The 70,049-nt window shown below is 55.2% G+C and overlaps 2 protein-coding genes across 2 annotated transcripts; both read left to right on the top strand.

The window, feature by feature from the left end:
- Positions 1-20,441: 20,441 nt before the first annotated feature.
- On the top strand, positions 20,442-59,841 carry IGSF21 (immunoglobin superfamily member 21; the record flags this gene model as incomplete). Its single annotated transcript, XM_082009453.1, has 10 exons — positions 20,442-20,535; positions 41,797-41,909; positions 50,288-50,409; positions 54,451-54,569; positions 54,747-54,862; positions 55,142-55,589; positions 58,832-58,917; positions 59,125-59,317; positions 59,418-59,456; positions 59,768-59,841. The coding sequence occupies exons 1-10, from the start codon at positions 20,472-20,474 to the stop codon at positions 59,839-59,841; spliced, it is 1,374 nt and encodes a 457-aa protein (XP_081865579.1). The 5' UTR covers positions 20,442-20,471.
- Positions 59,842-65,010: 5,169 nt separating this feature from the next.
- On the top strand, positions 65,011-67,441 carry KLHDC7A (kelch domain containing 7A; the record flags this gene model as incomplete). Its single annotated transcript, XM_082009218.1, has 1 exon — positions 65,011-67,441. Exon 1 carries the CDS (start codon positions 65,048-65,050, stop codon positions 67,439-67,441), a length of 2,394 nt encoding a protein of 797 aa, XP_081865344.1. The 5' UTR covers positions 65,011-65,047.
- Positions 67,442-70,049: the final 2,608 nt, after the last annotated feature.

Here is a 70,049-nt window from a genome sequence, read left to right on the forward strand (position 1 = left end):
TGGAGCATTAATGCGTTAGCAGCAGAGTGGTGGTGGCCCTAATGCCATTTCCCAAGGCTGTGGCCAGCTGCCTGTCCTGCCCACACCCCATCCCTGCCTGCTTTCAGATACCCGAGACCAAATTCCCCCTCTCACGCCATTTAAGACGCATTTCTTAGCTTTCGGAGGTCTCCCACACCCGGTCAGGTTTTTTCTTCCCCTTTGTGTTGGGCTACATGTGAAAAGGCATTTACCTAAAATATTTTCCCTTCTCATAAATCAGATCGGTGTGTCGTCATCCAAGCAAGGCCAAGTTAATTAGAGAATTGCTGTGTGATGGATTTTTAAAAAAAACTATTCAAAATCTGAAACAGTATAGAGTAGAATCATAGAATCATTTAGGTTGGAAAAGACTTTTAAGGCCATCAAGTCCAACTGTTAACACAGCTCTGCCAAGTCCACCACTAAACCGTCCACCACTAAACCATGTCCCTAAGCACCACATCTACGTGGCTTTTGAACACCTCCAGGGACGGTGACTCCACCGCTTCCCTGGGCAGCCTGTTCCAATGCTTGTCCAATGCTTCACCAACCCTTTTGGTGAAGACATTTTTCCCAATATCCAGTCTAAACCTCCCCTGGTGCAACCTGAGGCCATTTCCTCTCGTCCTGTCACCAGTTACTTGGGAGAAGAGACCAACCCCCACCTCACCACAACCCCCTTTCAGGTAGCTGTAGAGAGCGATGAGGTCTCCCCTCAGCCTCCTCTTCTCCAGACTGAACACCCCCAGTTCCCTCAGCTGCTCCTCGTCAGACTTGTGCTCCAGCCCCCTCCCCAGCTCCGTTGCCCTTCTCTGGACACGCTCCAGCACCTCAACGTCCTTCTTGTTGTGAGGGGCCGAAAACTGAACACAGGATTCGAGGTGCGGCCTCACCAGTGCCGAGTACAGGGGCACGGTCACATCCCTACTCCTGCTGGCCACACTATTCCTGATACAGGCCAGGACGCTGTTGGCCTTCTTGGCCACCTGGGCACACTGCCGGCTCACGTTCAGCCGGCTGGCGACCAGCACCCCCAGGTCCCTTTCCGCCAGGCAGCTCTCCAGCGACTCCTCCCCAAGCCTGTAGCGTTGCATGGGGTTGTTGCGACCCAAGTGCAGGACCCTGCACTTGGCCTTATTAAACCTCATACAGTTGACCTCAGCCCATCGATCCAGCCTGTCCAGATCCCTCTGTAGAGCCCTCCTACCCTCCAGCAGATCAACACTCCCACCCAGCTTGGTGTCATCTGCAAACTTAACAAGGGAGCACTCGATCCTCTCACCGCTCGTGACAGGCTGCCAACTGGATTTAACTCCCTTCACCACAACTCTTTGGGCCTGGCCATCCAGCCAGTTTTCACCTGACGAAAAGGACACCCGTCCAAGCCATGAGCAGCCAGTTTCTCCAGGAGAATGCTGTGGGAAACGATGTCAAAGGCTTTAGTAGAGTCCGGTAGCCAACATCCACAGCCTTTCCCTCAAGCACTAGGCAAGTCATCTGGTCATAGAGGAGATCACGTTGGTCAAGCAGGACCTGCCTTTCATGAACCTGTGCTGACTGAGCCTGATCCATTGGTTGTCCTGTATGTGCCACGTGATGGCACTCAAGATGTTCTGCTCCATAACGTTCCCTGGCACTGAGGTCAGGCTGACAGGCCTGTAGTTCCCCAAATCCTCTTTCTGGCCCTTCTTGTAGACGGGCGTCACATTTGCTAACCTCCGGTCGACAGGGACCTCCCCGGTTAGCCAGGGCTGCGGGTACATGATTGAAAGTGGCTTGGTGAGCACTTCCACCAGCTCCCTTGGTACCCTGGGGTAGACCCCATCTGGCACCACAGGCTTGTGTGTGTCTAACAGCCTCTAATATCTAGCACAGGGATTAATTTGACAAATGTTTGACTTGGGCACTGTCATCCTACCCTTTCCTTCTTGGTGTCAAAACCAGCGCTGGCTAAAAGGACTTTGAGTAATTTCCTATTAATCAACCTCTTTTTAAGAGGCGCTCAAAGGGCGTTCAAGGCCAAGGATGGCAATGGAGGCACGGGGCCAAATTAATCCCCGGCGCAACGTTACGGACTCCAGCAAAGGAAGGCAGCAAGTCACCGAAGTCACAGGAGGCAGGGAGGAGCTGGGTTTCCCAAATTCCCCCGAGCGCAGTTTGCATGGAAATATTTCCAGGGCAAGGGGAGGAGTGGTGGAAACGCCGAGTGACGCTCGGCCACGGTGCTTTGCTGCTGCATCCAATCTAAAGACGGTTTTAATCGCAGCGATGGCGTCTCTCTCGCAGGGAGGCACAGCCCAAGCTGGGAATGGGGCTGTGAAGGATGGAGATGGTGAAATGAAGTTGAAATAGTAGAAACGATGATAAATGGGGGAAATAAAAGGTCAAAGCCAGCGGTGCTTGTGCCGCACGGGAGGCGATGTGAAAACCCTGCTGCAAGGGTTGCTGTTGCAGCCTCGCCGTGATTTTGGGGGGACGGGGAGCACCCTGGCAAACCCCGCTTTTCCAGGGAACAGCAACGTGACCCTGGCTTTCCCACCGCTGCCCGTAGCCACCTCGAATGGCTTTTGCTGCAGGCGCGGGGCTGCGGAGAGTCGAGGAGGCGTCGAAATGTGGAGCAACCCTGAGTCATAGGGAAACGGGGCGAGCTCTCGGCGTGCTGGGGTACACGGTGTGTGGGGGGGAGAGAAGCTAAATTGGGCTGCTGGATGAGTCACAGCACGAGAGATTTGCTCAGCCGCCTTGGAGAAGTTTGCTTTCTCCGGGTTACCGAAGCTCACGCGGAGAAGAAAGGCGCCGGCGATCTCCAAATGGAGATCTCCAAAAGGATGGCTTGGCCCTGGCCGTGCTTCCAGCCTGTGCAGCAGTGGGTTGGTTATTTATTTCTGCTTGGGTTTTTTTTTTATTATTTTACTTTACAGTGTAGTTTCTCAGAGCTGGAAACAAGACCTGAAATGAGCAGCGATGGGCTGTTTGCAGATGTGGCCAGGGATGCAGCCACAGCCTTCAGCATCAGCCCAAATTACACCCAAGAGCCAAAAACCTGCTTTTAGGTGGGGTCTGTGCTGGCGGCTCGATGCCCTATTGCGATACGAAGCATCTCGGCTGGGTGAGATGGAGAAATGCAAAGTTGATGCGACTTTTATGGAGAGAACAGGATTAAAGGGAGAAGAGGGGAGTTTCTGCTGCATATTTGATTTTTCTTGGCAATGCCGTTGCCCAGCCTTGCCCTCTCCCCGGGGAGGAAGGGAGCAGTTCTCCAAGAACAAGGAAAACAGTCCGCTTTTGTGCCCGGCCCTTTCTTATCCTTGGCTGCCGGAGGATTTACCAATTAAGTGGTTGTTTAGGGCTCTAAAACCACTAATCAGATCTGCCAAAAGCTTTAATGAGAGCTTTTCACTTTCCTTCCTCTTTGTTTGATTTTTTTTTTTTTTTGGGGCATGTTTAAAGGTTCATTAAAGATCCACAAAGGGTGGGAACGAGTTTCTTAAGCCATGCTCCTCTCCCCAAAATAATTGCATCGGTGGCTCTTGCCCAGCCTTTGCCCCCGCCGCTCGCTAACCTGCCCACTGCCATGCTGGTGGGAACTGGGGATGGGATGCTTTTCCCTGGGAAGCGTTTTGCTCTTCTCTTCCCTTCCTCATTTTCCCTCCCCTTTTTTTTTTTTTTTTCCCCTTCCTTCTTTTCTTTTTGGGCCTTTTTCCTCCTTTTCTCTTTGTCTTTGCTACTGTGCATGCAAAGGCTGCGGCGGGCCCTTGGGATGAGGGTGCTTGGAGCACGTTGGGTTGGTTCCATCCTTGACCTCCAAATTCCTCCTGGACTTTTTGCTGCTTTCATTCCAGCTCCTCTTGCTGTTTCCAGCCTTGGAAACTAAACCTCTCCCCAAAGAGCACGAGCCCTTCAAGGGTAGCAGATGGCTGATGAGGAGGAAAGTCGTGGGCAGAAGGATGCAAAAATGATCTTGAATGTCTTTGCAATATTTATCTCATCAAGGCCGTGCTGCTGGGGAAATGCATCATCCAGCTTGGCTTCTTGCAGGTTCTTCCCCCCGATCACCCAGATTTGGGGTATTGAATTAATGTTTTATGCTTTTGCAACACTTCTAATGTCTCAGCCGCTATCGCATTACGTGCTAACAAAATATTAAAGCTCTGCAAAAAGCATTTTGTCATCACCCGGACTTTTCTGGAGATGCTGCTCCGAAACAGACCCCGCCCTGTGTCTGTGGGCAGTTTTGCAATGATATCTTCTCTGTCAGCTTGAACAAACTTGCAAGTTTCAGAATGTCAGAATTTCTCCTGGGATTGAAATTCCGTGTTTTGACCAGCTGTAATTATTGGGTGTCACTGTGCACGGCTTGTGCCATCCGAGAGCGTAGGTGTCTCAAAGATCTCAAGAAAATAACAATTTCCAGTGGGGGTTTAGCTTTCGAAAGTTGGGTTTATTTGCAGCAAAACGGGATCTGCCTGTGTCTTGCTAAAAGAAACTCTTGCTTCTAGACCCACTGCCAACTCTAAGTGCAGTGCTGAGCAGATATATTTTAATAACGAAGGAAAAAGGCATAATAACACAGGCAAAAAATGCCGTGGAGTTTCTCAAAGCTACTTATCAGCTACGAAACTTCACCAGCCCTCTTCAAAACTGCAAAACTCTGCTCTCAGATGAGCATATTGCACATTTAATTCTCTCTGCACAGATCTCCTCTGCATTGCTAGGCGGCTTAAGATACTTTAATGTGTGCAGCAAAGGCTGGTGGTGACACATGTAATTAAGTCTTGCAGAACACCCTTCAACAGTAGAGATCAAAGCAATTTGCAAAATAAATGTGCGTCATTATCTCAACTTTACAGGGAAACTGAGGCTTAAAGACGGGAAATCTCCCAGCAGACAAAGGCTTGGAGGCAGGGAGGGGTAAACAGGGTTCCCAAATCCCTCTTCTGCTGATGAGGCAAAACTGTGGAGCGTTAAAATTGCCGGTGAACGTGTTTGGTAGCCTACGAACGATGAAGGCTCCAATGGGGGAATAATTCGGCTTGAAAGAAGAAACGGATTGAGATGCAAACAGATTCTCCCCCCCCAAAATGACAGCTTGAAAGAGGGACTTGATTTGCTGCGTGGGAAGCTATTTTAAGGAGGAAAGTCAGTACTTTACTGTGTTGATCCAAGGAGGATGTGCATGGACAAACTCAGTCTATCTCTGTTTCTCATGCTATGAGTTGGGGTGACCCAACTCATAGCATCCCGTAGGCTCTACTTCATTCCAAAACTCCTGCTTGCTGCCATGGTATGGCACCTCCATAGACCATGTCTCAGAGACGACGTGGACATTTAGGATGCATCTACATCTGTCTCGTTCATCTCTCTCCATGACTATGTTGGCCAAGTAAGAGTGGACCAAGCCAGAGGTGTCCCTCAGGTCCTCATTTCTTGTTCCTGTGTGGTAGTGGTTTGTTCCAGACAATATTTCTTGTTCATAGTCCTCGTTGAGCAGAGCTGGATGCGCCACTTGCCTACCCAAGGCTCTTTGTTTCCAAAAGCCCTCAAGATAGTACCCCTGCGCTTTCTTTGCCGTAATTAAATTTTGCTTTGCAACCACAAAAAAATAAAAAAAGCCTCCTGACAACCAGTGAAAAATAATTAGCAGCACATTGTGTCATTAAACACTAGACTTTAATTAAATTGCATAGAGATAACTGCCTCTAACGACTGGAAGTCTGGAGCCTCAAGACAGCCAAGCACTCAGCAGAATGGAGTAAAAGACTTCATAAAATAGACACCAGTCAAGTCCTTTCCTCTGGCTGATGAAGCACCTGCCTAAGCAGGGCATCACATTGCATCCCCCACCTGAAAATAGCTTATTACCCTTTTTCCTCCCCTGCTTTTCATCTCTTTGGAGCTAATGGGCGTTTGTCGTGGTTGGGTTTCATCCTGGGAGGAGATGCTACTCTTCTCATGTTGGCCTCCCCGTGTTTGGCAACTCATTTTTCATCTTCGCGGCTTGGGAAAAGACGTTTCCCCCGGAGATGTGGGGTGGCTGGACCTTGACCAACCATGGCAGCAGCTCGGTGGAAGTCGCCCAGAAAATTGTAAGCTCACGCAAGTAGCGGCTTTGGTGGATTGGCTACAGGGAGAGCTTCTTGGACCATCTAGGTCACCACGTCCCTTTGCTTGCCTGTGTCCTTAATGGACTTGAGCTTCTCTGGAGGAGTTGGAAATCTTAAACAGACCCATTTTCAAGGTCGTTTTGGGTCTACCCGCATGTCCAAGGCGATTTCCAGGCATGCGGTGGCTTTACTACCTAGCTACAAGTCTCTCTGCTTGGCTTATGTTGGGAGGAGTTTGCACCACTCGTGAACTTCTTGGGGTTTCTGTGCATGTTTAGTGGGTAAAAAGCTGGCAGTTGGATTAGTATTGGGAGTAGAAGGTGCCCCCAGGTTTGCACTTGCTTTTTGGGATGAAGAGTGTTATATTTTTCTAGTATTTTTGCCTTGCCCTAAATACAACTGAAATCCCCTCGCCATTGGCCCACCCCTGTGTTTTATGCTGACTTCTCCCAAAGCGGGTGCGAAGCAGAAACCTTCTTCCGCGTAAAAATTTAATTACTGCTTTCTCGCATCTCGCTGCCAGACATATAAAAAGAGGCTTATCGAGAACGATAAGCCCAGCGTCCTCGGGAATCGCGCCGTAACTCATGCACGGAGCCGAAACGCAAAGGGGCAGCTCCTTTCGTGGCCTTTTTCCAACCGCTTTCTCCTGGCGGTGTTACCGCCAGGCACTTTGATGCAAATGCCCAAGGTTTTGGGTTTGGTGGTATTGGTTTTGGGTTTTTTTTTTCCTTTTAAATAAAGTAAACATCATTAAAATTCAATTGCTTCTCTCTTGCTTTTTCTCTTCTTTCATCCTCACCTCTTCCAGCGGTAGTAACATTTTTTCCCCCCTACTATTTTAGTTGTGAGTCCTCTTGGGAGAAGGTTTATTTTGAAGGGATCCCGTTGCTGGGATAAAGGAGGAGAAAGGATCTGGGTCAGACGTTGCCAGCGACTCTTTGCTCTCCATCATGTTGCAACATCCCTGAAAGCTGCCCTTTTGCGAGCAGATGTCTAGCCAAATCTCCAAAGAGCTCATAAATAGAGAAAGGAAAAGGAAAGCGAGATGCCTGCTTGCTAAAAGTCAGTTTTCTGCAAATTCCTCAAGGTGCTTTTCCTCCTCGTAAAACTGCCCGTTACGGACCAAGGTCGGGTCTCCAAAGAAAATAGTTGTGTGCCAGGCAGGGTTGTGGATGTGCTCAGAATGGAGACAGGCGCCGAGCGCCGTGCTCGCTGTAAAACTGCTCGAGGAGGGCACGGTCTCCTCTGAAAGGCTTGAAAAAAACCCCTGAAAAAGCAGAATTCTCTCCCTGAGCTCGAGGTGAGGGGTTGCACTCATGCAAAGCAACTGGCTCCCATCCCCTCTGGGCTTGTTCCCCGTGGGAGCTGGGTCGTGCTCTTTCCCTTTTGCATCCTCGTTGCCTCACGGCAGGTTGCGGCGGTTGGCTTTGATTTATTATCGCTGGCTTTGCTCAGAAGCACCGGGGAACGCGGTGCTCTGCCTCTCGTTTCACCGGGGCCAGCAGAGGAGCGAAAGCTCCGAGCAGCGCCAGAATTACTATTCATTATATTTTTTTAACCGTTTTTTACGAAAAATAACTTTTTTTTTTTCTTTTGCTCTGCCAAAAAAAAAAAAAAAAAAATACTGCTTTTTTCCTCTGGCTGGTGGGCGAGATGCACGGGACCTGGCTGCTCTTCTGCATCGTTTAAGGTCAGCCCTATACATTTTCACTCGCAATATTTGGCTGCCAGCACCACAGCTTGAGCTGATGCCGAGTTGTGCATCCAATCGACCAAACCCCTCCTGTGCTGACAGCCCCGTTCCTTCTCTCTGGAAAGCTCTGGCTCTTTTTCGAGGTCGTTTTTAGGCTCCTTGCCCCGTGTGATGTAAAATACGGCTTCTCCCAAATGGCCGCTGGCTCCGACGCAGGGTCGTGTTTCCGTCCCCAGGCAAAACGCCGCGCCTCTCTTATTTTCTAGAGGATTTGGGTAGGTTTTTGTAGGGTTTGCTCCCATAGGAGCGATCCGGGAGGAGCGGGACCGCGCGGATCCGCTCTCCAGCGCCGGCAGGGACGGGCAGGAGCTTGCTGCAGGCAGCGATGGGCCATCTGGCAGGGCTTGTGTGCAGGCAGGTAGCTGGCGAGGGGAACGCTCGGTGCCTCACAGCGAGGAGGAATTAAAAAAACCCCCACATTTGGATCACACTTGGAAACTTTGCAGGCTGGAAAGTCCAACCTTTACGCTGGGTTGGGGGGAGCATTTTCCTACAACCCTCGCACAAATCTGGTGGCTTAGAGGGCAAAAATATCCAGTGTGGTAACTGGCTTAGACATTGCACGGGATAATCCGGTAAATTGATGGTCTGGCTTCAAATCTGAGCTGTGCTCCTATTCCTGCCCTCGGTGGGGGTGACAATTTTCCTTGGGTTTGGGAGTTCTTGGGTGAAAACCAGGGAAAAACCAGCGCGCGCTCAAGAACATGGAGCGATGACACCCACATGCGCCTGCCCGCTTGTTCCCGTACCAAGGTCGGCTCAGTGTTGTATTTATTTTGGCTAGCCTGGGGGGGAAAATAGTGATTTACTCCTTGGGGGAAGCATTTATACAGTATGCTTGACTCAGAAAAAATTGTCTCTGAAGAGCGATCGCGAAGACGGGACTTATTTATCCAAGAGGAGAGCCTGGTAGGGAGGTTGTTACGATGCTGGGAGATGCAGAACGGGGTGAAGATGAGGAATCGGGTGCTGCCAGTCCTGGAAGAAGAGTCGGGGGCTGAGAAACGCTGCAAAAACCCAATGGGGAAAACTTGACTTGATAAAAGGAAAATTTCACGCGTCTGGTCCTTAATGAGACTATATGCTGGGGTTTTAGCGGTTTTCCCTTCCAGCTCGGTTAAATCTGGACTGGTGGGTGCTGCGGTAGATTTTGGGTTGGTTTTTCAACGAGGGAAGCTTCCCCGCCACCGTCAGACGCGTTTCTTTACCCTGTTTCCAGGCGAACTTCAGCTCCGGTTTATTCCGCTCTTCTCCGGGTACTTGGCAGTGGATGGATTTAATACTTAACTACAGCCTATTGGCGCACCTCACCTGCCCGAGGAGATGCGGGGAGTGATTTGCATATTTATTAAATATCTTTTAGCAGGATACACAAGCCGCATCGCTACGTCTCGCGCGCGATGCTGGGAGGTGAAGCAGCGATCGGAGGAGGGGGAAACCCGCCGCAGGAGAGCACGTTAAAAAAAAATACCGGAGGTAAAACAGGCAGCGGTGCTCGAGGAGTCAGGATCTGGTCTTTTTCTCTGTTTTTTCCCCTTTTTGCTCAACCTCGAGCGGCGAAACCATGCCGGTGCTCCCAAAGGAGCCATCCGGGGTCGGAGCAGGCGTAGACGGGCAGTGCGGAAAGCACTCGGGGTCACGTTTTTCAGCTAGGCAGACCCGCGCTGCGCTCGAAAAGCGTTGCTTAACGCGGTCTTAATGAAGGAGGAGAGCGCCTGCAGTGATGGGACGCTCTCGGAGAGCGGAGCGTGTCTCACCTCGCTGAATTTTCGACGCCTGCCGCGAGGATGCTTTGCCTCGGAGCTCTGAGCAAAGAACCGAAACGGGGCCGCCGAATCCTGCCTGGCTTGTCTTCCTCGGCGGCGGTTGATAAAAAACGGGCAGTTAATGCAAATATCACGTATTGGCCCCGCGCCGTCCCTCTCGTCCCGCTGCGCTCCGAGCATCTGGTGCGGGCGAAGGCGATGGGCAGCCCCCGGGGTGGGAGGATGGGTTTTTCCCCCCGAATTTAACAGTCACTTCTATATTCTGGTGCAGCAGCAACGAACCACTGAGTCTTCTTGGGCTTGCCCCAAAATGCTTACTTTTATTTTAATTTTTGCTTCAAGGTGCCGTCCTGTACGGTATTTAGCGGGGCCAGCGCAGGGCTGTTGGACAGCTTGTTTTAACCCATTTTGCTTCAGGAAACCCATCTTGTGCGACCGCTTCTTGTCCCTCCTTCTGCCCCAAACCTGAAATTTGGTCAGTCATCTCAAATCCCCCGTTTTGAGGTTTTTGAGCCAAAAAGCATCCTTTCCCTTTCCCTCGCCACCGGGAAGGCCCTGCGCTAAAGCGACGCTACAAGCCCAATCACGGGCGCGTGTTGCTTACCGGGATGTCAAGGAATTGACCTACATGTCTTCAATTTGGGTCAAAATGGAGGTAGTTTTGCTCTCCTGCTTGCAGTAGTGCTTGCTAACCTGGCTGCTGGGAGCACTTGCATAATTCACCTCTCTTCCACGGCAGAAAGCAAATCCATTGCTGCTGGGGAGCAAAAAAAAAAACCCTGCAAACAAGTAAATCCCATTTACACCTTTGGGAAGGAGACTCAAACGTGTGGAAATAAATGGAAAACTTGGTTGAAAACTTCCCGGGTGCTTGAATTTTATCTGTTTGCATCAGCACGTGTTACCTGTTATGTGCATTTCTTGCTGGGTGATGGACAGTGCTTAGAGTCAGCATCTGGAGCGGAAAACGCACGCTCTCCTCCGAGATGGATGGATGTTCTCCGCTCCGTGAAACAACTTATGTGCCCAAGGTGATACAGGCATTGTAAAAGCTCCCTTGACAATACGTAAAAAAATTTATAGTCGCTTCAAAACCTGCGGATTTACGGGCTGGGGAGGTAAAGCCGAGCGCAAGCCACGCGGGTAGAGGGACGCGGGAAGCGAGCGAGGAGGAGGAAGGTCTGGATGATGCAGCTGGCGTAGGTCCGTCCTGGCGGTGTTGATAGGGAGCGGGGCTTGCAGCACAGGCGCGTAGGAATTGCAGTGAGTTTGCCGGGAAAAAGGCGGTTTTCCACCCGGCGCGGGTCGGGCCGGGGGAGCCGCGAAGCCCCCGGCGCGGGTCGCAGGGAGAGAGCGGGCGCCGGTGAGATGGGGGACGCGGGGACGGCCGGGCGAGGGCTGGGGGACGTCGCTGCTGCGGGAGCGGAAAGGCGCAGGCGATGCGCCCGACGGCGTCCCTCAGGAGGGGCGAGGGCTGGACGGGACCTGTCTCGCGTTCGGCCGGGTGCCGGTGAGCGCTGCCCGCTCCGCCGCGGCTTTTCCCAGGGTGCCGGGCAGCCGTGGAGGAGGTGGGTGGAAAGGGGGTGAAGGCAGGGCTGGAAAGGCTCCCGCTGCCGCCAGCATCCCCGTCTGGGGAGGAGACGCCGCTCGGGGTACGAACCCGTCTTATTCCCCGAGACACAGCCCTTTTATTACGTGACTTTTTGATGGAAAAATATATATATCGTCCTATTAACGCACCATAAAGCCCCGACCCGTGTTGGCTAAGCCCTGGATCGGCCCCCTGAAATACAAGCGAGCGCGGGCACAGCGGAGAACGGCACCAGGCGTAAAAAAAAACCCGAAGCCTTTTGCGAGTGAACGGTAGCGGCAGGCGCCGGTAAATAAATACAGAGATCTCCACGCCCAGGACGGCGGCGGGGCCGGGTCGTGCCGATTCACTGCTACCCGGAGGGAAAAAGGCTCTATAAAATATGGGAAAAAATAAGTAATGGGAAGGTGGACGGCGCGCCGGGGAAGAGGTCCGCGTGCTCCCCGAGTCGCCGCTCGCTCCCTTCGCAAAGCGAGCGGCCCCGAAGCGCGGCCCTGCGAGCAAAGCCGCGGCGGGGGAGATGATCCCAAAACACATTTTAGCAAAATAGATTAAAATCCCAACGGCTCGCGGCCGTCTGCGGCAGCCCTGAGCCGGTGGGGAGCTGCCCTCCGCTTTTAAAAGGCGGTTGTCCCGCTGTCCGTGTGTCTGTCCGTCTTCTGCCGCCGCCCGAGGTGGGAAACGCGTTGCGTGGGTCGGATTTGGGGCTGGCGGGATGTTTTGAGGGTTTTTCCCCACCGCGTGGAGCAGCAGCTGGGTTTTTCTGCCTCTGCGCTGAAAATTTCCCCCACGAACGTGGCCCTGGCTGTTAAGACAAGGAGATTTATCTTTTTTTTTTTCTTTTTTTTTTTCTTTTTTTTTTCGGTGACAGCTGCCAAGCGCCAGCTCTGCGGAACCGGGCTGGGGCTTTCCAAACGCTTGGGACCCACCGTCTCTCCTCCCTGTGATGCCTCCATCCCCCAGGACGCTGCATCCATCCACTGGTCCCATTTTATCCCCACGCCAGCGCTTCAAGCCCTTCTCCCCAAGCAGAAATCAATCCCCCGACGCCCATCCGAGGGCGGACTCTCCTGGAGCCCTTAATGCCTATCGAGGATAAATTTGCAATAATTACTCACCCCCCAAACTCCAGATATCCATGTTTAAATCCCAAATCCGCCTTCCCATCAGTACGGGAGCTTTGAGGCTCTGCAGAGCTGGCTCTGCCTTCGTGCTAATCGCTCGCCGTGCCTTGTCGCAACCGGCAAATATTATTTACCCTTTTTGCTGCTCTTTTCTGGGCTCCCCCGTGCCCTGCCAAAGCCACCATCAGACTTGAGCAGGATCCGTCCCCAGGGGCTCGTAGCTCGGCCAAAAAACCCCAGGGGAGGCTGTAGGTAGCGCCGACCCGGCACCGGCTCCATCCTTTACCCGCTCAATTACATGGTAATGCATGTTAAAATTACAAATTTATTTATAGCCTCTATTTTTTCCTCTCCCACCCCCCCGCGACTCCACAATTTTTTACAGCTCATCCGCCATAACAAATTCGACTTCATAAAGCGAAGGCGCGGGTTATTATTGCCTTATGGAAATAAATGGGAGCAGCCGATCTTTATTCCCGGGCCTGGCATTTGTCTCCCTGAATGCTTAACGCGGTCTCGGTCGACACTTCAGATTTGTTCCAGTCGCTAAAGACGGTGACAAGCTCAGCTCAGGGGGGTTTTCCCTCCCTCTCCTCACTCCTCGCGTCAGATATTGCTTGCGAACTCCCCGTTGTTTGTCCTCCAGGGGGATGGTCCGTTGCAACCCCCCTATTATTTGTTCAAGGAGGGACGTTTCGTTGTAAAATCCCCATTATTTGTTCACCAAGGTGATGCTTCACTGCAAACTCCCCGTTATTTGTTCAACGGAGGGGTGCCCTGATGCAACCCCCTCGTTATTTACTCAACGGAGGGATGCTCCACTGCAAACCCGCCGTTATTTACTCAACGGAGGGACGCTCCACTGCAAACCCCCCGTTATTTACTCAACGGAGGGACACTCCATTGCAAACCCCCGTTACTTACTCAACGGAGGGACGCTCCACTGCAAACCCCCTGTTATTTACTCAACGGAGGGATGCTCCACTGCAAACCCGCCGTTATTTACTCAACGGAGGGATGCTCCACTGCAAACCCCCCGTTATTTACTCAACGGAGGGATACTCCATTGCAAACCCCCATTACTTACTCAACGGAGGGATGCTCCATTGCAAACCCCCGTTATTTACTCAACGGAGGGATACTCCATTGCAAACCCCCATTACTTACTCAACGGAGGGATACTCCATTGCAAACCCCCATTACTTACTCAACGGAGGGATACTCCATTGCAAACCCCCATTACTTACTCAACGGAGGGACGCTCCATTGCAAACCCCCGTTATTTACTCAACGGAGGGACGCTCCACTGCAAACCCCCGTTACTTACTCAACGGAGGGATGCCGGGTTGCAAACCCTCCCGTTATTGTTCAACAGAAGGGTGCTCCGGAAGAAGGCGGCAGGGGTGCGTGCCAGCTCTTTTTGCAAAATTCTGAGCTTTCAGGGTGCTTTTCTTGCAACCCGCTGGTGGAGCAGAGGGTGCTGCTCTGGTTTTGGTCGCTGCAGAGGAAACCCAGCTCGTGCCAAAAGAGGGCTTGCCCCAAATTTGCAAGGGCTGAAAGAGGGATGGAGCCAACGGGATGGATGCAGTGACATCCGGGCAGTGTCCAATCCCTTGGTCACCGTGGGGTTGATAAAGACCAACAGCGTTTTGGGCATCGCTCCACGGCGTGGTCCCCTCTCCCCTCGTCCCACACAGGGAGGGACGATGGGGCGGGTGGGCGACGGCCACGCTCTGCTCTTATTTCTCCACTTGCTCATTTTTATAGCGATTTTCTTTTTCTTCTACTTACCCCATGGCGGGGAAAAAGCTGAAGCAAGCGTTCGGCACAGCTGCCAGCATCAGGAAAAGATCCTAAAATTGTTGTTTAATATTGTTTTTAACCCATTTTCAAGACCGAGGGGTGCTGATTGGGCATTAGTGGGGTTTTTTGGAACTGGGATTATTGGGAAAAAAAGGGGAGAAAAGGAGCATTATTTGTCTTTGTCTAGCATCGTTCAGTGGCAATTAGTTTGGTGAAGATGAGGATGGATGTAACTCCCAGCAGCCTAAGTGGAAAAAAAAAGCCTTGAGGCTGGTCCCAAGCAGGTTTTGAGGCCATTTAACCCACCTGTGTGCAAACAGCATCATTTTAGTACAAAAATAGGGTTTGGGGGAGGCTGGAGGATGGTATTTTCCATGCCCTCTGCAAGACGTGTGGGGATGGAGGTGGGAAAAACACCACGGAAAGGGTGCCTGCAACTTTTAATCTTATTTATATCCACCCCGTGGCTGTCATCAGCCTATTTATACAGCTGTGAAGACGTCCTCTCGCGCGTCTTACATGCATATATATCTGCGCATGTGCACTTTTGTATTTATATAGCTCCTAGGAGGATTCATTTAGCGATGGGACATGTTTCTTGGAGGTGTTTGGAGGGAATTTAGGTTTGAGGGCTGATCAAGGTGGTTTGGGGATGAGCATCCTCTGAAAAGAGCAAAAATATTGCCGATGACGGTTGGTGTTAAAGCAATTTTTTTTCCCCTTCCGACTTGGAGATGCTGCAGGAGCATCGGGTGCACCGGGTGAAGCGCAGCCTCCAAATACTGCAAATGATTTTGGGGCCAAATCTGGGGGAGAAGTGGTATTCTAGGATGGAAAGAAAATATGAAGGTTTCTGGCAAATCATGGGTTTTGGGGGAGAAATGCGAGCAGCTCAGATGCTTGGTCTCAAAGGCAGCTGAAATGTTTCAGTTTTGGTTTTTTTAAGGCAGAAGTGAAGGGATTTCTGTAACAAAATGTTCTTTCCAGCTGAAAAACTGAAAGCCTCCATTTGCAGGGAGGGAAAGGCCATGTTAATCCTTTCAAAATACTCCCAATTTTTCTAAAAACATGACATTCAAGCCCAAAAAAACCCTCCCTGAGCGACTTACAGGCATGAAATACTGCAGTGTTTTTTAAAGATGAGGTTTTTTTCACTCCCCCAGATCTTCGTTTTGGTGGAAAACAGCAAATCCAGCCTTAATATTGACTCACGGGCTCGGGGGAAGGACAGAGCTGAACATATGGGCACTTATAATCTGAATTTTGCCCGTATAGAAGGGCTGTTTCTCCCCCTCGTGTGACCGTATAGGTAGCATTTTGGCGTATAGATGAATGAAATTAGGACTTTTAACATTTATTAGCCACCGGCATGGGTTTATAACTATTATTATAAATAATAATGGAATAATTATGGCCCCAAACACCAGCTCTGGGAATCAGTCAACGCACGGTGGAGCTGAAGCAAGAGGCTGGGTTGAGTAACACCTTAATTCTGCGAGATTTGGGGATAAAAGCACATTTATGCACATTTAGGCTGTGGGTTCCGGAGCTCTGGGGTTTGCTCCTGCCCTTCTCTGTCGATGTCGGCGCGTATTAATTATAGTTTATTAATTACGCCGTGCCTGCTATGAAAAGCCCCTTGCTAACACGATGATGCTCTTCTGCTCCTCGTGGTTTTCCACCGCTCGGCTTGCCGAAGGAGGAGAAAGCATTGAAAAAAATCACTTTAATTCCCTCCCGCATCGCAGGGCTCAGATGTTTCGCGTTACCTGGCCGGAGCGGGTTCGGTCGAGGGCATTCAGCACTCAACGATACGCTAAAAATAAATGCCATGAGAATTTTTTTTTTTTAACCAGGGAAAAACGGCGTTTTGGCTCCAGCTGCTTTGCTAAGAAAAACTTCTGGCAGGAATGCCAGCAAAGCTGCATTTTGGAAACGCTTTTTTTTTTTTTTTTTCATTTTACAATGGGTTTTTATTGTCGAAAAACGGATGTTGCGGGTGGGAAAAGCCAGACGACTGCGGCGTAGGAAAATGTTTCGGGTTAAACGCGGCGCGTTGGGTCATCCCATGATGAGGGTTTTGTGCTTTTTGCCTGCTGGCGTTTCTATTTTTGATGGAAAACCGCTTGCGAGGCGAAAAACGGATTATTTAAAGTCGGGCACCTGTGACTTGATTTAATTTTGCCCCAGGTTTCAAGCCATCGAGGGATGCAAAGAGGGAGGAACCGGGGTTTGGGAACGCTGCGGTGGGGTACGTTATTCCATGGGGTCATTAGCCGAGGACGACGCTAATGGGAATGATCTGCGGCTAATTAGCCCTTCGCGCTGCGGCTTCGATAACGGGAAGGCGGGTGGGAAAAGGAAAGGATGCTCTCCGGGCAACGCAGAAAATATCTCCTCTCCCTCCTGATGGCTTTGCAATAGGGACCGCGGGATGCGGCCGAGGCCGGGCGTGGGGATGCCGAGGGATGCTGACGCTTTTGGGGTGAATGGGTGGCTCTTCAGCTCCCGACCGACGGAGTTTTGCGGCTGGAGGACCAGAGGCAAGCGCTCTCCGTGTCACCCTTGACCACAGAAGTTAACTCCTTATTTTAGCCCCGAGCGAGCGTTTCCCAGCGCTGGGGACGGTGTGGGAGCCGGGCGCTGGGGACCGGCTGGGATGCCGGAGGCGTTACGGAGAGATTTTCCCCACCTACGGGGAAAATTCGGGTTATTCCAGGCTTGAAGGGGACTTTCTCCACCAACTCGCTTTGCCGAGGAGCTTCCCCCCGATTTGGGATTCGCCCCGTTTTGGGAAGCGCTCAGCTCCCCGCAAAGGGCAGGGGGGAGCCGCGTGCTGCTCTTTGCCTCTTCCCTCGTTAATCTTGATTACGGAGCCCTCGCGCCCGAGTTAATTTTCTTGTAGATGCGTATCAGTCATGTAGCTGGGAATCTCTCAAAAGCTAATGAGGAATCGCATCCTCGCCACTTTATTACTCGGCTAATTAGTACAAGGGCTCCTGCTGGAAAGGTCAGGAGAGAGGAGCCGAGAAATTTTGCCTTTTGGAGCCTTTTTTGTGTCGCACCGGGTCACCGAGGACATGTGGAGGACACTCGTCCGCAACTCTGCCCCGGATTTAAGCTGCTCCCAAAGGATGTCGGGGACGAGGCTTTGGACCTAGTTTTCCAGGCTGGATCCAACCGTCGCAAGGATGGGAAGGACGGGAGGACGCCAGCTCCATCCCAAAACAGCGATTTTTCTTCAGGGTGTGATGCCTGGAAGAAGCGAATCCAGCCTTTTGCAATGGGATAGGGCTGGGGGAAAACCCTTATTTATTAAAAAAATAGGGAATAACCCCCCTCACGGTCCGGATGGCTGCGTTTAGCCGGGAAAGGAGCATCACTGCCCATCGGCTCAGCTCATTTCAGGCTCATTTCGGCTCATTTCAGGCCTTTCCAGGGGACCGAAGCCCCCGGGGTTGTCAACCCAGTGGCTTTTACCAGCCGCTGTATTCACACGGAATTAAAACCCAGGCGAAGCCCAACCAAGCCAGACACCCAATACAACCGGCAATATTTTTATCCAACAATTTACATCACTTACTGTCTCCTTCAATGTCCTGGGATCCGGCTGATGGCCCGCGTGCTTCTCTCTGGGTTTCCCTGCGCTCTAATAGGAAATCTGGAGGCTGCCAAAGATGCTTTGCCGGGGGAAAACAGGTCCTGCTCTAAATGTTTTGGGATATTTAGTTTCTTCTTCTCCCCACCGGGTCATCGCTTTTTCGCCGGGTGAAGGTTGTGCAGCCGAAAGGCAGATCCAGAGCTGCAAGGGGCTAAAACTCAGGTTTAAAAGGCATGGGATTTATTATTATTATTATTATTATTATTATTATTATTATTATTATTATTATTATTATTATTATTTTGTTTTATTATTTTATTAATTTTTTTTTTTTTTTTTTTTGGGTGGAGATATCTCGGAGTGCAGCGTTCTTTGGATAACCCTGCTTTACCTCCCAGCCTAAAATCTTCACCTCTTTATGCGCCTCACCTAGGGGTTACTGCACCCGAGGGTGGGAAAAAATCGCTCCATGCACCTCTCAAGGAAAATAGCAATATTTTTGGGATGGGAGCGACGGAGCCAGGGGTTTGAAGCTCGGCACGGGAAAGCAAGAAGGGGGAAAAACCTGCGTCTGGGAGGAGCAGCTCTTACCGAGGCTGACAGCACCATTCGGGTCGAGCGTGGGCTGTTAACCCGGCGGAGCGGCTTTAAAACCACAGCAGCGCGCTTGGCTTGGCTGGACTCAGTTTTACCTCGGGGCCAGCTAGTTCGGCTGAAGGGTTTTTTAGGATTTGTGGGGATAGAGCCCTGCGAGCGCCGGTTCTTCCTACCCTAGCTGTTATATTCCCGGGAGAGTCAGGAAAAAGCGATGTCTCTCGGGGGTCTATCAAATGTGCGATCAAATAAAGCAAGATTTGGTTTCCAGACGTCTCCGTGCAAGAACGAACCGTGGCTTTTCCCGGCCGATCCAAGGCAGAGGGAGAAGGGAGCGAAAATCCATCTCTCAAAGGAATTTCAGCAATTAATTGATTTTTTTTTTTTTTTTTTTTTTACACTGGTCTATACAGAACCTGATTTCTTTCAGGGTGGTTATTCAAGAAACAAGCCATAACCCACCCGTTTTCCTCAGCCTGACGTTGCCGGTCGTGCTGAAGTCTTGGTGCAGGGTCTGTTCCCCATCCCAGGGAAACCTTTTGCGCTGATGCTTATTTTTTGCAAATATAAGCCCTGAAAGTGGATGCTGGGGTTGGTTGGTGGGTTTTTTTTTGCTTTGTGCAGCTGGAAATGAGGGATTTTCTGTGATTTTGGGGAAGCGGTAGGGTTAAACCGGGCTCGAGGGCTGTAAGAAAAGGCGTCGGGGGAGACTGGGAAAAAAATCCAAAGCGATGGCCAAAAAGTTGATTTTGCAAAGAGAAGAGGTGGGGGTTTGGGAAGCGCTGCTTCTGGGGTGGAATAGCGACAGAAGGAGATGGAGCCTCGAGGAAAAAGCTTCCTCCAGCCCCCCAACCTCTTCTGCCGCGGCCGGCTGCGAGCCCCCCACCAGCCCCCCACCCCGCACCCTTCATAATTAATACTCGCCTCTTCCCCGTGTCCAGAAGCTAATTAAATCGGGGGGGGGGGAAGCAAGGTCATCTGTGAAGCAGGGCCCTATGAGGGGGGCAGCCCCGGCCGGCGTGTGATTTTGGGGGGACTGAACGGCTCCGGGGCCGAATGCTGCTGCTGGGGGGTGCAGGGGGAGGGGAATTGCTGAGGAAGGGGGGGCAGAGGGAAACTGCTGCCCCAGGGCTCCCCCGGCCCCCTGCGCCTGCACCCCCCATCCCTGCCTGCCCCCCGCCCCCCTGCCTGCACCCCACATCCCTGCCTGCCCCCCACCCCCCTGCCTGCACCCCACATCCCTGCCTGCACTCCCACATCCCTGCCTGCCCCCCACATCCCTGCCTGTCTCCCGCCCCCCTGCCTGCCCCCACATCCCTGCCTGCCCCCCGCCCCCCTGCCTGCCCCCCACATCCCCGCCTGCATCCAGCATCCTTCCTGTGCCCCCCGCCCCGGACCGTGCCTCCCTGCCTGGATCGCACATGCTCTCCGGCACCCCCCCGTGCCCCCCCCCAAACGGCGCTCCCCCTCCTGCACCCTCCAACGCGCTTCCCATCCTTTCCTGCCCCCTCAAAACCGCGTCCCTCCTCCTGCACCCCGCGCCCCCCACACAGTGCCCCGTCACTCCCCCCCACCCCCCCCAAATACACGACGCACCCCCTCCATATACCGCTTTACCCGCCCCATACACCGCACCACCCCTCCTGGACTGCGCATCCCCTCCTCCATCTCCATCCACCGCGCACCCCCCCATATACCGCGTCCCCCCCCCCACTACGGCTCAACCCCTCCTCTGTGTCGTCGCCTCCCCCCCTGCCAGTGCATCCCCTCCTCCACGCCGCACCCCCTCCTGCATCTTCCCCCTCCCTATACCGCGCACTCCCTCCTACATCCCCGCACAGCGCTCCCGCCCCCTCCAGCACCTCCCAGGGGCCGGGCCGGGGGGCGGGCCCAGCCGGAGGGGGGGGACCGGGGGGCGGGCGGCCGCCAGCCCGCTCCGCTCCCGCTGCAATAAATCGGCTTAAGGCGGCAGCGCGGCGGGAGCAGCGACGGGGGCGGGGGGATCTAGGGAACCGGGCTGAGCCCCCCCCCCACCGCCATGCCCGCCTGCCCCCCGGGCAGGGGGCTGGGGCCCCGGTGAGCCCCATGGGGCTGCCTCCCCCCCGGGCATCATGCGGACGATGAGCCCCCTGCCCCTCTGCCTGCTGCTCTGGGACCTCCTCGACCTGGTGCTGGGTGAGTGTCACCCCCCCCAACCCGCGGACAAAGGGGGGACACCCCTCCCGACCCCTGAAATAACGGGGTGCCCACCCGCGCCCCTGGCGAGGATGCGGTGGCTCTGGGCTCCGCATCCCCGGGGCTCGGGGGGGGAGCAGGCACCCTATTTGGGGCCGGTACTAGGGCACTCGCTATAGTGCCCCCCGTTTGGACCCGTTAATGGGGTACCCCCTAAGCGGGTACTGGTCTTAAAGCCATTAATATGGTGCCGGTGCTGCACCCGTTAATGAGGCGTCGTTAATAGGGGATCAATTAACAGGGCAGCCGTAATAGGGTACTTGCGTTGGACCCGGTGCTGGGGGAGAAGATGGGGGGTCTGCTCGCATCCCCCTTCCCTGCCGCTCCGTGCCGGGGCTCCGGCTGCGAGTCGCAGCTCCGCTCGCTCTGTCCGGGGCGGGGGGGTCTGTGCACTGGGAACCCCCATGAGCTGCAGCTTTTTGGGGGGGGGAGGTCACAGCACTCAGGGGCACCCCCGCCCACCCTCTCCCTAGTGCGTGCAGGGGGGTGCCCCAAACGCCACAGATGGGAGGGAGGGGGTAGCCAGCGGGGAGAAGCAGCCCCCCAAATCCGCGCTATCCCGGGGGTTTGCAGCTGGTCGAGCTCCTGAACGAACATCTTGACTCCCCGCTTCGCTCCGCAGAGGTTTCAATAAGAGCCCCCCCCCCCCCCCCCAAAGCAGGGCTCCCAGGAGGTGAAAATTAATGGAGCAGGAAACTTTCCCCTCTCCGCGTCCCGGAGGCCGAGGGGTAGCCCCGCAATTTAATTTCTTGTGCGTCTGAATGCAATCTTCCTCCTCTTCCTCCCTTTTCCCCACGCTCCCCCCACATCACTCGCTGGGGGGGCTCAGGTGGCCGCTCTTCAACGGGCACAGCGAGACCCGTCTGCTCTCCGGGGGCTGAGAGGTTTTGCCGAGCTTGCAGATATCTCTTATCGAGCAGAGCTTGCTCGATATCTCTCTTTTTTTTTTTTTTTTTTTAATTTATAATGTACTTTTTCCTCTCCGGAAAACCACCGTCAGCTGCTGCAGGGTGCAGGGAGGGGGAGCGGCGGCCGCGCTCTGCGGGGTTGAGCGGGGAGAGGTTGACACAAAGGAGCCGATTCTTCCCCGGCATCGCGAGCGGCTCCGAACGCGTCCCTCGGGGAGCCCGGGCCACCGAGGTCAGCCAGAGCCCCGCTCGGCTGCGGGGCTGGGACGGCACCCCGCGTTTCCTCCATCCCTCTTTGCCACCCCCCGATGGGGTTTGTGTCCTGCCGGGCTGCGGCTGCTGCTCTTTTCCCCCTTCCCCGGTTTGCTCCGAGCATCCCGCCGGCATCGTGCTGCCCAAGACGCCGCCGATAATAAAACCCGCGTGGCTGAGGGCACGGGGGGGGATCTTGTGCCAAATCCAGTCCTGCCTCCCCCCCGGATCTGCTCGCCACCTCCACTGCCGGCTTTAAGGTCACGGGTAGATAATTTTCGAGGAACGCCGCACCCCCCTGGTTTTTCCCCAGCGGTGTGCTATCCGTCACCGGCGCATGGATCATTTTTCTTCCCTTTCTCTTCTTTTTTTTTTTATCGCTACAAATTGGGCAATCGCTCTTCTGCCGCTGATCTGTGAGAGCGGGCGAGTGGGTGTGGGTAAATCTGTGCTTGCGATGAGTATTTTTGTCGGGGGAGGGGGAGAAAAAGAGGTAAAAGTTGTTTGGTGGTGGGTCTAGAGGAAGCTGGTGGCCCCGGGGGGGTTATAAAGCGACGCGGGAGGAGGACCCCGGCATTTGATGGGGTCTGGTGGGCAGGTTCAAGGGGCAGCGCTTGGGTCTGGACATCCACGAGCCGGGTTTTGGGTCTTAGAACCACACTGGGACTTTGCTGCTTTCCCGTATCCTGAGGATCGGCTGCTTGAAGCATCTCCTAGCCCTCGGCGGTGAAAATGCTGCCCTAAAAAGCCAGTTTGCACTCTGCTTTTTCAGCAAACGGCTAAAAATCATCGCAAAAAGCCTGGGTTTGGAGTGGACGCCCTCGTCCCGACGCTTCCCTTTGCTCCAGGCAGCAGGAGGCTGCGGAGCCCGAGCGCCGCTCCCGAAATTTGGCGGGCAGATGGCTTTTCGGTGGCTGACGGCATCCTCGGCTGGAGCTGCCAGCGTCGTGACGGCGAGGGAGGACGTGCCCACAGAGGTCGGTCCCCTCCCCATCCCAGCGCTTCGCTCCCAAGGGATCGAGCGGGATCTGGCCGCGTTGCCTGGGAAGACGCGGGGGGGGGCACGTGCCCAACACGCAGACTCCCACCGCTCTTCCCTACAAGTGCATTTGCCCTCGGCATAGCCTCCGAAGCCATTTGAGGGGGGAATCTCGCCTGTTTTTATTGTCACCCTTCTATATTGCACGGTGCCGGATCCGAGATCCCGCTGCCAGCACGGAGCAGAGCTCCGGGGATCCATCGGAAGCTCTTCCCATCCTGCAAAGCATCTGTGCCTTCGTGGGAGCATATTGGGGGTTTCCAGCCCCCGCCTCGTAATGAAAAGCCCTTTTATTTACCCCAGCGAAGCGGCTTGCTTCCTCACCGCACGGTAGGCGGGCTGGATCCTTCCCGATGCGTTATACATCCCTCCGGGGATCATCACCCCTTGTAATACGGCTTTTTCCTTTATAATAAGCTCAATCTCTCCCCTTGGCCAGAAAAAGCTGCCTCGGGCAGGGCTCAATGGGTTAAGGAGCCATCAAGATGCAAAAATGAGGGTGTGCGGAGGCGGCGAGCGGCTGGACCGCGGCTAACGACGGAGCCGTAGCCCCAGGGCCCCCCCGCCCCGGTTTTGGAAAGCCGGGGAGCCCCAGCTGTGAAGCAGGGTGATGGCTTCTTGGCCTCGCCAAAATCGGGGCCGGCTGGTGAGCCGGGGCTCCGCTTGTGGCCTGAAATACGTTCCCGCGAACCGTTCCTGGGGGTTTGTTTTAGGGCGGTGGAAAACCAGAGCCGCGTTTTGCGAAGAGGCAAGGGAGGGCTAAACCTGTCGGCTTGTGATCTCGGCGAGGTATTTCTGTAGCCCGTATCCGAGTGGTTTGCTTTAGTTTCTGGATTTCCTCTCCCCCCCTCCCCGGCACCTCCGGTGGTGGGTGGAAAAAAGGGGAAAATTGGAGTGTAACTCCTTTTTTGAAGCTGCTTGTGGATTTTTCTGGGTTTTGCCCCAAAAGGGCAGGTTTGCTGGGGCTGGGCTCTGCGGGGACCTGCCCTTAGGGATATCCCCGTGCCGCTTCTCCGAGCCAAAAAACAGCTTGGAAAAATCATTTTACTGTTATCATTTTTATCAACGAGCTGAATTTCTTCCCTCCCCATTCCCGGGGACCCCCCGAGGCTTTGCCTCGCAGGGATTTTCCCAGCTTGCACCCAACCCCTGGGGCGGCTCCTCCTTGCAAGCCTGGAAAAGCTCATTTTTCTCCTTTCCGTAGGAAAATAACGGCGTGGGGCTTTTGCTGGGATGGTGGGAGCCACCTGCTCGTGTCTCTGCTGAGCTTGGTTAAAGAAACGAGGCGTTGGGTGGGAGTTTGCGCGCTGGGGAAAGGAGGAGCATCCTCTGCGCCACGTGGGAGCGAAACCTGCTCCAATTCACCTGCAGACGCCCGGCGCTGACCCGGAAAGCCATCCCGTGCTCCCTCCATCCTTTTCTACTCTCGCTTTTCCCTGGAAAAACCTTCTTTTTTTAATCCTTTCCTACTATTTGTATGAATTCTGCGTGTCCGTGAAGCCTGTGCTTTGCTCTCCGGGTAAATCCGGGCCACGCAGGCAGACGAAGCCCCTTCCAAAAATCCTCTGCATTGCCTTTCCCCGATTAGCCCGGTTTTTCCCTTCCCACCGGCTGCGTTTTGTAGTGGTTTAGAGCTGCCAGTTTGAATCCGGAGCTCTTTAAAAAACCTTTAATACAGACAAGGATCTCCCTTCGCCTGACGCCTTTCCCGGCTGATAAGCATCTTCGGGGCGCGGAGATATTCCGGGCTTCACTTCTCCGAGGAAACCCTCATGCGTGAAATCGCGGCTGGTTCCTGGCCATCCCTCAGCATTTCTGAAGTCCCCCCCATGTGTCGGAGCTTAGTTTCGGGGTATTTACCTCCCAAATTCCCATCCTTCAGCAAGTAATCCCTTGGTAGCGTTAGCAACCCCCAAAAAAGGGCTAGTGATGCTGTAGGGTTTGAGTTGGGGATGTCGTTCCCCTCGCTGCTGCAGTAGGGATTTGTGTTGCAGGTTCTGGTGTTGCTTCTAAGAGCCTTGAGCTAAGAAGCCCCTGCTTTGTGCTGCGTGCAAGGTGCCGATATGCAACGTGCAAAATGCAAGGTGCTGCATGCTAAATGCAAGGTGCTGCATGCTAAATGCAAGGTGCTGCATGCTAAATGCAAGGTGCTGCATGCTAAATGCAAGGTGCTGCGTGCTAAATGCCGAGTGCTGCGTGCTAAATGCCGAGTGCTGCGTGCTATAGGCTCTGCGTGAAGCATGCGGTGCCACACGCTAAATGCAGTGTGCCACGGGCAATGTGCTAAATGCTCTATGCCGTATACTAAATGCTACATACATCGCAGCCCTTCCTATATGCCCCGCGGCTTCTCCGATGCCTTCAAGCACGTCCGGGCAAAGTCCACCCGTGCTTTGCACCGGGGCTTGAGGAAGGTGGGAACGCGGCAGCGCTCCTGCATCCGCGGGTTTTTACGGAGCATCCGAAAGCTTCTCGCGAGCCTCCCCTTCCCGTGGGGACAGTTCAGGGCTTCACGCGTCCCACCCGCTTTTTTTTTTATTTTCTTTTTCCCCCCGGTTGTCATTGCAGAAATGGTCTTTTCTGTCAGAAAATCCTTGAGGGAGTACGCTCGGCCGGCTCTCGCCTCGGTCCTTTCGCTAAGTGCTTTAAGATCTGCCCATCAAAAGCTCTCCGCGGCGTCAGGGCGAGAGCGGCTTTTCTGTAACCCAGACGTGCGCAGGAATTAGGCTGAGGCGGGGGCAAGGATCGCGCCAAGGCTCCCGCGGCGTTTGCCGAGGGAAAAGCCTGGCGGGGAGGTGGGGATGGAGCCAGAACCTTGCCCCGGCAGGGATGGAGGTGGCCGGGACCGGCCTGGGACTGTGCGCGGGACGGACAAAGCGTCGCCCCTCCGGGGACCTGCCGGCGATGGGATTTCCTCGGTGCTTTGGGGTTTTTTCCCCTCTTTTCAAAGAGGAAAACCTCGATTTCAGCCATGCCGAGTCGGTCTCCGTGCTCAGACGTTGACAGAGAGGAGAATCAAGGGAAGGAGCCCCCATATCCCTATTTTTTTTGGAGGCAGGAGGTGCAGCTCTCGCCTCGCAAACTTCCCGGCTCATGAATCCCGGCGGGAAGAGGCGAAGAGCCGAGCGGGAGGATGCAGCGGATGTGGCTGGTTTTGTCCCCTCGCCAAGACGCTCTCTGTGCCCTTTTGTTTGCTTTGTGCTGAGGCACTGGGAGTACTGATGGGCTCGTTTTTAACGAACGACTGGCGCTCGCGTTATCTCTCCCCGGCGTTATTATCTCCTTCCCACTTTTCCCCAGTCTCCTTCCTAAAATAAACCATCAATCACGGGCTTGTTTTCGGGACTGGATTCGCCGGGAGCGCCAAGGGCTGGCGGGCTCGTAGCAAAGTGCAGTGACAATAACCCACCGCTGCGGTTCCCTCTCTGGAGTTACTCTATAAAATTAGGTTTTTAGGGTCTTCAGAGCCATTTGGACCGGGGAAGGGGCGTGCCCCGCTTGTTGTCACTCTCCGCTGGCCGAGAAATGGGGTTCATCCCCCCCAAACGCTGCGTCGGAGCCCTCCCCGACGCGCTTATCTAGCGGGGTGACCTCAAGCCCTTTTGGGGTGACCCTCCTTGCCGCGTCCCCGCGATCTCGCGGGGTTAACGCCTGGGGTACGAGTGCGTTTGCAGCGGAAGCCGGTGCTGGAGGTGGTCCTCTGAAATGCAGTTCGCGCTCGTATTAGCTGGAAGCAAAACTTATCATTAATAGCGTCTTGACGGCCCCGGGGAGGGAGGTTTGGAGCAGGGAAGGTTTTTCCAAGGCTGGGCTGAATCCGCAGCAAAGCCCAGCTTGCCGGAGACCGCCCGGAGGGGAATTTGGCTGCGGGGTTTAGCCCTCGACTTCAAGGAGGTTTGGGGAACATCAGGAGAAAGCATGTTTCCCAGTGGAGGAACGTTGGAACCCAACAGGAAGGAAACGTGGCATCACCAAGCCCTTCCCGGCCTCCGGACCGCGCATTTCGTCTCTTCTTGGTGCCGGTAGCGCGTCTCCATCCGCAAAACCCTTCCTGGCTGAAAGGCTGGGTGTCTCGGAGGCACTGCAGAAAGGAACAGGGGAGGCAAGGATTTAGTTCTTCTCCTGCCCAAACCTCTGTATAATTTCCCGTTTATATAATGCCTTCAACGATGTACTTCCGAGGGGAGGGCGAAGGGGATTAGCTGCGGTCATTCCAGCCCCGCTCCGCCTCCCTGTGCTCATAGATAAATCCTGATGCTGCATCCTGTTACCCAGGACAGGGAAAATGGGAGCTGGAGACTCCTCTGCCGGGATGCGCCAGTTTAGCACGTGTATTTGTACCGATTTGTTTCTTTGCAAAGGGATCTGCGGCGACGGGGATGGGCTGGAGCGATGCAGAGATGCTCCGGGATGGGGGTTTGGTCCCCCCTAAGGGAGCAAAGTGACGATGGCGAGATGTAGGGTGGCAGGGGGGACGTAGTGGGTGGCACTGGGGTTCAATCCTAGATGGAAATGCTTTTTTTCGGGGATGGGTTTCATGGATAACCCTGGTTTTGCTGGTGGCAACGCTGCTTTTGATGGCACTCGTGTTCGGGATGACACCCGGCTGGTCCCCAAGGTGTGTTTTGCTCCTGGTGCTGATAATACTTGAAACAAGGAAGATGATGAAAGGGGTGACTTTGGCTGGAGGTTGTCATTGCCGTGGGTGCCAAGCCATGACTTTGGGAGCCGCTGGCTCCTTGCAGCGGGGCTGAGATGGACCATAACAGCAGGAGGGGGAGAAAAAGGCTCCAGCTCCCAGCAGGTATCACCAAAAGCCCCAGGACCACCCCAATTTTGACAAGGGGGAGATGTGGGCGAGCTGAGCTCCCTGTGAGCTACCCTGGTGAGCCTTCTTGTAGAGATGAGCACCTTCATTGCAAGTCGTCTGTTGGCTGCGTCTTTCCTCCCATAAAAAAAAAATCAAATCCTTGGTTTGGTTGGAAATGGTCTGGAAGGGGATTTTAATGGCCAAGTGATTTAGGTTTCCAACCCAGCTTTGCACCTCTGGAGAGCAGGCTTCAAAGCTTGGCTTGAATTCGCGCTTAGGAAGATTTCCAGCCTGAATTTGGGCAATCCCTTGATGTACCGTGATCCGAGATACTTTTTCTGCTCCGTCAAGCATCTTTCTCATCTTGTAATCCCAGAAAATCCTCGTTCCCTGCAGATTTAGCTTCTGTCCAAGGTATTAGAAGAAGGGGACCACACGCACGGGCTTTGCCATCCTACCCCCATGCCCCATTTGCAGCACCGAGAGCATCTCAAGAGCCGATGGTTGAATTTGGCTGGTTTTCTTGCTTTTCTCCTAAAGATAGACCTGCCAAGTTGCACTGCGGAAGGTCGTGGTGACTCAGAGCGCGGTGGGAGGGTCTGAGAAACTTGGCCTTGCCTGGCACCCCAAAATACGTATAGCAAGGTGCTGGGGAGCAGAGCTTTCTCCACGTAGGATGAATAACGGACTAGATCTGCTGACGGAGAAGCACCATAAAATGGGTAGATATTGCTCCAGAAAGGACGTAAAAGATGTATCACCACCAGGAACAAGGCTGGGTGATAATGCTGCTGGTTCGGCTTCCAGACAGACCATCTTTCACGGAGAAAAACCTCCAGCGCTTCATCTTCGCTCGGGCCATCTTCCCCTTGCAACTTGATAATGAGATATTTTCCATAAGTGCTGGCCGAGATGGCTCTTTTTAAGCTATATTTGCATCTTGTTGCCTTATTATGGCTTTTTTTTCTTTTTTTGGCTCCTCTGAGGAAGTTCTTTGCAAGCGGTTGATGTATGCAAACTGGCTGGTGATAGTTGGGTTTCCTCCTGACGGAGAGCGAATTTACACCGCTGTAATTATAGCAGCGGCGTGGGAGCACGGGCGAGCCCGGCTTCCAAATTAAACCCTTCTGCTCCTAGAAATGTCTCTCTAATATTTTTTTCTTTAAAGAGAGAAGCCACATCTGGGTGACTTCGTGGCGGGAAGCGATTTGGAGGGGGCAGGATTTGGGCGCTTGGATGTTAGGGATGCTCGTGCCTCTGGGTTTGTTTGCATGGACCACCCTCCTCTGCCTCCTGAGCTGCTAAAAACTCCCTGCTGCGAGAAAACAACCCGACTAAAATTGAAAGGGGCTTATTTAAACAGCCTTATCTCTCTGGTGAAGGGAGAGAGCATATTGAATGGTTATATTTAGTGCCGGGTGTAGGACAAAGCAGATGCAGAGAGATTTTTAACGCGAGAATGTTAATCGCTTATGCCACGCCGCCTCAGAGATGTGTATATATTTATTTTTTTTAATATATATATGCAACGTGCGCGTCCTCAGACACCCGTGTACTCGCTGAGGATGAGGATGGGACTTGAACATCCCTCCTTGATTTGTTTTTTGACCTTTTTCCACCCCGCCAAACCCGTCCCGGCAAAACGATGCGGCTCTGGGGTCCGGGGACCCCCCAAAACGCCCAGCGGGAGGGATGCGCTTTGGCTCGATGGGGGTGTGCGCAGCCCCCCACCTTTCTGCCCCCCAAAGCGGGATGGGGATGGGAAGGAGAGCCCTTCCAGCCTTGCAAACGGGCTGTTTACCAACCCCAGCAGTGCTCTCCCCGCCGGCGAGCCGCGAGGAAAGCCTACCGCATTACCCAGCCGCTATTACCCACCCTCGCGGGAGCACTGAATTAAAGGAAATATTTTATGATCCTACGCTTCGTTATGTTTTATTAAAAGCAGAGCATCGGCCTCCCCTGCCACATTCATCAGATCAGAGGCTCTGCTGGGTGGTTTTTTTTCCCTCCCTCCCTCCCAAGCTCTTGCTGCCGTCGCTGCTGTTCCCAAAGGATCCGACCGCTTGGCCTGGCTGTAGGGGTCCGGTCCGGGGTCTCCTGGCGGAGACTCCTGGTTTGGTTTAGCTAAGGATGCTCCGCATCCAGATGGGCTTGGGGATGTGAAGTCAGGCTGCAGAAGGAGGATGCAGGAGCAGGGGTGGACGAGGGAGAGCGGAGGCACGGGGAGATGTCACCCCGTGGAGGTGGAGTTGTGGATGGGGATGAGCACATCCCCGTGAAAAGATGCTTGGAAAAGCCTCCCCCTAATTTTTGGCTTTGCCCCGTCTCAGGGCGATCAAGCCCAGGCTGGGAGGACCTCTGGGATATCGCCGTTTTGGGGTAAAAGACCCCAAAAACGCCAGCATCCCCTCTGCGGAGGTCAAGCGGCGAGCGGGGCTGGGAGTTTTCTATACCAGCCTTTGAGATCAACGGCAAAAAGCCAGACAAATACTGATAGCCGGGCATATCTGGAAGCAGTTGGGAGACAGAAAAGTATTAATTAGCAGTTATTTCTCAACGGCGCGGGGACGGACGGGGACTGAGGTGACAGCCGTGTGCATCCTCTCCGTGAGAGCGGGGAAGCAAATCAGCGTTATGCATCGGTGCTGGAGGAGGGAGATATGTTTTAATCTTATTAGCAGCGCGGCGCTACTGGGAGCGCAAGGGGATTATTAATCACGGAGCATAGATCGGGGAGAAGAGGGTAGCTCCAAATTAGCAGCCCTGCTTTTTTTGGGGGGGGCCAGTGCCAAGGCCTGTAGCGGGAAATCCCTGTAGGTTGTGTCTGGTATAATGTAGGTATCTGTCCCATCAACCCAACTGTCTGTCTGTCCGTCCCTCCCTTCCTGCATCCCTCCATGCCACCCTTCCTCCATCCTTCTGTTCTTCCATCTACTCCTTCCTCCATCCCTCCACCCTTCTGTTCTTCCGTCCATCCCTTCTGTCCCTCCCTTCCTGCATCCCTCCATGCCACCCTTCCTCCATCCTTCTGTTCTTCCGTCCATCCCTTCCTCCATCCCTCCATCCTTTTGTTCTTCTGTCTACCCCTTCTGTCCTTCCCTTCCTCCATGCCTCCATGCCACCCTTCCTCCATCCTTCTGTTCTTCCGTCTATCCATCCCTCCATCCTTCTGTTCTTCTGTCTATCCATCCCCTTCCCCCATGTACCACCCGTGGAAGACCCCGGCTGCCTCCGGAGCGCTCCCCGTGCGAGCGCAGAGGGTTTTGGAGCGGTGGAGGAAAGGAGCCGGGTGGCTTTGGGTGCCCTTTAGCACCCAGCTCGGCTAACGACGGCACCGATCTGGCTGCCCCGGCTCCCCTGAGGCCATTTTTGGGGTAAAGAGCTGCGTGTCAGTCCCTAAATTACAAAAAAAAAAAAAGTGGATTTTGTAGCGCTTGGCAGCTCTGCCCGGCACCGGGCTTTATTTTCACTCTTCCTCTGCCCGAGGTTGTGCCTTTGGAGAAGTTGTTCAGAAGGAAAATGGGGCGGGGGGGGGAAATACTGATAATCCCTTTCCAGTTACGCGGCGCAGGAATTGATGGTGCGGGCAGAGATCGCTCACAGCAGACACCCAGGGAGGGGGAGAATCGATGGTTGCCTCGTTTGTCACCAATCAAAAATAGGGGATAATTGGATTTCCTGCAAATAGAGAAATAAATAAGCAAATTCATCATCTGGGTCATGGTCACCTACTTCTCCCGGGCCACCTCGGCCGCCTTGGCACGGCAAAACCCCGCCGGCACCTTGCCGGGACTCTTAAATGGGTGGGAAACTTGATGGCAGCATCTAAACCCAAATCCTCATGCTCGTTCTTTGGTGAAATTAATTATTTTCCCCCCTTTTCTGCCCGCCCCAAGCCTGCGTATCTCCTGCTAAAGCTGGAAAAAGAGAAGGTTTAGGGAGGATTGTGGGGTTTCAGACGGGAAAATTCAAAACTGGGTTTCTTTTTCAGAGGAGTAGCCCCTCTAATAACCCCCCGCTGTTACTCCGGGATGGGGTTTTGCTGGATCTCCGATGGGTTTGGAAAGACTTTTGCTTTCCCCCTTGCAAGTGGGGAAACTGAGGCACGGAGCGGGACCCGTGGCATCCTTTGAGTAGCTGCTTCCAGCTCCGCTAAATAGACCCTGGCTGGGATTATGCTCCAGCCGAGATTAACGCTGCGGGCTGTGGTTTCCAACAATTAGCTGTGGGTGTCGTGATCCTCACCCCGACGGAGGGCAAAGCAGCAGCAAAACCTTCGGCTGCTGCCGGCAGGTCCCTCCCCGCTTTTTCCGAGAAGCGGCTTGGGCTCTGCCAGGGGCTCGGCATCTTTTTTTTTTTCCCTGGGTTTCGACATCTGTATTTAATCCGTCAGCTTCAGCCTGGGTCTCTAACAAACCAGGCTGGGTACCAATAATTGGCTTTTTTACTAAGGAATTGCGTCTCCGGGATGGTTTTTGCGCGGCGGCGCTTTCGGCGCTGGCTGAAGATGAGACCCTTGATCCCAGGGGAGGTTTTCCATAATTCCCCGTGCTCAGGGGCAGCCTCCCCGATGCCGACATGGGGAGAGATGCCAGAAGGGAGCCGACTGATGGGGAATCTCTTCTGTGCTGGGATGGAAAGCTGAGCCTGGTGCTGGAAAAGGGACTCCGGACATTTGCTGGTGGGTTTTTGTGGTTTTTTGGGTTTTTTGTGGGTTTTTTTTTTTTCCCAAAAACCGTTTCCAATCCTTTGCAGAGCAGGATTACGACGCAGTATCTCCTTCTCCTGCCACATTTAATTCTGGATTAAACCCTGCATCTGCCCTGGGTGGGGTTTTGCTGGAGATGAGCAGATCCCGCTGCCCTCGCCGTGATGCCACTCGATTAAAAATAATGAAAAAGCGGAGGGGGGTGAATTTTTCACCTGCGCAAGCCCTGGGGAGGCTGCTGACGTTGCAGGGCACCTGGGCATCCCAGCCCTGAGCATTAACCCACATCGTGCCCGGGCGTTGGGCAGGTATCGTGCTCTGTTGCAAGGTTTTTGGGGGGTGCTGTACCATCCTGGAGGCATTGCATTGAGTTTGGTGGCCGGCGATCGCTCCTGCTCTGCAAAAGTGGGATTGTAGGAAAATTCCTCGTCTGGTGACTTTGGGATTTGCTGGGGAAAGACGAGACCCTGCTGCAAGTCTCCGTGGAAATGCGTGCCGTCGCCGCACTGGGCGGACAAGCGGTCCGCACCGCACCGTGCAGCACGGAGGAGAGCTGGTAAAGCGATAACGGAGTAAAATAAGAACAAATTGGGGCTTTTTAGCAGGTCTCGAGGTTAATTAGGATCAGCAATGAGGCGCTATTAGAAAAAGGAGAAAGCAAATCTCTCCTGGGAGTTATTAGCAGAAGTGGCGTGCGGGAGGGAATTACCGCTCCGGCTGAAGCCAGGGGGGTGTCGGCAGTTTTGGGTGGAAAGCTTTATGGAAAATCCAGCTGCTGTGGAGGAAATCCCCAGGAGCGCGAGAAACCCTGCAGGAGCTGGGTTTGCTAAATTGGGGAAGGGAAAATTTGGGGCGAGAGAGGAGGGATGAGTACTTAGAGCTGGTGCAGTGCAGCATGCACGGGGACGGGTGGCATCTCCCACCCGTTGCACCTCATTTTGCCAAAATCTATTGGCTTTAGCTCGTGGGATGGGAATAAAATCGGGGTGCAGTTGGTTTAGAGGACTCGGCCTTAAATAGCTGGTGCGGGGTTTTTCAATCGACATGAATGGCAGGCTGCTCTGCAGGCGATCAGCCCCTATTTGCATATATGCAGACATGCAAATGAAGAGCATGATCCGCATTTAAAAAATGGGGCATCCGAGGCCCTGGTTGACCCAGGTGCGTTTTGGGCTTCGTTTTGGCATCGGCTGCTGCTTGCGCAGCTGGGGAGAGGCCAAGAGGTGCCGGCAAAGCCATTGCTCCGAGTCAGCGATGCCACTGGGTTTTCGAGGGAATTTGGCACTGCCAGACTAGGTTTCCCTCCTTTCCCAGGACAAGACATCATCTAGGACCCTGAAAACCCAAAAAAGCACCCAGGATGGCCAACTCCTTAAATAACAACTAAATGGGAATAAGGGAGCAAGACTGATGAGCAATGTATGACAAACATCCTCCCGTTCCAAAAAACCAAACCCAACGACCCATCGCAGGTCGCGGCCACCAGTTTTAGCGGCTATAAACCTCAGCCAGGCGCTTCAGCGCTGTGCTAAAGCATTATATTTTAATGGCAATATCAGTAGGGTGAAGATGCGGTAGTAAAATATACTCCTTCCCCCCTCCACGCCAGCATCGTTAGGAGACGGAGGTGTGCGACGTAAGCCGTTGGCTTTCCGGTGATGCGCTGAGCACGCCGGCAGTGCGTGGGGGGGGGGAGAAATTATAAATAAAATTTTACTGCACTGGAGTAAATGCTGCTAAACATACTTCACGTCTGCGTGGCGGCGGGAGATAAATATTCAATCTATAATTTATGTACGTGGCTTCCCAGCCTCTGCAGGAGGGTTTGGTAGCAGCTAATGAAATACGATATATCAAGAAGACTTATCGGTGCAGCAAGCACAACCCTGCTGATAATCTGTGTGGGGTGAGACCCACCTTCATGTTGACTGCTCTTTTTTGGGGTTGGTTTATGGAGTTTTGAGCTTGGATGGGTTTTTCCCAAATGGCTGTTGGGTTTGGTTGGGTCTCTGGTCTTTCTCCATGCGTGTGGATGTAGAGAAACACTCATCTGGAGGTAACATCAATCCTCAGCCTTGAGGGTGTTGAACCACCTTCCGTTTGGGTAGTATTTCCCCTTCATCCCAGTAAGATGCCCCCAAGATCCTCCTGCTCCCCGTTGTCCAGTGACTATTCCTTCCCTCCAAGCCTCCTTTTTCTTACATTCACCCCCAAACTGGCACTCTTCCACCATCTGGAGCATCTCTCATTTTGTAGTTGGTGGATTTGGCTTTGCGGTTGTTCACATCTCTCGGGGTGGGCGGGATGTGGACCTTGGCTTCATGACTTCAGGATTTACGCCACCAGCGATGCACCTCTGAGTTTCTGGGAAATTGCCTGATTTTTAGGTTGAGGGATCCATTGAACATCCAAATAATGCATCCGAGGTCATCGTGGGTGTTTGTAGCAAGGCACAGGCTTGCTGCAGCCAAATGCTCCGGCCGTTTTGCCTCAAAACTTCTATTTTTTTGCTGGAACAACTGATTTCCCGAGGATTTTGGGCGAACGTCTTGACGGAGATATAGTACAAGCACTAACTTGGCGCCGTGAGTAAAAGAATCCCAGCTAGAAATGGGCTTTCTCATCTTGTGCTCCAATGAGCTGGAACAGCCTCGCCGATGAGCCTTCGCTTAGAAAAGGCGCGATGAAGACGTTAAGTCGGGTTTTGTTTCAGTCCATGCCCAAGCCGCGTAGCTGATATGGATGGCTCTATCAGCCGCGGATCTGTTTGTCGGGAGACACGCACCAAAGGTGGCGACGAGCTTGTACAAAGCTGGTGTTTACATCTATTTTATTAGCCGGCGCTTGGTGATGGATAGAGCTGGTGCTTGAGTAGTTGATCGAAGAGTTACAGGAGAGGGAAAGGTGGAAATGCGGGAGGAGATGGGGAAGAAGCAGGAGATGGGAGTTGGAGATAAAGAAGGAGACGCTGTAGCATCCCGAGGCTCCCACAACCCCAATGACCCGTTGCATTGGCATGCCCAAAGTGGCCCAAACTCTCCCTTTCTGTGCCCAAGGCCATTCACCGTGCCAGTGTTGTGCTGATGCGCATGAAAACCCCGCTGAGCCAAAGCATTTGTAACATGTTTTTAGCCCAGCATGATCCATTTTAAGCCTCGCTCTTTGTTTCTCTCCAGCCTACGGTGTTGCTGCACCATACCAGGACTTAGCTAAAGGCGTTGGTATATAACAGCTAATCTCTGCCCTTAAGAATGTAAAAATGACTGTAGTGTTCATAATGAGGACAAAACTGGACTGAAAATCGATTTTTCTTGAGATATATTGACATAACTCTTTGGGAAGCCCTTACGTGATTGCTCAGAGTTGAAGATGCTCTCTGTGATGCTAAGAGGGCTGCATGCAAGTGATGCTGGGTACCATGGCACGGCACAAAATTAGGCAGCATTTCTTTTGCTTTTCGGCTAGGACTTTTTTAACAGGAGAAATCCAGGATTTGAGGGAAAAAGGAAAGCTGTGGGCGATATTCAATAGTCCCATCTCAAGTGGGTTTTGGCACCAGCATTGTGAAACTGTTGGAAATTGGTTTTGGTTTTTCCATTATACACCTCGAAACAAAGCAGAAAGTGTCGGGTTGGGACATGGTGGTAAAATCTGACCAGTAAAGCTTCATCATTTTGTAATTTTGAGAGATTTTGATCACAAAATTAGGATCTCTCTATCCCCAGCAGCTCTGATGAAGAGTCCCTCTACATTGACGCCGATGCTCTGCCTTTAGTGGTTTCCTCAGTTAATCTTGACTTAAAAGGGGTCGAAAGGCCAAACCGACCACGCTCAATCAATATATTGATTAAAATCATTGATTTACGTTACAGAGAGATAACAAGACACAGGACGTATCCATAGGACCTGTCGGCTTCAACACGCCTATTGCGTCCTATTTAGCTGGAGAAACGTGTGCCAAAGCATATTCTGTACTTACTGCCTGTGTATTCTATATGTCTACTCCCTGGCTCTGCAGTACCTAAGGATTTAGGGGCTGGTTTGGTCCAGCACCCCCCATAAAGAATAATTAGAGGTACAGCTGTGAAGTGTTTCCTCCCACTTATGCAAATGGATGAGGTAAGAGGCATCTAATTAAATGTTTGTACTTTGATACACCGTGGTGTGAAGGAAGATGAATTTTAATTACCGGCTCTTAATTGTTTGGTTGGCCTGTTAATATCCTATTTACACAGTATTAATACAATTTCCTGTCTGCCAGCAGGGCTCTTCCTCGCAGCGGGTGATGCCGGTTTTCATGGTTTTATGAAAAACAGCCCCGTTTTGCAAAAGCCAGCCCAATTTTTGAGCGGACAGTGGTGGGCTTGGGCGTGCTCAGCCCTGCCCAAGCTCGGCTTTTGGTTTTCTTGAAGGACAAGCTGGAAATTCAAGCTAAACTCGAGCATTTTGTGCCTTTAGAAACACAAACGGGCTCCCCCCAACCCTTTTTTTTTTTTCTTTGTGAAAGGACCATCTCCCGTGGAAGCGCGATGCTGGTTCCATCTGCCACGTCCCATTCCACTTGCTGCTGTCAAGCCTCTGTTAAAACACTTATTCCTCCATTAGGAAAGGGAGAAAAAAAAAAAAAAATCAGTGCAGCAGCACTGAGAAAAAGCTCAAGATTCAGCAAAATTTGGCCATTCTGCACTGATACGGATGCGAATCCTTCGCCGGTTCGTGCCCCTCGCGGCCCTCACGGGTGAGCAAGGAGGGGCAGCGCCACGTTACAGTCATAAATCGCGCTGGAATATCGTAAATAAGGCATCGCCGGAGCCGGCGAGGGAGGGAGAAGGTGTCTGCCGCACCCACGGGGACGGGAGCGACTGCTGGCGTCTCATCTTCGACGAGCAAGATGGCGCGAAGCGCTGCGCGTCAAAGCGCGTGCGGTTACCGCTCCTCGGCCGCCGCGGGGGCCGCCGCTGTCCCCGGGGCTCCGCGCACAGCCCTGGACCCTCGCGCGCCCTTCGTCTCCCCTCCTGCCGGCCACCGTCTTCCTCCGGTTGGGAATGGGGAGCAGGATCACTCCCTGCTTTTTTGGGGGGCCATTTGCAGTCCTTTAGCATCCCAGCCGGCTCTTCGGCAAGGAGCAAAGTGCCTCCTCGAGCAGCTAATGCCTTAAATCCTGCAAAACGATGCACGTCAGCCCCGCGCTGGTTAGCGGGGTCCTGGTCCCTTCTTCCCCCCCCCCCCCGCCCTGTATCCGCACCCCGAAACACCATCCTCGGAAGAGCGAGTGCCCGAAGGCGGTGGAGGAGTTGGTGTGAATCACGTATGAGCGCCGCTGATCACGAACCGATTAAAATGACGACGTGCTAACGACGTGCTAACGTTCTCCCTCCCTCCGGGGGTGGGGGGTGGGTGGGCAGCGATGGGGAGGGGGACGCACGCGTCGGGGGCCGGTGGGGCGGCCGCGCCCCCACGTGTCCCCTCTCCTCTGGCTCCGTCCCACGGCGTCGCTCCGCTCCGAGCCCGGGAAACGCCGCCGCTCTTCCAGACGACCGGCCCCAAATGCCGGGACGGGGCCCGGCCGGAGCTCGGGGGCGCGTCCCGCAGGGGCGAAGCCCGGCGCCGGGATGAGGTGCGCGTTTTGGGGAGCGCTGGGAGGCGAGGAGTCGGGGCACTACTAATACATTGAGATTTCGTTTAGACGTAGCTTAAAAGGTACCAGGCACGTCGGGGAGACGCGGAGGGGCTCTTCTGAGATGCCGGGACACGCCGAAAGGCTCCGTCACCTCAAGGTTTCCAAGGGCACCCAGGGGTGCTGAGAGCAGCCCACCCAGCCTCCCCCTCCTCAGCAGTACGGGACGGAGCGGGGGCTCAGCCTTTCGGAAGGGGGGTTCAGCCGCGCGTGCTGCGTCCCGGGAGATTTCCGTGGGGCGGCCGGCTGCTCTGGCGTCCAAAAAGCCCGGGTGGGTGCTCAAGCGGGGCAGAGTCGGGGCTTTCCGCCGGCGTCTGGGTGGAAACGTCCAGCCGCGCCCTCCCCCTGCGCGGCCCGGGCGGAAACCGGCCTCCTCCCCCGCGGCTCTTTCCTAATTGAAAGCGCTGAGCGTGTTGCAACGCGCTCCTCTTATTAACGTGTCACTCCTGATTTAAAAGGACATTTCATTTATCTCTCCCTTCCCTCTCCCCTTTTTTTTTTCTCTCCCCCCCCCCCCCCCCCCGGATGTCACAAGGATTCCCACTGCTCGCTAGCAAAAATACTCTCTTCTCCCCAGGGATGCAATCTCATCACAGGGCTGAATTTCCATAGGTCAGAATCTAATCAGAGGGTGGCCCGGCACAGCTTTTGCTATGAAATATGTCTTATTTAAACAGAGCAAAGGGGAAGGAGAGGAGCTTTTGGGTTCACGGCTGCCTTCGGGATGCTGGTAATGCGGAGGATGATGGAGATGCTGGGCTGGGCTCTTCCTTTGGAGGTGCAAATCCAGCGCTCAGCCCTCTTTAAAGGCCTTAAAATTCAGCACTGCCTCTCACCGCTGGTTTCTCCTCCCCGGTAAATCCAAAAAAGGGACCAAACTGGGGATTTTGAGAATGGGTGACACATCGCTGTCCTCCTCTGTCAGAAAGCAAAGGGAAGGAGGGGACGAGGGATGAGATTCGCATGTCAGGCGCCGCAAAACAGCAGGTTTTGGATGGCTCCATCTGGATTCCTGCTTGATTTTTTTTCAGCACCTGGCTTTTATTTTCCCCGCTTTTCCCCCTCCCCTACACCCATCCTTAGCATTTTGGGGGCTGGCTCCTCTGGGCACCCGCGCATCCGTTCCTCGCGGCTCTCCCTCTTGCTCGTGCTCTTTCCCGCCTCCTTTTCCCCATCTTCTGGGCTAATTTTGCTCTGAATTCGGGCAATGCCCTTCGACCTGGTGGGTTTTCACCTTCCATCCCCTTCCAGGCATCGCTGGGGCTCCGGCGTCAGCCCTCTGCGGGGTCCCTGTCCCCCACGGCACCGGCACAATAAATCACAGAGCTCCAGAGCTCCGGCTTTGCCACGCAGGACCTGCTCAGGAGGAAAAGCGCAGGAATATCCCATGGTTATGCTCCGGTATTTTTAAGGACCTGGTGTTCTCCCAGCACAGCCAAGCCCGAATTACTGGGCGTAGAGGTGGGAGCCGGTGGGCTGCAGCCCAGCTGATACCTCAGCGTGGTTTTGCAGCACGGGGAGGGAGCAGAGGAAAAGAAAAAAAGCCTTTTTTTGGCCTTTTTTGAGCCATCTAAAGGCTGCAGGCTGGGGAGGTGTCTGCGGGGGGATTCGCTGGGGTAAACGCATTTGCTGCGCGTCAGCGGAGGCGGGTGGCCGGGGCCACCCCAAGCTTGGCCGTTTTTGATTTAAAAAGCCACCAACCGCCACAAGACACCACCGAAACGCCTGGCTCCGGCTTCCTGGGTCTGAGCCGCGGTGCCGTGGGAAGAGGGGCGGAAAACCGTCCAGAGACGCGGCGGGTACGAGCCGGGGACCCCCGTACCTCGACAACTCGTGACGGAAAGGCGATCGTAACTCTGTCACCCGCCGCCGGCTTTATGTCACCGCCCCGCTCATCCCCGCCGGGGGCAGGAGGGGGATGTTGTCTCACCCGGCGGCTCCCAACGCTGCTCCATGAAGAGCTTTTCCGCACGCGCCGGAGCCTTCGTCCCCGGCGCGGATCCGTCCCCGGTTTCCTTCGGGCAGATGCCACCGTGCTCATCCGTTCGCTCATCCCCCCCCTTTGCTTTCGTGCCTGTTGCTCCTCTTTCGGAAACGTCAAAAGCCAAAGGGGGGTGGATCGGGGCCCCTGCTGCGAAACCTCGCCTGACCTTCCTCGCATCCCTCCTCCTCCTCCCATCGCCCCCTCTGTGTCAGCAAAGCCTCGAATTCGAGGGGACCGCGTGCTGCCTTGGCAGCCACGAGGATTTAATCCCCGCTTTAGCGTGCTGAAATAAAGCCTGTCCAGGCGAGGAGGGAGGCTGGAAATGAAGCCGGCCCCGAAGGAGCGCGGCTGCTGGCGAGGGTTTGGGTCACCGTTAGCGTCTGGCTGGGGTTGCAAAGGGGCATTATTAACCCCCCCCCGCTGTGCACCCTTTCAGCCACCGCCAAAAAAAACCCCTTTTTTTTTTTTCTTTCCCAAATTTCCTAGCATCCAGCCGACAGCAGCTGCAAACCTGCTTTTGCAGCCCCTCCAAAAAGCAGCGCGGAGAGGGCGGCTGGAGCGCGAGAGCCCCGCGCTCGATACGCCGGGCCACGCTGCCTCGCTCTCGCCGCCGGCACACGTGCGTGCGGCGTGTTCTCCCGCGGGTCGCGGCTGAGATTTATTGCAAAAACACCGGCAACTTGTTTTCCAAGGGATGCAAGCCTCGAATCGCTGGCTGTGGGATGCATAAAATCACCTTCCCCTCTTTCAGGGGATCTTCCGCAAAGGAGTCTCGGTTTCTGCAGCCCCGTTTCCAAACTTGCTCCCATTTTCCAGGTGCTCTGGGGTTTTTCTGTATCGCTTTTCCACCCGATGCGAGCAGTAATTAAAAAAAATAATGGATTTTTGCAGTGTATTAAGGGCTGTTTGGGGTGCCCTGGTTGCAGACGGTGTCAAGTGGACGCGGTTGGGGCAAGGATGCTAAAGAAAGGCTCGGATCTGCCAGGCTGCCAATCTGGTATCTTCCAGCAGACGGAGGAAATAGAAGAAAATCAAACAGAAATGCAACTGCCTGCCCTCCTGACCCTGGCTGCTCCGTGCTCCTGCAATGATTTTGCAGCAAATCGAGGGGAAACGGGGAGAAAACGGCCAGAGCCACCCGTGCTCCGGTTTTCCCTCTGCTACCAGGACAAATCCTGCGTCTAGCTGCAGGGGAGATGGGGAAGCAGCAGGCTGTTGGCCAAGGCTGGGCTGTAAAACCACGCGTTGGGCTTTGCACGTCCTCTGATGAATCTGTTGGACCCGTTCCCGTAAGAAGTGAATAAATTTAGAGGGTTTTAAAGCAAGCACGGGAATTTGGTCTGCCACGGGGAGAGAACCCCAACGTGAGAACCCCTTCGTAGGAAGGACGGGCTTGAGTTTGCAGGTGGGAGAGGTGGGACCAGGGACCAAGCTGAGCCTTAAACCTGCGCCCAGGGTTTAGTCGGGCAAACGTGGGCAGTTTTTGCAAAGCCGGAGAGGGGAGCAGCGAAACGGTCGGTCCTCGCATTTTTGTGCCGTAAATAAGTAAATAAATGGTAAATAAGGTCCGGAAGGATTTTCCCCAGCCGGTACCTTTTGTTTTGGTGCGTTGGGAGCGGCCAAAATCCATCGCTGCAAGGATTGCCCGCGGGTTACCCGTACGTGGGATGCAGCCGGCGTTTGCTCCCTATGGCAGAGCTATTAATACCATAAAACCATCTGAGAACGGTATTTTCACCCCCTGCCCCATCCTTCCCCAGCAGCTCTTTTTCTCCTTTTTTTTAAACTTTTTTTTTTTCTCTCCTTTTCTTTTTTAATTCCAGCCTACCTGACGGTCAGCATCGAGCCACTGCCGCCCGTGGTGGTGGGAGACGCCGTCACCCTGAAATGTAACTTCAAGACGGATGGGAAGATGCGGGAAATCGTCTGGTACCGGGTAAGCGATGCCGTTGCCTCTTCCCTGCCGTTGGGGATGGGGACGCGAAGCCACCCGCCCGCTTTGCTCCTGTACAACGGAAAACCCGGGCGGGCTTGGGGGGAGAGGTGTAAAAGGGGCTTTTGGAGGGCTCCGGGGGGCTTCCTCCAGGCGTTCCATTCTGGTTTCGGGGGGTCGGCGGGCTCCGTTCGGTGCTGGGGGGTTTGCAGCGAAGGGCTGGCGCCGGATGGGGTTTGGGAGCCGGGAGCCGGGGTCGGCACCGCTGTGCAAAGAGGATTTTCACGTTGGGTGTGGAATTAGGGAAACGAGGGCGATTTTCGTGCCACGGGGGACGCTGTGCAGAATTGAAGGTGTTTGGGCAACGGTGCTGGGCTCTTCCCAGGAGAGCTCAGCATGGAGCTTCCCCCAAAAGCTTTTCCCCTTCTCAGCCCTGTCCCCACAATTCCCAGGGATGCGGGATGCTGCTCTGGAGCAAAGCAGCTGTTTTTTTGGGGGGAAGGAGGGTTTGGAGGCTGCAGCTTTCTCCCCGCCGCCAGCGTCGCTGCCGTCTGCACCGAGCCTGGATCCAGCCTCCGGTATAACAGTCCGGAGCAGTATTCTTGGCTTTCTCCAGGGAATTTCAGGATAAGCTGCCAAACACAACTAAAACCCACACAGTGGTATGATCAGAGAAAACGTAGAAGTTTTCCAGGGTGGGGAAAAAAAACCCGGCTCTTTCCTCATCCATTTACTCACGGAGGAGGCAAAGAAAGAGCTGACGGAGCCGGAGGCTTGGGGTGAAGCGGCCGCCCTTTGCTGTGAGATATTTTTTCTTGGTTTTACTGTCTTTTTCCGGAGCGTGGTGTGTGCACGGGAGTATTTCTATGGGGTGCTGGCTGTTTGCTATAAATAGGTGTATTTAGGTGTGTAGGGGCTGCAAGCAGAGAAATATCAAAATAGAAACCGAAACCCGTCCCAAATTGCAGCTCGCAATTGGCTTCGTCTCCCCGTTGTTTCGGGGAGGAGGCGTTTTGCACGGTGTTCCTTCCACCGGTGCTGCCATCTCCACGGGGTTTTTCCTTCCCTTTTCCACTCGGTAATATTGGATTAACCCACTTTTCCGCAAGCTGGGGCTGGATTTGCATAATCCCCCCTGCGCGGAGGGCTGCTGGAGCCCTCAGCGAGGGAATGGCACACCGGGCGGCCGAGCAAATTATGCCCCAAGAAACCACGGAGAGAGTGGGAGGGGAAAAAAATAACCCAGCTTTTATTTTTATCGCGGCAAAATCCCCCTTTCTTCCAGGTTTTTTACCCCTGCTGCTTCCCTTTTTCTCCTTTCCCAGGGAGCTTCCCGCATTCGGAAAGTTGTTTTTTTTGTAGAGCATCTCAGGATTTCCTAAATTCCCCCCTGATTTTAAGGGTTTTTCCATGTTTTTTCCCCCCATATCGTCTGGCTCACAGACTTTTGCAGCTGCCCCGTGCAGGAGGTGACGGGTGGTCTCGGGCGAGCGGGGGTGGAGGTGCCGGGGCTCTGGAGTTATATTTACACCGTTCATAAATCATCCTGACAGCGTCTCTGTGCGCGGCACCGGAGCAGTGGAGCGGGGTGGTTGTCGGGACTCGCCGGGGCTCCAGTTTCCCGTGGTTTATTCTGGAGGGAGCCGAGCGAACTCGTTGAGCTTAAGGCTGCGGAGCTGCTCCAGGGATGCAACGTCGAGGTGTCGAGAGGGGGGGAAGGCAAAAGAAGGGGAGTGCGGCAGCAAACGCAGCAGCAGTTTGGTGTAGGGCGTGGGGTGGGTGCGTAACCCATAGGGTGGGTGCGTAACCCTTCAGGACCGTGCATGACCCATCGGGGTGCGTGCATGACCCATCGGGGTGCATCCATGACCCATCGGGGTGCATCCATAACCCACAGGGTGGATGCATAACCCTTCAGGACCGTGCATAACCCATTGGGGTGCATCCATAACCCATTGGGGTGCATCCATAACCCATCGGGGTACATCCATAACCCAACAGGGTGCATCCATAACCCACAGGGTGGATGCATAACCCATAGGGTGGGTGCGTAACCCTTCAGGACGGTGCATAACCCATTGGGGTGCATCCATAACCCATTGGGGTGCATCCATAACCCATTGGGGTGCATCCATAACCCAACAGGGTGCATGCATGACTCTTTGGGAGCATGCATAACCCGTCAGGGTGGGTGCATAACCCATCAAGGTGCAGGGTGGGCGCATAACCCACGGCGTGCATGCGTAACCCACGGCGTGCATGCGTAAGCCACGGGTGCGTGCGTAACTCATTGGGAGCGTGCATAACCCATCGAGGTGTGCGCATAACCAGTTGAGAGTGCGCACAACCTCTCAAGGTGGGTGTGTGACCCATGGGGTGGGCGCGCGCCCCATCGAGGGGCGTGCATAACCCATCGGTGCGCGTGCATAACTCGTCGGGTGGGTGCATAACCCATCGGGTGGGTGCGTAACCCGTTGGGGTGCGTGCACGTCGAGGCCGAAGGCTGTGAGGCGTTAAAGGGGCTTCTCACCATGGGGAAGGCAGGTAAAACCCTACCAAGAAGCGCCGCGGTGCAAACCGGCACCCCCGGACCCCCTCTCCGGCGTTTCCCCTGGGACCCCCGTGGCCGCGGGACAGCGAGCCGGGAGGCAGCAAGGAACAACGTTTTTCTCAGGCCAGAAAACTCCTCGGCACGAGGCACCGCTCTGGGGCACTTGAAACGGAGACGGCTCGAGGAGATCGGGGGTGAGCAAAGGGGCTTTTTCAAGGTGTAAACAGGAACGGGCACAGTCTGCAGGGGTGTTAATTAATATCCAACCGCCCCCCTCTGCGGGAAATTCATCTCCAGAAGGTGTGACTTGCCTGAGAACAGGTACAAACACGGGTCTGAACCCCTTGCACGTTAGGCGGGTGCCCAAAAATCCTTGGAGGAGATGAGGGTGGTGGCATCCTTGCAAACGAGCTTGGAATGAGTCCGGGAAGACGCGGAGCTGTCGAGCTGTTAGCTGGCTCCTGTCGCAGGCGTCTCGGGGGTCGCGCTCCAGACCCGATGTGTACGGTCACTGCCACGCCGCAGCGAGGGACGGGGAGGGAGAAAATTACTTTTTGCAGCAGTGCAGAGCTCTGGAGAAAAAAAAAAAAAAGTAAAATACAGCAGCGGGAGAGGAAGGGCAAAGGCTCCGAGTCTCGGCGCCGGCTCTGCGCAGACATCTGGCAGCGGCGACGGGCGCAGGCAGCCTGCGCACGCAGCCGGGGGCCGGGGCGCGACGGCGGTACCCGCAAAACGGTGTTTGGCAGGTTTTTGGTGGCAGGCGAGGGCCCGGCACGATTCCACGGCGGAGAGCAGCGCGCCCACGCTCGCCGTACAGCGGCCGGCGCTGGGCACGGGCGGGAGCCCTCGGGTGTGGGGGCAGGCGCTCTGCCGTCTTTAATTAGTGTCCTGCTCAGCCTAATTAGCAAGAAGGAGAATAACTCAGAGCCGGGGCTGGCGTCGCTGTCTGCAGCGCCCTTGCACGGCGTTACCTTCCATAGCACCCGTGACGCGTGGGCGCTGCTCCCCGTAGCTCCTGTGACGCGTGGGCGCTGCTCCCCGTAGCACCCGCGACGCGTGGGCGCTGCTCCCCGTAGCACCCGTGGCGTGTGGGCGCTGCTCCCCGTAGCACCCGCGACGCGTGGGCGCTGCTCCCCGTAGCACCCGCGACGCGTGGGCGCTGCTCCCCGTAGCACCCGTGACGTGTGGGCGCTGCTCTCGGTAGCACCCGCGACGCGTGGGCGCTGCTCCCCGTAGCACCCGCGACGCGTGGGCGCTGCTCCCCGTAGCACCCGTGACGTGTGGGCGCTGCTCTCGGTAGCACCCGTGACGCGTGGGCGCTGCTCCCCGTAGCACCCGTGACGCGTGGGCACTGCTCCCCGTAGCTCCCGTGACACGTGGGTACTGCTCTCGGTAGCTCCCGTGACGCGTGGGCGCTGCTCCCCGTAGCTCCCGTGACGCGTGGGCGCTGCTCCCCGTAGCACCCGTGACACGTGGGCGCTGCTCCCCGTAGCACCTGTGGCGCGTGGGCACTGCTCCCCGTAGCTCCCGTGGCGTGTGGGCGCTGCTCCCCATAGCTCCCGTGGTGCGTGGGTGCTGCTCCCTGTAGCTCCCGTGGTGCGTGGGCACTGCTCTCAGTAGCTCCCATGGCACGTGGGCGCTGCTCCCCGTAGCTCCTGTGACGCGTGGGCGCTGCTCCCCGTAGCACCCGTGACGTGTGGGCGCTGCTCCCCGTAGCACCCGTGACGCGTGGGCGCTGCTCCCCGTAGCACCCGTGACATGTGGGCGCTGCTCCCCGTAGCACCCGTGACATGTGGGCGCTGCTCCCCGTAGCACCTGTGGCGCGTGGGCACTGCTCCCCGTAGCTCCCGTGGCGTGTGGGCGCTGCTCCCCATAGCTCCCGTGGTGCGTGGGTGCTGCTCCCTGTAGCTCCCGTGGTGCGTGGGCACTGCTCTCAGTAGCTCCCATGGCACGTGGGCGCTGCTCCCCATAGCTCCTGTGACGCGTGGGCGCTGCTCCCCGTAGCACCCGTGACGTGTGGGCGCTGCTCCCCGTAGCACCCGTGACGCATGGGCGCTGCTCCCCGTAGCACCCGTGACGCGTGGGCGCTGCTCCCCGTAGCACCCGTGACATGTGGGCGCTGCTCCCCGTAGCACCCGTGACGCATGGGCGCTGCTCCCTGTAGCTCCCGTGGCGTGTGGGCGCTGCTCCCTGTAGCACCCGTGGCGTGTGGGCGCTGCTCCCCGTAGCACCCGTGGCGCGTGGGCACTGCTCCCCGTAGCACCCGTGGCGCGTGGGCACTGCTCCCCGTAGCACCCATGGCGCGTGGGCACTGCTCCCCGTAGCACCCGTGGCGCGTGGGCACTGCTTGTCGCACCCACGCACGAGCGCTTCTTTCCCCAGCACCCGTCAACGTGGCCTTTGCTGGCGAGGGCACGTCCGGCGTGTCCCCGCGGGACCGCCGGTGCCGTCCGCCAGCCGTGCTCCCCACCCCTCACACGGCAGCTCGTTTTTAAGCTCCCGCCGCGGCGCACGGCGATTGCAAAGCCTTTCGCTCCCCCCCGGGGCTCATCGGGCCGGTCCCTGCCCGGCCAAGGCCCCGCGGCTCCAAAACCCGCGGCCGCGGCGAGGGGGGGCCGACGCGTTACACCGGTCGCCTGATCGATGGTGACAAAGCACGGTCCCCGCCGGGGCTGCCGCCGCCACGGCCCGTTAGGAGAAACGAGGCGTTACGGCCCCGGCCGGCGGCTCCGGCGGCGGCTCCGCGCGGGGAATGTTGCTGGTGACGGTGATAAAGCCACCGCCGGCTCCGGGGGAAGCGGGGGACGGGGCGGAGGAGCCAAGCGAAGGGCACCCGACCCGCTGAAGCTGCTACAGACCCTTCCTGCGCCGTACGGTGCCGCTGGCAAAGCCCAGCGCCTCGGCGCGTTTGGGGATGCTGGTTTGGGGGTGCTCGGGGGGAGCGGGGCTGGCGGCACCGGCACGCTGCTGCTTCCCTCTCGCTCCTGGAAAAGCATCTCCCAGAAATCTGCAGCCCTCTCCCGAGGTTCAAGCCGACCCGATTCACGGCGGGTTGTGCCTCCGGTTTATAAACCTGCTCCCCTTTAGTTTAAAAAACTTAAAACTCGATTAACAATCTCGAGTTTTAGAGCCGCAGAGAAATTCTCTGAAAGCTGAGCAAAGCCGCTGATGGAGAGATCTTGGGCCGGTGCCTGCGAGACGGCCGACTCGGGCCATTCATCTCGGCGCCGGCGGGGCCGTCTCCGCGCCTCGGCGGTGATAATTTAAATGTCAGTACGGGGAATTCTTTTAATTCCTCACGCTCAGGCGGGGAGAGAAGGTCACCGGCGTCGGCGCAGTTTATTGAGCTCTCTATTACCGCTGGGCGAGGGCGTCGCTCCGGCTCCGGGGAGGCAGCGGGGAGCCCGGGCTGCGCTTCCCAAAATTGCGTGACCCTCTCGCGGCGTCGCTTTGATCGGCCATGCGGTTCGGCGATGCGGGAGAGGGGGTACCGGCACGGGTGCCGCCCTTCGGGAGACGGAGGTGGGTCGTGGTGCTCATTCTGGGATCGAACCGTCCGGGTTTGGGCAAATAAATCGACGACTCTGTATTTTTGGAAGCCGCGTTTGATGCCGGAGATGTTTTGCGTGGCTCTGAGCCAGGTAGGAGCGAGTGGTCCGGCGAGCTCGGGCCAGGAGCAGGGATTTCGGCCAGGAGCAGGGATTTCAGCCAGCTGAGCTAAACGCAGCCGCTGGAGCGAGCTGGGGAGGGAGGCGGGGAAAAAACCTAAAAAAGGGCTTTTCTGGCGTGGCGCGTTTCTGCCGGTGGCTGCGACGTGGGACGGGGCAGACCCCGGCGCCTCCCCCAAGCGCGCCCAGCGTTGCCGTCGCCCCTTCCAGCCTCGCCGGGACGTTTTGCCTCTTGCCCAGGACGGGGATGGTTGGAGTCCGGACCAGAGCCCCGGGGTGCTACGGGTACCTCCTGTCCTTTTCCAACCCGCTTTGTCCTCCAAAATGTGCCCCTTCCACCCCCTTGGTCCCCCGTCCATCGCTCCCGGATGCTCATCTGACCCGCCCAGGGGCTCCGGCAATATCGACGGTGCCGGCGTATTTCGGGGACGGCAAACTGCCGGGCCGGCGGCGAGGGGAGAGCGCCGGGGGGAGAGGCGGGGGGGGCCGCCTCTGCGGCGGCGGGAGGGAGCAGGAGGTTAACGTCTCCGGCAATTGCCGGGTTTTTATCAGGAATAAGATTTTTACTGGGGTTTATAAATAATGCAGCAAGCAGCCTCGGGCTGCCGGAGCTCAGCTCCGGTGCCTTAAACGTGCCTTTTCCTCTGCCCCTGCCCCTTCCCTCCTTGGTGCGGGTAATTTGGGGCGATCGCCAAGATGTTGCCGAATTATCGCCCTTTTTCTCCCCAGCAGAAGCGTTGGGCTCGGCCACTCCCGCACCCCCGGGGCGTCAATGACAGCTTTATATGTAGCTCCTCTCCAAAAAAAAAATTGACCCCAGGGCACAGAGAAAAGGCTGAAAGTAGGTCTAACCCCTGGAGAGAAAGTGTTTTCTACGCACCTTTTCCTAGGAGCCGCCTGGAATCCCGCCCTGGAATTCCCCCTGGAATCCCAAAGGGCTGCGGTGCCTTCCCTTGCCGGGCGTCCTCGGGGGGACGCGCGGGGTCCCGGGGGGCGAGCGTGAGGGATGCTTCGAGCTGCGTTTTTCCGCTCCCGTCCTTGGATCCAACGTAACGTTTTCCGGCTTTGCCCACGTCTGTCCAGATGTGCCGGGAAAAGTCCCGGTCTGCGGGCATCGCCGCCGCCGCCGCTTCCCCGTCGCCTTGCCCTGAGCATCCTTCCTGGCAGCGGCCGCTCTGCTGCGTCCCCAGAATAATCCCCGGAAAACCCTCCGAGGGGATACAGGAAGAGCTTCTAGACCCGGGAGCAGCTCCGCGCTTTCTCCCCAAACCCGCCCCGGGGTGCAGATAAAAGCGGGGAAAGATCAGACGCATCCTTGGAAGCTTCCCCTCATTCCCAAGGATTTACATCTCCGATAATTCTTCTTGCAGTTCTTTATCCCGCGGCCGGGCCAACGTGTATTTTCTTTGCGATAAAAAGCCTCGGCGAAGAAATTTGAAGAGGTGGTTTTAGTGACGGCTTTTTTGTTGGGTTGGTTTTTTTTTTTCCTTTTTGTGATAAAAAAAGGGGGAAAAAAGAAAATTTGGAGCGAAAGTTGAGTTTCGCCCAAGTGGTGAGAGAAGAGTCGGATGGGGGAGTGGGGTCTTCTCCTGAGAGATGCTGGTTTTGGGGGGTTAATCCCCCAAATCCTCTTCTCCTGTGCCTGGCCTTTTAAAAAAAAAGCCTATTCTAACCCTCTGATGGACTGATCTGAGCTGTTCTAGCCCCAAAATGCCCATCTCCCAGCTGCATTGCTTTCCTCTGCCTTTTCCTCCTTCCTTTTGTGCTAAACCTTGCTCCTCGCAAGACGGGGAGGTAAATCTGAAGGCACTGGGGGCCCCGGGGAAGAAATTATTCCTCCCTAAAACGAGCCTTTTTCCACTTAAAAATTACACGCCCGGCGAGCGGCTGGAGGTAGGAGTTGGCACCCGGGTTTTGCGTTTTATCTCAGCGGGCTCATAATAAATAAATAATATTTATTGAATCTTAATAAATATCTTTAAAATAAATATCTTGATACAAATACCTCAAAATTTAAAAATTAATCATAACCATCTTCGAAATCAACATATGGAGGATAAAAATATTTTTAAAAAATATTTTAAAATTAAAAAGCGGGCGCAAAGCTACTCATGCGTTGACAAAAATGACCACGGGCTTCTCATATATGGGTTTTTTTTCAGGTCACCGATGGCGGCACCATCAAGCAGAAGATCTTCACCTTCGATGCCATGTTCTCCACCAATTTCTCACACATGGAGAATTATCGGAAGAGGGAGGACCTGGTCTACCAGTCCACCGTGCGGTAAGTCACCCTGATATTGCCTCCTTCGACCTGTCATCTGCTTTTAGTGCCTTTTTTTAGGAATTTTTCCCCCTTTTTGGGGCAGCCTGAGGGTATTACGGCAATACTCGACGCGTCCTCTCTGGCCGTCGCCGGGGATTCGTTGCATTGCAAAGAAATTATCGTCCCTTAACGCGCCGTCACCAAATATCCGAGGTCTGTCCCTATGCCTGTCCCTAGGGAAAAGGTGACATGAGTGGAGATCGCCGGGGGTGCAAATGGGCAGAGAAAAACCAAGGCTTGGGGGAAAAAATGTAAAGTAAAATGAAAATATATATAAAACAGGCGGCGTGGAAGCTTGTCTTTGCTTCCCTTCCAAGTGCGAAATCACTTGCAGGAGTGTCAGCTTTATTACTCATTACACACTCGCTTTATTGTCGGTGTTATAAAAGCAAAACTGGAGCCTGAAAAAAAAAGTCAGGGAGAGACTTAATTCAAGGCAAAAAGGCTGGGGTGATGTATTTATTTTTAACTTGGTTTTTTTGTTCCTTTGTTTCCTTTTTAAATTAGAATTTGCTAATCGGATTTCGAAGCTCGTTAATAAAAATTCTGTGCGGCGGGGAAAATACAGCTGTTTCCTCAAGGTGATGTGATGCTTTGCACCTGCAAATGTCCATGGATGGGTTGGAATGGGCTCAGCATGGCTCGTCCCGTCGGATGAGCATGTGTGCAAGGATGAAATTCTTTCTAATTCTTTGGAATTTGAGGTTTTGGGGTGGTTTTTTTGCTGTTTTTTCTGCTACTCTCAGAGCTGTGTGTTGTTACAAGCAAGAGCAAGTGTGTTAGATGGCTGCATGGGGGTAGATGTGAATATGGAGTGGAGAAAAGCAGGAGAGCAGGGCTGGAGAGGAGATGATCGGGGTTGCTCAGGGGATACTCGGGATGCTCGGGATGCTCAGGAGGGTCAGAAGATGCTCAGGAGATGCTCGGGATGCTCAGGGCTTGCTCAGGGGTTGCTCGGAGGATGCTCAGGGATTGCTCAGGGGATATTCAGGAGGTGCTTGGGATGCTCGGGAGGATGCTCCGGGGTTGCTCAGGGAATGCTCCGGGGTTGCTCAGGGAATGCTCGGGGGTTGCTCAGGGAATGCTCGGGGGATGCTCAGGGAATGCTCAGGGGTTGCTCAGGGGGATGCGCAGATGATGCTCAGGAAGGTCAGGGGATGCTCAGGGGTTGCTCAGAGGACGCTCAGGCAATGATCAGAGGTTGCTCAGGGCATGTTCAGGAGATGCTCAGGGGCTGCTGCACTCCTTGAGTTTTGTTTCCCCACGTAGCACAGGCTCTACTCAGCCGCTCGCTCGGGTGTTGTACAAATTTCAGACACGACTAATTATTGTTTAGAGGACGTTTTGGCGGCTTCACGAAGGGATTACACGTTCCCTAACTCAGCAGCCTTGCTTCCCTGCCAGAAACCCAGCGGTTTTGCTTGGCGCTGGATTCAGCACCGGCAAAGTCGGGGAATTAAACCAGAATAAAACATCCCCCGTGCACGGAGCGAGGCATCCCGACCACGAGTATCCCTTGAGCAAGCACATTGTACCATCCTGGCGAGGCAAAGCAGCTACTTTTTTTGGCTCGAAAACCTCCATTTTTCTCCCTTTCACAGCGTGTTGTAGAACTAATAGAATTTGCAAGCAGAAAATTTCGCCGCCCTAGGACCAGGCACTTAAAAGCCTCGGTAATTGTCGGCGCGGCGCCGGCAAATCGTCCATGGAGCCGGGGATGTTGGTGGTAAAAGTCTTTTCACGTGGTTGTTTTCAGAGGAAAACAGCAATATGCCTGGGGAGAAAGGAGTTATGTCTTGGAGGGCATGAAAAGAGCTTGTTTTCTGAATCGTTGGCTTGATGCTTTTTTTTGGGGGGTGTCCTGCCTTATTTCAGGCTTTGGGGAAGAGGAGAAATATTGGGAAGGGTTCGGTGATGGGTCAGTCGCTTCCTGGCTGTTTCCAGTCTATATTTTTAGCTTTTTTTTTTGGGGGGGGTGCTTTTTTTTTTTTTTTTTAAATCTTTTTAATGGCATGGTCACGTCGGTGCCGTCCCACGGAGCGTCATCCCGCGCGGCGCGGCTCTTATCTGCGCGGCGCAGAGGGCTGCCAGGGCCGCCTCTTTTCATAGACGCTTTGAACGCCGCCCGCTCAGATGTGAAGAGCAAAGCCGGGAGATATCCAACCCTGGGTTTTTTTTTTCCCTCCTCTGATTAAAAACCCACCCTTGTCAAGTAAGGCGCCGCTTTATGAATATCTATATCGGTTTTTCTTTATTTCCAGCAATGCTTAGAGGACGCAAAGGACATGACGGGCAGCGTTTCGGCTTTGCAGGGTTGGGGGTCCCCTCCCTCCGGTCCCTGCCGATCACAGAAGCCTCAGACTGGCCCAATTAGGACCATTTTTACACCCAAATCCGTGCGCAAACCCAAAGGGCTTGTCCCTCGCGGTGAGGGGCAGCCTCTGGGATGGAGAGGGTCCCCAGCTTGGTGGGGGCCGAAACCGCCAGCACCGCTCCCGTGTGCCGCTAACGAAGGGCGGGGGCGATTTCCCGCTCCGTACGTGGGTAATTAGAGGCTGGAACAGATGGCGGAGGCTTAGTTGAAAGCGTCGCAGCCATTAAAATGAGCTGCCAAAGCGACTGTTCGTTTCGACAGGGGCTCGTTTGCGCTGGCAGGAGGCTTGCACGGCGAGGAGGAGGCGCGGGAAGGTGGCCAGGGGCTTTCGGAAAGGATCCGGCAAGGCAGCGCTGTGTTTCCCCCCGGCCGGGGAAGCCCCGCGAGGCGCACGCCTGGGTTTGGCTGGAGAAGGGGAGGATTTTTAAGCTTGAGGCGGTTTGCTGGGTGCTCCAAGCGGGAATTGCCCCATCCATATGGCTGTGGTGGGATGCTGCCAGCCAACAAGGCGGGATGATGGTGCCGGTGAGGCGGGATGATGATGCCGGTGAGGCGGGATGATGGTGCCGGTGAGGCAGGATGGTGATGCCGGTGAGGCGGGATGGTGATGCCGGTGAGGCGGGATGATGATGCCGGTGAGGCGGGATGGTGATGCCGGTGAAGCGGGATGATGGTGCCGGTGAGGCGGGATGATGATGCCGGTGAGGCGGGATGATGGTGCCGGTGAGGCAGGATGGTGATGCCAGTGAGGCGGGATGGTGATGCCGGTGAGGCGGGATGGTGATGCCGGTGAGGCGGGATGATGGTGCCGGTGAGGCGGGATGATGATGTCGGTGAGGCGGGATGATGGTGCCGGTGAGGCGGGATGGTGATGCCGGTGAGGCGGGATGATGATGCCGGTGAGGCGGGATGATGGCGCCGGTGAGGCGGGATGGTGATGCCGGTGAGGCGGGATGATGATGCCGGTGAGGCGGGATGATGGCGCCGGTGAGGCGGGATGATGATGCCGGTGAGGCGGGATGATGGCGCCGGTGAGGCGGGATGATGGTGCCGGTGAGGCGGGATGATGCTGTTGACGGGCAAAGTGGCGATACCAGCGCGAGCATTTCCACCCCCGGCAGCACCGAGCCTTTTGCACGTCTCTTCCTCTCCTGTCTTCTATATATGTATATAAAGAATCTAGATAATATATTGATTGAAGTGTGCTCTGGCTTTGCTTGAGTTTGGGCTTTTGATGTTTTCTATCCATCCACCACACTTGCATCACCCAGTAACGCGCGGCGTGAAGCCTTTAACTTCGGCGTTTCGCAGGCATTTCATACCCACGCTTCGCGGGTTCTTGCTCTCGGCGGTGCCTTTACCTCCCGTACGCTTCTCCTTTCGATAATGCAATTACTTACCCTCCCGAGGAGCTGTCAGTGCCGGTAAACTCCGGCTGCTAAACCGCATTACGCAGCTCTCTCCTGCAGCCTTAGCAGTTTTTAATAGTTTATTGATCCCCATCACCGGCGAAAAGCAACGCCATCCGACGCCTTGACATCCAGATGCTGACCGCTGCATCCCCCGGGAAAACGGGGTCGGGATGGAGCGGGGAGCAAGTGGTGAGCCCTGTCTCTCTCCCCCAGCCTCCCCGAGGTTCGCATTTCGGACAACGGTCCCTACGAGTGTCACGTGGGGATTTACGACCGAGCCACGCGGGAGAAAGTGGTCCTGGCCTCCGGGAACGTATTCCTCAATGTGATGGGTGAGTGCAGCCCCTCGGCGGGTGGCACCGGAGGGGAGAGGGCTGCGGGGTCTTAGGGTGGGGGGGCAGCAGGGATTGGGCTCATTTGCCCATCCCCGGGGTGGGGATGAAGATGGGGATGGAGATGGGTGGGTGTCGAGGACGCCGTGCTAACGCCCCGGCTCTACTCCCCGGCAGCTCCTCCGACATCCATCTCGGTGCTCGCCGCCGACACGCCGGCACCCTTCAGCCGCTACCAGGCACAGAACTTCACCCTGGTGTGCGTGGTCTCCGGCGGCAAGCCCGCCCCACTGGTGAGCCCCCGCGGTCTTTAATCTTTCAGATATATATATGTATATGTGAAGGAAGCATGAAAATAAATACATGTTAAAAATACATAATATATCTGTGCTGCTTTTGGAGGTAAAATAAGGCAAATCGCTGCCTGCTACCCAAATCTTGCCCCGCAGCACCTTCCCATGGGGTCCTGGGGAAGGAGCCCTGCGCAAAGCTACCCAAGGGGGTGGGATGGGGGGCTGTCCGGCGCGGTGGCTGTCCCCACCGGGCTCACCGTCCCTTTTGTCCCCACGCAGGTGTACTTCAAGCGGGATGGAGAGCCTATCGAGGCCACCCCGCTGCCGGAGCCGCCAGCCGGCGCCGGGAGCTGGGCACCCCGTAACCTCCTTCACCGCGACCTGGACGATACCAAGGTGCCAAAATCGCTGGCGGCTGAAGGGGAGGTGGGAGGCAGGCGACCCCCGGCCACGGCAGACCCCCCGCGGGGGCTGGCGGCCGAGCGGGGTCCTGTCACCGAAACCATCCCCGAAACGGTGGTGAGCCGGGAATTCCCTCGATGGGTACACGTGGCGGAGCCCATCTACTATTTCCGCCACACGCATGCGCCCGTCAGCGACGGGACGGTGGAGGCGCGGGCCACCCTCACCTGGACCCTGAACCCCCAAATTGACAACGAGGCGCTCTTCAGCTGCGAGGTGAAGCACCCGGCACTCTCCATGCCCATGCAGTCCGAGGTGACGCTCGGTAAGCGCTGCAGCGGGGTTTGGGACGTTTCTTGGCTTTTTTTGCACTTTTTGTCTTTTTATTTTGCCAATTTTTTATTTTGCCAATTTTTTTTGCAATTTTTTGAACTTTTTTTTTGCCCTTTTTTTTTTTTTCTGCCCCTCCCCCCCCCCCCAACTTTTTGCACTTTTGCTTTTCTTTGGGGGTTTTCAGGCAGCTGCCGAGTGGCCAAAGCAGGGTGCCACATAGGGCTGCATGATGATAGGATGCGGTGATGCCGGGGCTCCATAAAAGTAGAGGTGAGGGCAGCAGGTTTCGGGGGGTTCCAAAACGGGTGGAGGCTATGTGGGGCAGGAGGGGTGCAGGGAGCAGGAGGGCAAGGACAGTTTTGGGGGGGGGGCGAGCTGGGGCTAGGTGCTAGAAGTAGGGGAGCTTGTGGGGGTTGTCCTGGGTTCCATGGGGTGCAGAGCTCCTTGTGCATGAGGGAGGGAAGGGAAGGGGCTGTGGGGCTGCTGCCCCCCAAGTTCTCATAGCCTCAGGGTGCCCCGTAAAGGGGAGCAAGCCCTGGCCCTTCAGAGGGGGATGCTGAGGGCCCCCCAGCCCTCGGGAATGCCAGAGGGTGGGGTTTGCTGGGTTGGTACAGGGCTGGGGTTGGGAGGGGGCTGTTGAGTCAGACGAAGGGAGTTTGGGGTGATGTGTGGGGCTGGTAAGGGGGTAACTGAGGTTACTGGGGTATCAGAGCAAGGCAGCGGCGGGGGGTAGTGTGGGCACAGCCCTAGATTTTGGGGGGGGGGGCTGTGCTGAGAGAAACCTCCTCGGTGCAAAGGGGCTGGATGTTTGCATGTAGGGGGGAGGCATAGGACCGGGGCAGGGGGGACAATGAGGGGCTGGTTTGTGGGGGAGCCAGCGCTGTGCTGGGTGTAGGGATGGGTAGGGAGGGGGGTGTTAAAGCTGAGAGTGGGGACCCTGTTGGGGGACCTGGTGTTTGGTGGATCTTTGCCTCAGTTGCCTGTAGAGCGGGTGAGGAAGTTGGTAGCCCCTTCATGTTACCTCCTATGGGATGTAATTTTGGGAGGGGATAGGATTGAAGGAGGTCCTCTGGACTGGGATCAGTTTGGGGTGGGGGGACACACCTTCATCCCATAGTGACATCATCTCCATCCATCTATATCCAGTCCCAGGAGATTTGAGGACGTGCTATGACCCTTGTTGGCCATCACCACCCAATCAGTGGGGATTGCTGGCAAGGGGGGAGCCTGGGGGGCTGATGAGTCCCCAGCTGTGGTACAGGGGTGGAGTTGAGGCCAGGGTCACCCTGTTGGCTCGCCAAGTGACCATGGGAGCTGGTAAATGGAGTAGTTAGTGGGGCCTCTCACTTCTGCCCCACCATGGCTGGTCGACTAGCCCCCAGGTAAGGCTGGGGCTCCCCTCCCTTCTGGTTCCCCCTCAGAAGAGGCTGAGCTCTCACAAGTGTTGCCCAGGTTCGGAACACCCTCCTGGGTAGGCTGCTCCAGCCTTCCTCCCCTTAAGCTGGATGAAGACTGGGCTCTGCTCCTGGTCAAGTAAGACACTTGGCTCGCTGCATCAGCAATGATGCACCATCCCCTGGAAAGCTTCACTTCCTTGGCTTTCCACCAGTCTTTGGCTCAGGCTTCAGTGGGCAGAAGCCTCTCAGTGCTGGTGCTCCATGTCTTTTCCTTCAGCTCATGAACCACCTCAATTAGTGGGAGGCTGGTGGCAATGAGGAGGTCAACAGGAGGTTGGCAGTCAGTTAATAAGGAGGGCAGCAGCTCGCTCTCTTATTAATAGGTGGCCCTCCATTACCTGTTCCTCTCCACTGAGCATTAAAGCCCTCTCCCAGCATACAACTGGCCAAAAAATAACCTAAGCAGCCCTGCGTTTTCACACCTTCTGCAGCGTAGGTGTCCATTCTGTGGGGCTCCCCATGGGGCCAAGACTTTGATGGGTTGCTGTTTCATCCCCAGTAGCTCCGATACCTGTAACGGCAAAGCTCACCCCACATCGCCAGCCCAAATCTACAGCCCTCCTCATCCCCTAAGATGCCTCCAGCTTATGCACCTCACCACCACCATCCACACCCAGGTTTTTGGCACCATCACAGCAGATCCCCCATTAACCCCCTCCCTACATATAAATCATATATATACTCTCAATAAAAGTGGCATTGAAAACCAAGACAAACCACTTGCTTTGGTACAGAAAGCTGTTTTTCGGTACAGACATGGTGTAATCACCTGCAGCCCATCACTCCTGCTCCAACACTGGAGGGACGGAGCTTTCATGGATATTGCAGTCCAGGTGCACCACCGTGGTCTCTGGCATGTGTCTGTGCAGAGCAGCCTGGGGCACAGATACCCTTTCCAAGGACCAGTGTCCACCACCACAGACCAATGTGCTTTTTGGTGGCTGTTCGTCACTTTGTGTCGTGCCGGAGTGACGTCCAGGCTCAGCCTGTCCTATCCATGGTAGCTCTTGAATATACAACGGATGAGACACCCACTTTTGGCAAAGCACAACCTCCCTCCTGCCCATTTTCCCTGTCAAGCCTGCAAAAGTCTTCTTGCACGCAAAGCCCAGGCAGCTGCTGGGGCTGTCCTAGCCCACCCATGGCCCAGGAGGACATCCACACAACCCCGACCCAGCTGGGAACAAAGAGCAGACCCAGCATGGTGTCACCTCACCATGGCTGACTGCATCACTACTTCTCCCCCGCAACACACCAGGCAAGGGCACCCCAAGTCTGGCGTGGGAAAAGGGGTCCCCTCCTCTTTACAGGGCTGTCCTTGGCATTTTGTGCCAGCAAGGCTTTGGGGCTGCTGTCTCCCATGCTTTTGCATGACTCACCAAGGCCACTATGTCCTGGGGGTGCTTTTCTGAGGTGCCCATCTCCATGGCATCAAACCAACCTGACCGCTCTTGACCCCTGTTTCTGAGCAGAGCGGGGCTTGATTAGGAAATATGTCCTTCACCATCAATGCATCCCATTACAGTCTATCAACCTCACAGTCTTCCCGTTCATCCGCCTGCAGGGTCCTTGCCTACCTGTCTACCAATCATTTGGACGTCCGTCAGCCTGTCCATCAATCACCCAGCCATCAGCCCACTCCGCCAGCTGGCACACGTTGTGCCACCCCCTCACCACAATCATTTATCAAACCATTATTAACCCCAGCCAAGGGCACCCACCGGCACTGGGAACCCCTCGCTCAGCTGATGTCCCTTCTTGTCCCCTTCCCTTGCAGTTGCTCCGAAGGGCCCAAAGATCACAATGACCCCGACGAGAGCCCGCGTTGGAGACACTGTGCGGATTTTGGTGCAGGGTTTCCAGGTCAGCATCCCCAACGCCATGGGGCAATGCCATGCCAACGGACAGCCTTGTGTCCGTGCCGGCACTTTATGTGGTTGGGTCGGTGGCCTTCAGCTGCATCATGGTCCCCAGATTGGTGCACCCCTGGGCATTTCGGCTGTACCCCGTCCTTGCTCCAGGGTTTGCTCACCCCCTGCACCCATCTCACAGCTCCCTATCTCCCCACAGAATGAAGTCTTCCCTGAGCCCCTCTTCACCTGGACACGGGTGGGGAGCCGGCTCCTTGACGGCAGCACCGAGCACGACGGCAAGGAGCTGGTGCTGGAGCGGGTGCCGGCTGAGCTCAACGGTTCCATGTACCGCTGCACCGCCCAGAACCCCCTGGGCTCCACTGACACCCACACCCGGCTCATCGTTTTTGGTATGGCAGCACCGTGGCGGTCACCCCTCCCTCCATAAAGCCTCACTCCTCTCCTCCCCCCACTAATAAAACTCTCTCTCTGCTATTTCTTTCCCATTAGAAAACCCAAATATTCCCAGAGGAACAGAGGACTCCAACGGTGAGTGGTGGTGGCACCAGTATTTTGACCTGAAACCCCCCAGGGAGGGAAGGACCATGCAGAGAGGATCTCTCCTTGCATCGCCCCAAGGCCTTGCCCTTGGCAGCGGGAATGTCCTTGCACCAAAAAGGGGCCCCATGGGTGCTCCCTACAGCATCCCTGACCTGCTGCCCACTCCCCACAAGCTCCATAACAAGTTTAGGAGGGAGATCCCCCGCCACCCAAAAATGGTGGTGACCCATCCTTGCTTTGAACCCAGGCAGTGAGACACAGCTCCCTAAACTCCCCATCCCTTTTCTCCTCCTGCCTAGGTTCACTTACCAGCCACTGCGGCTTCAGACTAGTTTTGGCACTCACCCTAACAGTGATCCTGGAGCTAACGTGAAGCTTTGCCTGCCTCTTCCTCCTCCTCTTCCTCCGTACGGCTCCATCTGGCATTTACACCTCCATCAATCGGTTCTCTCGCGCTCTCTTTTTTTCTTTTCTATACTATTTACAGTCTCGGTCTCTTTCTGTCTGTGTCTTGGCTTCCTCAGACAATTTAATTAAAAGGAAAAAGAAAAATCTCCCCCAGTAGAAGGCTGTGCTTAATGTTTTGCCTTGAGCTGGGGTACACAGAACCATTTTGGGGTACCCAGAGGCTTTGCAAGGTCTTGGGGGGCTGTCTATTACACAAGGGCCAGATTTCCCCTGGAAAAATCCATTTAGACCATGTCCACTGCACTGAGCTGCTCCAGGTCTCGGCTCTCCTGGGTAGGGACCGCACGTGTCCTCAGCATGAGAGATGCTGGGGATGAGTCCTACACACTGATGGTGGCACTGGGAGCCCGAAAGCTGCGGATCACTGGCCTTATACCCCAGGACCTTGGTTGGGGCAAATCGGCTTTGCTGGGAGATGGGAGCCATGCACAGCACTTGTCCCGGGCTGGACAGTCGATCTCTAGTTAACAGGCAGCTCCCAGCCCAAAATGTCAGCGCTTACCCATGAGCGGGCAGCACGCGTCCCGTCGGGCAGCGCTGGCACGGTGGCATCAGCGGAGTTTAAAGCGCTGTGCCCACATTTGGTCCGCGCCACCCTCCCCATCCCTCTTGGCTAAGTGCCACCGTGGACGGATAACGGTGCAGCATGGCCAGATCCTGGCCATTCCCACAGCATCTCGTGCCGCCAGGCTCATCCCTGTACGACGTTAATCCTGCTGCAGAACAGCTCTTTGCAAAAAACAGGTGGTTTTGCCCCAATCCTGCTCAGTGCTGGGAGATGCCAGTGGTTTGCCCGGCTTGCTTTCCCTCCCCATGGTGCCCGGAGAGCATCCAGCTGCAGGCCAGGATCCCTGGGGAGCAGATGATGGGGGGAGAGGAGCCCGAGGATGGGGCACTCCCCTGCCTTTTCCTCCAGGAACCCTTAATCCTAGAGGATTAACCAGCAGCCGTGCAGCGCTTCATCTTTCCAAAGCCCCGTACGAGTGCTAAGCATTATTATTACTATTATGATTAATTATTATTAAGCAGATTCAGTCCCTACCATGCTCCCGCTGCCAACCTTGCTGCGAGCAATTTCCCAGCCGCAAAGGAGCTGAACAAACACGCGGCGGCTCAGGAGTTTCTTCCCATATGCAATCATCGGGGCTGGCAGCAATGCAGGGGCAGGCTGCGATGTGGGAGGATCGGCGGCTCCGCTTCCGTCCCAAAGCAACAGCATTCGAGCATCCGGATCCCTTCGGAGCTGCTGCCTGAACCCTTCCCGCTCTCTCCCCAACCACCTTCACTGCTCCAGCCCCTTGCACCTTCCTGGGTGAAAAGGAAACCTCTATTTTTTAGGGGAACCTTTATTTTTTAGGGAAATCCCCTAAAAAAACCGCCATGCTACCAAGCAGGCAGGAGACCCCTCCACCACGGTGCAGATGCTTCTCACCCACCTGACTGGATTGGACATGCTCCAGGGACCTCATCCCAACGTGATTAAAACACCATTAGGCCTTCTCGCTTCAAAAATGGGGATTTACAGACACCCAAACCTTCATTTAAATGCAAATGTGGTGATTTTGTCCCGGAACCATGGAAATGAGGAGCACTAGAGAGGCAGTGCTACCATCAACCAGCTCCCCTTGATGCCATCTCAAGAGCGACGTGACCTCCCCCTCCAGCGGCTGGGAGAGGACCAGTGGGCTCGGAGGTCCCACATCCCAAATTCACCCTTCTGTGTGTGTTCAGGATGCTTAGCTCTCTCCCATGGTGGTGGATCAGGCTATAGGATGAGACCTTCTCAGCACCAGCACAGCCAAAGCGATGACCGAGGGGACATGGGAGTCTCTCCTCATTTTGGGCAGAGTGCTGCCTGCTTTCCCAAGGTGCCCCCAAGCCGAGGGACACGGAGAGATGTCACCAAAGCAACGGTCCAAAGAAAACCTCCCATGCCTTGCTGGACCCTCCCTTCACCTCCTGCCCCCCTCACCCTTCACCCACCGCCTACCAGCCCTGCCACCCCATCCACCTTCCTGCAGGTGATTACAAAGGACGTCAGTTAACTCCCTGGCTCCCCGCTACCACACACCCTGTTGTTTGAGAACCTGGCAGTGAATAATGCAGGAAGCTGGAGGGGGAAAGAGCTGCTCAGGTTGTTTCATTATTGATGAGAGATGACAGATCCGCGGCTGACAACCTGCCTAAGAGATATGATTAGCTTGTAAAAAATTAATCGCGCTTCTTAGGGATGACGCGAGCTGAAAACCCCAAGGAGCGGCATTATCGATGTTCCCTAATTTCAGGGGACTTTGAAAAGGTTTTAGCAAAATTTGGAGGAGGCAATTACATCCAATTAGAGTCACAAGTGCTGAGACGTCAGCACCGCTCGGAGACGCCACGGCTGCATCCCCTGCTCCCCTACGCTGCTGCATAGATAAATACACATTTATGTGTCAGACCTGCATTTTTGCCACGGGGATCCTCCTTCCCGACATCAGCCCCTGCAGCTCAAACTTGGCAGTCGGGCTCTGGTCCCCCCATCTTGCCATTGGTGAAGGCAACAGCACCCAGAGCACACTGCCTGCCGAAAATGCCCCCGCCTCCCGCTGCGCTCTGTGATTTGCCCTCCCAAGATCCACAAAAACCCACCGAGGACAAGGACAACCACGCTCCTCCTGGCACACACCCAGAGTTGGGGTTTTGGCAGACCAACCCTGCATCTCTCAAGGATGCAGCACATCCAAACTCCCAGCCCTTTGTGATATTAGTGTGGGGGGCACAAAACCAGGGATGCTCCGGCTCGACGGGGCTGAGATGCTGGCAGGAGCGATGGTGGGCTTTGCTCGGTGCTTCCCCTGACTCCCTCACCTCATTACCAGGCACAGTTACTGCCGTGGCCGGGTTCACAGGGCCACCAAACACATGCATAATTCATACTTCTCAGCTCACGAACACAAGGATCTTTGCAGATCTACCTGCAGATTAAAAACCACAGCAGCGAGAGATGAAGAAAGCCAGGGTCATGGCCATGCACGAGTGGCCAGACCCTTTGCCAATTAGCCGAGCCTTGAAACACCTGCCCAGCCTGATGCACATCCCCATTACCCCAGCTCCGTCCTCACCTTTGGCACCTTCTGGGTTTGCAGGCAGGAGGGATATGCCTCCCCCGAGGTTTTGGCCTAAGCCCTCCTGCGATGGATTTTAGGTCCCCATGCCAAATAGGATGGAGGGCAGCGGCTGGCGTGGTTTTGGCCCCTGGCACAAGCTCGAGATGCAACCAAACAGGATGCGTTAGCCCAGCTCTTAATCTAAATATCCCCATTCCCCCAGCCTCTTCATTGCTGCATTTCCCCACGCTGCACCCATACAAGGTGACAGCTTCCCAAACATCCCCCTAAAAACCGCTGGTGGGCTCTCCCATTCACAGCAGGGATGTGCACAGAGGTCCCCGACTGCCAAGCCAGCATACAGAGTTTACCCCTCTGCTTCCTTTCCATCCTCTTTACATATATATATATGTAAATATAAATATTATGCTATTTAGCACACGGTCCTCCACCTAACAAGCATCCATGGCAAGTCCAACGGCAGACATACAGCCACCCCTGTGCCCTTCAGCACCGCCACGTGTGAAGCCATCGGGCGAAAAGCAGCATCTCAGTGCTTGCAGATGCTGGTAATGGTGGGGAATGTGGCCCAAGGAGGTTCAGATGCCCCTCACCGTTGCAAAAGGCAGTGCCCGAGCCTGTGCAGCGGCTGGTGAAGATCAGCTGCTGCGTGGGAGGTGGTTTGGGAGGCCCATTAAAGACTCATGGCGAGACCTCATCCCACCACAGGGACCCATGAGCCATGCAGTTGGGACCCATCACACCCACACCTCATACCAGTTGTTTTAGGATCACCTGGATTCATTTCTCCGGGCAAATCCCACCGGATTGGGACCAAGCTAGTGGGGAGTGAATACCTGCATACAAACAGGAGCAGCCACCCACACCCACCCACACGTTGGCTGTTTCTTTGCCGCCTCTTAGGGCCTCATTTCTTTATGCATCTCTCAGCATGTGAGACGTTCCCTCAGGGAAAAGGAAATTAATTTTATCCCTTTGAATTCAGCTCGCTTAGCGGGGGTTGCAGAGGGATGTCGTTCCTCAGGCTCCCTCCTCTCCCTTCCCGCCGCGGTCCGGGCGTGGGGACCCGGCTGCCTCAGGGACAATGGGGACAATTCCCCTAAATCTTTGAAATTCAGATCAGAACCAGACACATCACTGACATCTTTCCAGGGGGAAAAAGAAGCAAGCGTGACACTGTCTGGCATCCTCCGTGCCTCAGTTTCCCCACAGCAACTCCAGTCCCTGCAGACAGCCCACACGCAGCAGCACACCACTTCGAAATGATGACTCGCACCTCTCCCATCTCTTCCCATCCCAAATTTCTTCCTGGTCCCAATGCTTTTGTTCACTTTCCTTAGTTCACCCCTCTCCCTGTGCACATGGATGCAGGTCTCCAAACGCGGCCACCAGCTGCAGTTTCACTCCTACCTTTATTTGCTCTTTGGCGTCCAGTTTTCCCCCTCCCAAAGGCTCTTTCTCCACTGGCTCTTAATTCCCTGGACTTCCAAGCTGGCCTCAAAGAGATCCCTTCGTTAGCCAGTGTGCTGCAAATGAAGGCTACCGAATTAGTCACCCGCCTCTGCCACGGAGCAGCTGCTCGGCGTCGGACCAAAGGTCTGCCCGACACCAAGGCTGCTTCTCCCTCCCTTCCCCGTGCCTGCACCCAGATGAACCAACCTATTTTCCCCTTCCATTGCATGATCCCTTTTAAACAGCAAAAGAAACGGGGAGGCAGCACCATCGGGCTGCTTGGAGGAGATACTTTTCCTCCCTTTGTGCTTCTTTCTGCTTTTCTCTGAGCCTCTCTGTTTACCAGGCTAATAAAGCCGGCTCTGTGCTGCCAGCTCTGGGCTGCACCTTTTCCCCAGAGCCCAGCCCATCCCAAACATGCAAAGCTTGTCCGGAAGCCTCCTGCCAGCTTTGCCCGCTCAAAGTCACCTTGCCCCAAACCTTCAGCTCCACACTCTGGGCTTGCTCGACAATCATTAATCGGCTTCTCTGCATTCCCGGCATGGAAAAATGCCCCAGCGGGTAACCCTGCCCTGGCAGTCCGACATGCAGCTGGCCGGCAAGCTGGTCCTCTCCGCCACCGCTCTGCTCCTCCTGACTTTGGCATACAGGTTTTATAAGTCCCGCTCGCTTGCTGGGGGCAAAATCCCACTGGCTGACGTGGGAGGAGAGCAGAGGGATAACACTGCCCGGGATGGGGACGGGGATGGTGCGGCGAGTCTGCGACGGAGGAGAGTGTTTGGTGAGGAGGTGAGGAGGGATGGTGGGGATGGACAAGGGAATGGTCAAGCAAGCATCCCTGGGACACGGCGCATACCTCTCTGGGAGGATCAAAGTCTGCCAAGGGGTGAGGAGGAGGAGGAGGAAGGAAAAGAGATGGTTTCTGAACTGGGTCTGACTTGCAGGATAGAGGGGATGGCCAGGAGGGAAAGTGATCTTGGAAGTCAGTTGGGAAGCAAGCTGGGAAGTAAGCCCGGAATTGAGTCGGGAAGCGAGCTGGCAAGCAAGCCAGGAAGCGAGCCGGGAAGTGTGCTAGGAAGTGAGCTGGGAAATAAGTTGGCAAGCAAGCCAGGAAGCGAGCTGAGCTCTTATGACCCTGGGGACATGGCTGAAACACTGAGCAGCCATGGGGAGGAAGGCACCCTTGCCCCAGGCACCGGGCTTTCTACCGGGATTGCTACTGCCCAGATGGTGGGTGACAGATGCGCCCAAAGCACGGAGCAGGATTTGGCCAGTGGAGGCATGAGACAGAAGACTGAGGGGTGTGGGGGGACAATCCAGACCCACAGCGTCACCTCAGACTTGGGGCTAACGATGACGGCGAGCAACGTGGGGTCAGATGCCTCCTACTCTTTCTCCTCGGTCACCAAGATCCAGGTGGAGAACTACATCACCAAGCCGCGGGCAAAAGATGGGGCTGGTCAGCCGGTCCCCAGCCTCAAAGGCAAAGTCTACGACTACTACATCCAGTCCATCTCCCAGTCGGTGTCAAAGAGGAGGTCTCTCCCCTACATCCCTCTGGGAACATCCTGGCACTGCAACTCGGAGCAGGTCAATGAAGTGCTACAGAGCTTTGCAACTCAGGAGCCAGACCCCACTTTGGCAACACAGGATCCCACCACCTCCTCCATAGTCCCACCACCTATGGGGAGCTTGGAGATCTCACCTGAGCCACCATCTCCTTGCCACAAGGACAGCATCCTCCAGATTGCTGACAGCCCCCACCTCCAGCTGCCCATAGAGCGTTTTGGGGTCACGGCACCAGCTGGCATGCCACCTGCAGAACCCCAGCCAGGGCTGGTGGCCAATGCTGACCTCTTCCAAATGCCACCACGCACCCATCTGGACTTGGGGAACTGCTACGAGGTCCTCTGCACAGCCAAGGCGCAGAAGCTCGGACACCTCCAGGAGGCCGCCTACAAGGTGATGAGTGACAACTACCTGCAGGTGCTGAGGACATCCTCCATCTATGGCCGCCTCAATGCTGGTGAGCGAGAGCGCATCCTGCAGCAAAGGATGAAGGGGAAGATGTACGTGGCCGTGGCAGACATCAACGTGCAGGAGCCTGACCTCCATGCTAGCCGCCTCTGCTACTACGATGACAGAGGGGACTGCTGGCATCACCTCTGCCATGTACCACCAGAGGTGGTCTCCCAGGGGTGTGCCGTGTGCAGCATGTTCAACTACCTCTTTGTGGTGGCCGGCTGTAAGGGCACGGGCCGGATGCAGAGGCCCTCCAACCGTGTCTTCTGCTATGACCCCCTGACCAACATCTGGAGGGAGATCTGCCCCCTGAACCAAGCACGGCCGCACTGCAAGCTTGTGGCCTTGGACGGCCACCTCTACGCTATCGGCGGTGAGTGCCTCTACACGGTGGAGCGCTATGACCCCCGGCAGGACCGCTGGACCTTCACCGCACCTCTGCCCCACGATACCTTTGCTGTGGCCCACACGGCCACAGTGTGCGATGGGGAGATCTACGTGACGGGGGGCACCTTGCGCTACGTTCTGCTGTGTTACACTGCCCGCTCAGACAGCTGGAGGGTCAGCCCAGCTGGCGGCGGCAAGGACAGGACGGCCGAGTTGGTCAGTGCCAATGGCTTCATCTACCGCTTTGACCTCCACCGCAGCACAGGCATCAGCGTCTACCGCTGCAGTGCCAAGGCCAAACTGTGGTATAAGTGTGCTGCCTATGCCACACCCGACCCGTCCAGCTTCCAGTGTGCCGTCATGGGCAGCCTGGTCCACTGTGTTGGCCAGCACTTCCACATACGCTTCTTGGCCGACTACATCTCACCACGCTTTGGGACCAAGGATCTACAGCCCTTCCCATCACCCTGTGGCAGCCTCCTCCCAGCCGTCCTGGTGCTGCCAGAGGAAGGAATGGCACAAACGCAGGTTTGAGGGGTCCATGCTGGGGTCTCACGCTACAGTGGTGGTGGCTCAGACGTGACATGATGGGTGAAAGCTGGTAGAAGAATCCACGAGCCCACATTGGACCACGTAGCAGGGGGCCAACACGACCAGGGCAATGTTACCCATGCCTACTACAATCAAGCAGGCATCACACCAGTCTCCATAAGTAAGGAAGGAGACAAACTGCCCTTGGATGCTGCCAGTAAACCCAGCCTTGAAGCCACAAGGAAGAGCAAAGCAGGAGCTGGGTGGACTCGTTTGCTTAGAGATATTTAAACATAGGCGTGCTTGCTCAGATGCAAATAAACCACAGCTTATTGCAGGCTCCCAGTTGTGCACTGCCCAGTACGTAGCTGCTTTACACACCAGGTGTTTAATATTGACTTGGACACGTAACACACGGGGGATTTTAGGGTGGAAGAAGACAGCAAGGATCCCTAAGGAGGCATCACCCAAAAGGTCAGCCCCACTGGCATCAAGCCAACATTGAGCCTTCAGGTTTGACTGCCCACATCACCCCAGTGTTGGAGGCTGGGGGCCGGAGGGGGCACTGCTCCTACCAGTGCCTTGTTATCTGTTACCTTCTCTTCAGCACAGAATTTTTTGTGTATGTATATATATATATGCACGCGATGTGAATAGGCACCATAGATTTGTAGACAGCTGGTCTTAAATGAAATTAAAGTGAACATTTGGTAAAATTAACCACAGGCTACTGTTGCGCATCATTTCAAGCCATAGCCAAGCCTAATGGGAACAAAGAGGCCGATGCATGTTTTACATCGCTAATTACTGAACAAACAACGTCTCTGAGGAAGCAACCAAAAGCAAACCAGGGCGCTGGATGTGAGCAGCCAATCTTTCATCTCCTTTTCCCTCAGTTTCACCGACCTCACTCTGCCATCTCCGTGTCCTGCCAAAAGCCTACTTTGGGTAATTGCGTTTTCTTCCCCTCAAACAGCTTGTCATCCGTCATCTGTCAGCCCCAGACGGACAAAAACAGCTCCCAGACAGACAAAACCCTCCCGTACCTGCCTCCTTGGTGGCAGCAGGTCATGACCACAAAGTCATGGATGTGCTTGAAGCACCCGGAGGTAAGAGATGGTGCTGCAGTAGCCCATGGTATCACCATTTACGCCTTGCTGCTCATGGTGGTTTAGGAGAGCTTAGGTTAACGTTCTCTTAAAGTGCTCCCAAAAGTATTTATTACTTCTCTAGGTAACTGCCTGGAGGCCTCGCATTTCTGCCTTCAAGGGCTTCCTACGAAGGTCAGTGGCACCCACCCGTGTTAGGAGACCTTGGGAGGCTGCATTAATTAACCCTGCCTCTGATGTTTGCTTATTAGCCATAGCACATTGCTTCTGCTGGTAGAGGGTGGGTGATGCACCCTCCCCTTTGCTAAAATCTGCCATGGTCCAGCCTCTTCCACCTTCCTGGGGCCACCTCTTCCTACTCTAGGAGGACCACCCCACCGATGATGTGCCGGGGCTGCAGCATAGAGACATGCTGGGCTGTTTGGGCTGGTAGACCTTATGAGTCAAAAAACCTCATTATTATCGTTATCATTTAACTCCTTGTTACTTAGCTACCTCCCTAGCAAGCACTCAGAGCCACAAGCTCAACAAGATGGGCTCATGCACCCTGCAACACATTTCTACTTCTCCCTCAGCAAAACCCGGGTAAAATCCAGCTTCACCAGAGCAGCCCAGCCCCTTTGCAACCTGCAAAAGCCCCTTGTCCCCATCAGCATCCTGGCTTCGTGCCCTTCAGCATCCCTGCCACAGTAGGCTGGGCGCTGGGGAGAAGAGGACGTGCTGGCTGGGTGGGAGCTGGGCAGCTGGAGCCCTTCCAGGTGACAGCTTTTTATTTTCATCTCCAGAAAAGCTTTCCTGGGATCCTGCCCTTCTCGCGGTGCCTCTTTTCTTCCGCTTAATATTTCACCTTTCCTTTAACTCCTTGCTGCCAGGCTGCAACCTCAAAACCCAGCAGCTTTTCCTCATTCCCCAGCGTGACAGTGAGCAACGGATAACAACAACCGAGGGTGGGCTGCTCTCCCCCCGCTCCTGCACTCTCCAATATTAACACGATTCGCCTGGGGAGGCACTTTGGAGATTAAAAGCACTGGGGACATCCCGTGCCAGAGCACTGCACAGGAAGGACAACCAAGTTTGGAGCAAAAAGCACGCAGCGATCCCGTGGTTGATGGCAAAAAGACTTTTGGCTGGGGTTAAGGGAAAGAAAAGGGGAAAGGACAAATGCAAACTGATACTCAGACCTGGATGATTTTTTTTTTTTTTTTTTTTTGCTTCCACATACCGGGGCAGGGGAGGAGCCTTTGGAAGGCTGGCAGGTGCAGTGACAACAGCAGCGTCACCAGCCGACTCCTGCCACCACCACTGGATCCCAGCCGCTTCCAACATTGCTGGACAGCCACCTCTGTGTTTCTGCTGATGGGCAGCAGCTTCAAACCGTGGGCTTGCAGCTCCCAGGATAACCGTAAGACTATCAAGCAGTTTCGGTGCAGCTTGTGGCATTGGGATATTATTTATTTTCACCGATTGGATCAGCAAAGCTGCCACAATTTACAGGGAAAAGG

This window comes from Phaethon aethereus (genome assembly GCF_964289735.1).
Source record: "Phaethon aethereus genome assembly, chromosome: 21".
NCBI classification, from domain to species: domain Eukaryota; kingdom Metazoa; phylum Chordata; class Aves; order Phaethontiformes; family Phaethontidae; genus Phaethon; species Phaethon aethereus.